This window comes from Phaseolus vulgaris, chromosome 5 (assembly GCF_051622355.1).
Source record: "Phaseolus vulgaris cultivar YP4 chromosome 5, ASM5162235v1, whole genome shotgun sequence".
Lineage (NCBI taxonomy): Eukaryota > Viridiplantae > Streptophyta > Magnoliopsida > Fabales > Fabaceae > Phaseolus > Phaseolus vulgaris.
Window position 1 is genome coordinate 31,567,120 of NC_143502.1, and position 72,089 is coordinate 31,639,208.

The 72,089-nt window shown below is 32.8% G+C and overlaps 4 protein-coding genes and 1 pseudogene across 7 annotated transcripts; 4 read left to right on the top strand and 1 right to left on the bottom strand.

Moving 5' to 3' along the window:
• Positions 1-4,597: 4,597 nt before the first annotated feature.
• LOC137834479 (uncharacterized) lies at positions 4,598-20,653 on the bottom strand (annotated as a pseudogene).
• A 7,392-nt stretch (positions 20,654-28,045) lies between these two features.
• Positions 28,046-33,913, top strand: LOC137835394 (phosphoenolpyruvate carboxylase 2). The gene is made up of 10 exons (XM_068643879.2): positions 28,046-28,560; positions 29,113-29,507; positions 29,687-29,771; positions 29,986-30,208; positions 30,424-30,527; positions 30,605-30,692; positions 30,829-30,983; positions 31,353-32,351; positions 32,686-33,072; positions 33,405-33,913. Exons 1-10 carry the CDS (start codon positions 28,393-28,395, stop codon positions 33,699-33,701), a joined length of 2,901 nt encoding a protein of 966 aa, XP_068499980.1. The 5' UTR covers positions 28,046-28,392; the 3' UTR covers positions 33,702-33,913.
• A 592-nt stretch (positions 33,914-34,505) lies between these two features.
• On the top strand, positions 34,506-35,853 carry LOC137834480 (Heavy metal transport/detoxification superfamily protein). Of its 2 annotated transcripts, XM_068642520.2 has the most exons (3): positions 34,506-34,642; positions 34,815-34,890; positions 35,277-35,853. In XM_068642520.2, the coding sequence occupies exons 1-3, from the start codon at positions 34,637-34,639 to the stop codon at positions 35,621-35,623; spliced, it is 429 nt and encodes a 142-aa protein (XP_068498621.1). In that variant the 5' UTR covers positions 34,506-34,636; the 3' UTR covers positions 35,624-35,853. The 2 variants fall into 2 exon arrangements, with proteins under 2 accessions (XP_068498621.1, XP_090158567.1); XM_090302441.1 differs by lacking the exon at positions 34,506-34,642 and having other exon boundaries at positions 34,788-34,890; positions 35,277-35,744.
• Positions 35,854-42,868: 7,015 nt separating this feature from the next.
• Positions 42,869-46,441, top strand: GRF9 (general regulatory factor 9). 2 transcript variants are annotated; one of them, XM_068643880.2, is made up of 7 exons: positions 42,869-43,291; positions 43,778-44,084; positions 44,185-44,272; positions 45,202-45,311; positions 45,398-45,546; positions 45,967-46,022; positions 46,104-46,441. In XM_068643880.2, exons 1-7 carry the CDS (start codon positions 43,219-43,221, stop codon positions 46,104-46,106), a joined length of 786 nt encoding a protein of 261 aa, XP_068499981.1. In that variant the 5' UTR covers positions 42,869-43,218; the 3' UTR covers positions 46,107-46,441. The 2 variants fall into 2 exon arrangements, with proteins under 2 accessions (XP_068499981.1, XP_090158768.1); XM_090302642.1 differs by having other exon boundaries at positions 45,967-46,184.
• An 11,977-nt stretch (positions 46,442-58,418) lies between these two features.
• On the top strand, positions 58,419-64,185 carry LOC137835397 (bifunctional riboflavin kinase/FMN phosphatase). 2 transcript variants are annotated; one of them, XM_068643881.1, is made up of 10 exons: positions 58,419-59,052; positions 59,472-59,661; positions 60,290-60,420; positions 60,974-61,043; positions 61,364-61,429; positions 62,241-62,392; positions 62,492-62,569; positions 63,067-63,200; positions 63,507-63,599; positions 63,822-64,185. In XM_068643881.1, the coding sequence occupies exons 1-10, from the start codon at positions 58,959-58,961 to the stop codon at positions 63,909-63,911; spliced, it is 1,098 nt and encodes a 365-aa protein (XP_068499982.1). In that variant the 5' UTR covers positions 58,419-58,958; the 3' UTR covers positions 63,912-64,185. The 2 variants fall into 2 exon arrangements, with proteins under 2 accessions (XP_068499982.1, XP_090158307.1); XM_090302181.1 differs by lacking the exon at positions 60,290-60,420 and having other exon boundaries at positions 58,629-59,052.
• Positions 64,186-72,089: the final 7,904 nt, after the last annotated feature.

Consider the following 72,089-nt stretch of genomic DNA (forward strand, 5'->3'; position numbering starts at 1 on the left):
TGTTTGTAAACTTCAATGGTTACAATATTAGTGTCATGATTTGTATATTAATATTTCTGAATCTTTATGCACAACAAAGAATCCCATGTTTCATGAGAGGACAAAACACATTTAAATTGATTGTCATTTACTTCAAGAAGGTCTCATTTATTTAATTTCAATTTCTTTCTCTAATCAAGTGGTTGATATGTTGACCAAACCTCTGCATCCTTTCTCATTTCATGACAACTTCTCCAAGTTAAACATGAAAGATATACATGCTTAAGTCCGTGAGACGCTATTAGATGATAAAAATGATCTCATATAATATTTTAGATTTTCATTTGTAATTGTTTTATCAGTTGTAATTGTTTTATCAGTTGTATCTGTTTTATCATTCACTTTGTAATTGTTTATCAGTTGTAATTATTTTATCAGTTGTAACTGTTTTATCAGTTGTAACCAATGTTGTTGTTAAACTCGTAACTCGGAAGAGGATCAGAAAAGGTATGAAAACTTGTAACCCAAGGATCGTAACTCGACTCAAAAGAGTTACTATTTGAGTTACTACTATACATAACATAATTAAAAATAGATTCATAATTCATAAAATGATCCAAATACATAACATAATTAAAGATCGATTCATAATTCATAAAATGATCCAAATATATAACATAATTAAAGATAGATTCATAATTCATAAACATAATTCATAATTTATAGAAAGTGCTGGCAGTGGCAAAGGCAATTGCGCGCGGTGGTGCAATGACACGAGTAGTGGAGCAGTGGCGGGGGTAGTGGCACGTGGTGGTGCGATAATGTGAGCAACGAATAAAGGTGCGAGTGGTGGTGAATCGCGTGCACGAGCAGTGGAACGGAGGTGCGAACGAAGGCACGAGCGGTGGTGACAATGGAGTTCCGAATAGTAATAATGTTTGAACAACCTATATGGTTGCCCACATTAAGTCCAACTAAAATTAAAAAATTATCCTTTTTATAATGATAACTCGAAAGTGTTGCCATGTGTGCTCATCATCTGCTTCAAAAATAATTTTATCATTCTCCTGAAAGTGAGTGTTTCCTATAGAATTCTTTCCATTCACTTCTCAATTTGACAGTCTTTTTGGGAACATTTCGGATTAGAACTTTGCATTGCACCTGCTCGTTTCAATCTTGCAAAGTGACATTTTGGAATCTACCTCTTCGCTTATAAATTGCGAAAGTCACAGGAAAATCCTACATAACAATAAAAAGTTAAATATTTGCAATTGTGAAAAAAAATACATTTTCATTTAATATATGTAAAGCAAAAGTTAGTTATAAAAAAAATATCAAATGACTTGTTGTGCACTGGGAAGCAGTCAAAGTTAGTGTAAAATGCACAAGTGCATGATACGTTAGTGAGCTTCGACTTTCAATCTCTAGAAAAAAATCTACGGCAATATTTCGGACAACGTATCCTCAAATATCGTTACATCAAAACAGTTATCCCCCACGTAAAGGAAGAGAATTTGATGAGATCCTTCTTTTAACGCGTATAGCTTATGCATTTCATCACAACCTGGAAAGATAAAGGGATTGTATAGGTCCATATTATAACATACCTTGAATATATTTACTCTTTGATCCACAAGGGTCCATACCATATAGAATCCAGTTCCGTATCAAATATTATTGCAAAGGCCCGATCCACAAAAAAACCATACTATGATAACATAAACATTATATGAGAATGCAGACAAATAATAGTTAACCCTAAAACGGAAAGAAAAAAAAAATATAGAGAATAAATATGATAACATACCTCCGAAGGTTGTATGATGCTTTTGAATGTATCTACTGTTTCCCTGCTTATGATTTCTGCTGATTCTGCATTGTTCATTTTGTTTGTTTAAAAGTTAATGAAGCACTGAAGTGGTTTAGTAGAGGAAAGTATACAGAGAGTAGAGGTACATTAGAGTTCAAAAAATTTTCAGAAATGCAAACTAATGGTGTGATTGTGGAAAGGTATATAATTTATAAATAATAGCTAATAAGTAATAATTAATAGTTTTTATGACAATAAAAAAAGGAAAAAATGTTACATTTCTAGGTATTGAAATGATGAATGGTAATTTTTGGAAATAACAGTCATACTAAATAAATTGGTATTTTCCATTATGAATGAGAAGTACAGACAACCATAGAAAGAAGATTGGGTAAACAATGAGTTTAAAATGCAAGAGTTTGAAAAAGACTTCAGTAGTTAGGTATACGTTTTAATGTGAAATGAGAAACTTTTATGAGACAACACATAAATCTAATCCAGCAGAGCAATGTGCATGCCTAAAAAATGCACCCTCATGAATAAATAAATAATTTTGTGGTTAAATACTCATTCACACGTATCCCTATCTAAAAAAAACTAAACAGAATTACAAATAAAGAGCGTGGTGCATATTTGAACATACATGTGCACATCATAAATTCATTTTAATATATCATATTTTTAATTTCAAATTAACAAAAAATACATTTTATATTAGAATTTTAATTTAATTTATTTTTAATTAGTCAGCATATACATTTAGTATGAAGTACGAATACATTTTTCTAAATTTTTGGAAATGACAGTGATACTAAATAAATTGCTATTTTCCATTATGAATGAGAAGTATAGAAAACCATAAAAAAGAATATTGGGTAAACAATGGGTTTAAAATTCAATAGTTTGAAAAGGTTTTCAGGGATTAGGTATACATTTTATGTATTTTGTTTCTATTTAATTATCATTTCTTTAATTTCAAATTAACAATAAACATCTTTTACAATTACAAAATTAATTTCATTTATTTTTAATTAGTTAGCATATACATTTATTACGAAGTAGGAATAAAAAAAGTAGTATAGTTTTCTAAAACCATAAAAAAGAACATTTTCCTAAAGTAGTATAGTAGGAATAATTTTATCATTCTCCTGAAGTGAGTGTTTCCTACAGAATTATTTCCATCCACTTCCCAATTTGACAGTCTTTTTGGGAACATTTCAGATTAGAACTTTGCATTGCACCTGCTCATTTGGACCATGCAAAGTGATATTTTGGAATCTACCTCTTCGCTTATAAACTGCAAAAGTCACAAACAAATCCTACATAACAATAAAAAGTTAAATATTTGCAATTGTGCAAAAAAATACATTTCTATTTAGTTATCATTTCTTTAATTTCAAATTAACAATAAACATCTTTTACAATTACAAAATTAATTTCATTTATTTTTAATTAGTTAGCATATACATTTATTACGAAGTAGAAATAAAAAAAGTAGTATAGTTTTCTAAAACCATTAAAATTCAAGAGTTTGAAAAGGTCTTCTTCAGGTTAGGTATACATTGTGCACTGCTCTTATAAACCTCATTCAAACAATGTTATGAATCTAGACAAAAGTAGTACCGTTTTGGTGATACTTTCCAGAATCCACTTTCTATTTGGCAGCCCAATTTGAACAACGATTGGGAAAGGCCATGGCAGACATTTTGCTCTATCACCCAGAACTTCATAGGATTGGCAACTTTGACAATTGGTTCACTTAATGAAACACACCAGGTTGAATTATACAGATGTGCCATTGATCAATGTGCACTGCTCTCATAAACCATAAAAAAATGTTATAAATGAAGTTCATGCAGCAAAAAGTAATTTTGCACATATTTTTTACTGTTTTGGGAAGGCTTATTCAAGTTTATACACTATTATTAGAGAAAATATTGATGAATGTGTCTCCTAATACAAACAAACCTCATTGAAACAATCTCATAAATTTTCACAAAATTGGAGCCACATGAATTCCAACAATCCACTTTCTATTTTTTTATTAAATTTTACAAATTACGGTTTTTACTCACTTATTTGAAGATATAGATTATGAAACTTTATTCTTAAAGCAATAATCAGGCATGCAAATATAGAACACAGATTAGGGTGTTGGCTTGTGTAAGTGTTTTTTGAGAAGGCTTATTCAACTTTATACACTATTGGAGAAAACATTGATGAATGTGTCTCATAATACAAACAAACCTCATTGAAACAATGTCATATTTTATTTCTATTTAATTATCATATTTTTAATTTCAAATTAACAATAATTATCTTTTATAATTAGAAAATTAATTTCATTTATTTTTAATTAGTTAACATATACATTTATTATGAAGTAGGATTAAAAAAGTAGTATACTTTTCTAAAGATTAGGTTTATTATATAACAGTACTATTATACACATTTAATATAACAATATTAATTACAGTAGTTTGTTATAAAAGTATAATTGGTTTTTAATCACATATTATTGTAACAATTATAATAGATGTCACTGAACTGTTTGTTACATTTAGTAGATTAACATCTAGTGATTATCATAATTTCATACAATACTATTTCCTAATGAATGATAAATAATACATGGAACCTATAAAACATTATGTTATACTATAAATTACTATTATAATAATAAACATTTTGTGCAATGTCAAAATTGTGGAACATATACATGTTGTAATTTTTCAATATAAATTAAAGCTCACATTATGATTTAAGTTGAAACTATAATTCCAGGTTTATCATATCATTCCATTGCTTTCAAATATTGTCAAAAATTTCAGTGTAAACAACATTTTTTGTCTTGTTGGTTACATTTTCATCTTCATCAAGAATAAGAACTTTCAATCCTTTTTTGGTTCTAACTCTAGAAATAGCTTCATAGAACTATCCATGTGTGAAAACTGGACGTGGAAGATATAATCCAACTTTAGTCAATGATTGACCTTGGCTTTTATTGATTGTCATTGCAAAACATAGAGCTACTAAAAATTGTCTTCTATGGAATTTGAATGGCATACCTGAATTTGAAGGGATCAAATTCATTCTTGAAATGAAGATTTTATCACCAATATTTGTTCCTGTTAGAACTGCTGCACAAATAACATTTTTCTTGAAATCAAGAACTTGCAACCTTGTTCTATTACAAAGACCATTGGCTTGATCAATATTTCTCAAAAGCATAATAGGCATGCCAATTTTCAAATGAAGCCGATGATTTGGTATCCCTGAACATTTTATCTCATTTAAGAACTCAGACGTGAACCATTCACCTTCAATTTTCTGATCTTCATTTGATTGGTAAGATAAGTTATTTCTTTACAACCAGAGAAAAAAATAAAATCATTCACTTGCTCTACTGATTCAGTTGTTGGACAAAGTATTGCTCCATCCTCAAAGTACCCATAACACATCATGTTAGTCAACAAATTAGGATAAACAAAATTCACCAATGACAACAAAGGTGTTTATGTGGGCTTAATCAATAGATCAGGTGGGATTTCCACTACACACTCACCATTTTCATTCAAACCAATTTGGCCATCTCCAATTTTGAGAATCCAATCAACAAATTCTTTGATACTGTTTGCGCTTACATCAAATTTTGCATTGTTTAATCTCATGTTTTGAGAAAGTTTAAGACTCGACAACTTAGCCAGAAATGAGAAGAATTGATTGCTGACTTCACAACATCATATCTTGATCCTTTTTTTACAACTGGCAATATTTGCCTAAAATCACCTCCCAAAACCACAACCTTCCAACCAAAAGGTTTTTGACTATTTCCTTCACTAACCGTTCTCATAACATCTCTCAAAGTTCTGTCAAAGGCCTCAAAACACATTTGATTCATCATCGGTGCTTCATCCCAAATAATCAATCTCGTTTCAATCAAAAGTCTAGCACAATGACTTCCTTGAGGTATATTGCAAGTTGATTCTTCATTTATTACAATAGGAATGCAGAATCTAGAATGTGTTGTCTTCCCTCCAGGTAGTAATAAAGAAGCAATTCCACTTGATGCTACATTCAAAACAATCTTTCCTATAGATCTAACTGCAACAAATAATGTTTTCCACATGAACGTTTTGCCAGTTCCACGATAACCATATAGAAAGAAGAAGCCACTCTTTTCAGACTCAACTGATGAAATGATCTCTTCATAAACATTTAATTGCTCAATAGTGAGACATTTCAACAATGGCATATGCTCTTTTGCCATTTCATCTTTGTTGTAGTTAAGTTCATCCATAATAAACCTATTTTGAAACAAAGATGAATGAGAAGGATAAAGTTGAGGCAAACAGACAAATTCTTGTAATGACCGCCCATTTGCCATTAATAACTCTTGTATTTTTAATAGGCAAAGATCATGTAGTTGTTTCTCCTCGAGTTGAAGACCTAACATTATTTGAGACCACATGCATCACGTTCATAATTTATAGTCAAAATATGTAATTAATTATAACATTTTAAAAATTCAATACTTGGCAATCGCAACTCTTTTCTTTTGTGATATAAAATTTCGTCTGATAGTAATTTCCAAGAAGCTTTCCAAACCACATCCGGTTTGGACATTGCGTTCATGAACAATAATGAAACAAACAGATGCATGAGTTCATGGCCAGAACCTAATTCACTTGCTTCTTTTATTGCATCAATGAATTCTTTGTCATTTTTCAATAGTCCTAACGCATAGCAAGCTTCTTCATATGTATTGAATGTTTGCTCGTTTACTGTCCTTATGCTAGCATAGTCAACACAACCCTTTTGAATAGTCAACAATATCCTCATGTAATAAAGTTCTCCACATCCAGGTGCTACATAGGTTAGTCTACCAATGTTGTAACCTTGCTTCCTTGGTTTTCATTGTCTCTATTGAGCAATCCATACAAACTTGCTTGGAAATTCAGCATATGTCAAATTCCTTCCATCAGCCTATTTTTGGTTGGCCTCAAACCAAGCTAGAAACATGGTCTTCATAGATTCATTCTTTTCCAACAATTGATCAAGATTATCATCATCTTTAAACAAAATTGGTTGTTGCTTCAGCAAATGAAATGACAACCTTTGTACAGCTGGCCATCTATGATGTATGTCAAAGCCAAAAGTTCGCCAAACAGCTTCACACGGAGATAAGTATCTACAATCATAATAATTCTTGATTTCGTCAACATTCGTTTTCTCTTCATCGTTGGAAGTACCATTGCCAATTTTCATTGTAGCCCTGACTTATTTGAAAAGATATTTGATAGAATTTGACTTGTTGCAATATTCTGTATTCACATGTTCTTGATACCTTATAAGAAGATGGGGACTATATGGAACAACATTGCCTTCATCCAATTGGATACCATTTTTTTCCACAAAAATTCCATTATTTCGACGTCTATACATTGGATATCCGTCTTCATCAATAATAGTTACACCTGTAAACTTTTTTGGAAAGAATTTTGAACATTTACCTTGTTTCATGCAAGGAGAATTTAATTTAGCCACTCCACATGGTCCATGTATCATGTAGCTTGTAACAACTTTAAACAATTTCGGATACAAATTTGGGTGAGGTAATTCAGCAGATATGACATTATCAATGTCTGTTACATTATGCAACTTGTTTGATCCATCCAACCATAATAGTATATGAGCATGTGGTAAACCTCTTTTTTGAAATTCAATGGTGTGCATGCCTGAAACAAAGAAGAGAATATGCCAAATTAATTATGGGAATTTAATATTGTAAAAATATTTCACTAAAAATATTTCATCTTGAAGAATACGTGCAGTTGTTTGACCAAAAAAGTTATTATTCTTGAAATCTTTCATCATTTGATCAAGTTTAAGTTTGAAGACTTTGCAAACAATATCAGGTTTATCTGACGGACTTAATCCTTTTGGTCCTAGAACATCACGAATTTCAGGCCAATTGACATTGCATGTTATTGTTATGAACAAATCAGGATAACTAAATCTTTTACAAATGGCCATAGCATCTTGACAATTGTTGAACATGTAACGCATACCACCAGTAAAAGATGAAGGCAAAACAACATGTCTACCAACGCAAGAAGGATAAGTCTCTCCTCTGTTAATTGCTTCTTGTAGGCCATTCAAAATTTCAAATCGAATTAATTTCTGATTTGACATAATGAAAGACAAACGATGTGCTTCAATCATGGTATAACAATCCTCCAGAAATTGTTGAAAAAAGCCTACATGCATGTACTATGTTACCAAACTCACAATGTCTTTCTTGAATTCGGAATGCAATAAATTCCCTTAAGGAAACAAATTCTTTTTCTACATGCATTACCACTGTGACATTCCCTTATTGGAATATTTTCTTGATAACCATCTTCTCCATAGGGGAACATCAAAGGATATTGTAGTGGGATGAAAGCAGTGTGTGTTTCATGAAGCCTTGATAAATCACCACATACCTTCTTCACAATTATATCCCTGCCTACGTCCATGTTTGAGAAATCTCCCACAATTAAAACAACTGTCTCATTTGATGATGGGGTGTTGTACACTTTTAGATCTTTCAATCGATTTCTAAATAATCGGAGTGTAAAATCTGATGGTTTATCTTGAAGAGACAGGTCTCTTACTCTTCAAAGGATTTAGCAAGAACATTGTATTCATCAATCATGTTTATGAAATCTCCTACCAATGATTTGTCAAGTATGGACTTATGGTTATTTGACCTTAAACAACATGCAACAGAATTAACAATAATCAATGATAGAATTTGAACGTATAAATAACAGTAAATACAAAAATACTTACTCAAAATGACTCATTCTATTACTTAACTCATTCTTTGTATCATATATATACAATTGTGCAAACTTGGGATTGGAACTTGCCTCTGGTAACAAACTTCCAATACGATGGTAATTTTGGCCACTAAGTATGAACTGAGGAGGTGCACTACCATTATTCATAGAAGAATCAATCTTCCCACCTATTGAAGTAAAGGAAAACATACTGTTGTAAGTCCTAATGTGATACAAACCCACAAAGACCCCAAAACCAAGTCCACAAGAAGATGACCAAGGATGTCAACTATGAAGGGTCATCTCAACAATCAAGGGAAGACCTCATCAGTAGGAGGAATTGACAAGGACCAGAGCACCTAAAGTTCTTCCTACTAGTCTTCTTAAATATTTAGAAAAATGTTGTAAATAATTTGGGCTCATTTGTAGGGGTCCAAATAGTAGAAATAAGCTAGAATGAAGTGCCTTTAGCATAGTAGGGGGTATGGGTAGCATTTTTAGCTTGTTCCTAGCCCATTTTGAAGGCATTTTGACCTAATTTCTAGAAGGATAAGCCTAGAATACGGGATTGACTTAGTCAAACCCTATGGCTGCCCATTCTGCCCTCTTTTCTTCTTTTCCAAGGCTCCTGAATCTATAAATAGGGAGGCCTACCTCATGTATTCATATGTTGAATGAAGAGTAAAGTTATTATACACAAATTGTGTTAGAGTTTGTGAGCATTGTCTCTCTAAACCATTAGTTTTATCTCGTGAGTGTTGTGAGCTCTCAAGGGGCGACATCTACACTTATCTTGGATTCAATTCACCATCCAAGTGGCGTGCTCCTTTCACAACTCCATATCTCCTAAGTTTCCTTTCACTCATCCTTTTCCATTCCATTTCCATTCCTATTTTTCAATTCCAAAATATGTCTTGTTCTTGTTCTTATTCTTTAATTTTCAATTCGGTCTTTATAATTTCTCACCTTGTGTTTGCTTAAATTGTGCACCTAATTGTCATTCATCTTCACCATTAATTGTGTTTTTTCCTTTGGCCTTATGGAAATGAACATTCACATCTACTTAACACTTGTTAAGTTAATGTCCAGTGTGAATTTTCCTTAGGCTTCTCACCTATAGTTGTTCAAAAATCTAAATCTAAGTAAAGTGTCACCAAACAAATGAACAATCGTAAAATCAACACACATCATAATGTTATCTAAGAAAGGCTTGCTTCTAGGATCTTCACCGTTTAATAAATTGTTTAGTATTTTTGGAGGTCTTTGTAAAAAAGGTAGCTATACTTTTCCCTTTTGGAAACATATAGCAAATTTCCTTTCTCCTGAATTCTTTGATTTATCAGCACGTACCTCATACCAGAGAACAGCTCCACAATGAACACATTCAATTGAAGGTTGACCAACATAAAAAAAATCTGAGAATTTCAAAAAGAATCATATAAATCTCGTTGACCAAGTGATAATAATGTTCTAACCTTGCAATTCAGATTTTGAATATAGTTCGCTTCTAAAATTGTTGTGTACATCATCTGAGATAAATAATAAGAATCATATTTATACATGGGAACAATTTTGTATACAATATGAGGAAACACATTAAAGATACTTGTATGATTTACCATTATTTTCAAAATTTGGAGATCATTCAACATAATGTAATGTTTTGCTAATCGAATTCATGATGTTCAAAGAATATCTAATAGCTTTCTTCTGAGAGACAGAGTAAGAATAGTGTCCAACTTCAGAACAATGAGCATATTCAATTCTTCCTGTATAGACAAATTATTCATATAAACACTATGTACATATAAAAAGTAATTAATAAATTCATACGAGAAGGTGTATACAATGACAACCTAGGTGTTCTTCATCAATTCTTGTTGGCTGCTTCGATGTATTCAACAATGTGTTTAAAGATAACTGATATAATTTCTTATTTTGCACAAAGTTAGATGACTTTTGAGCTATTGGAGTATTTGTCATCAAATTTTAAAATAAGATAAGACATCTGACAAATGCACTATTAATTGAAATGTATATAAAATAATAATTTTTTTCAATCAATCGAATTTCAAGGTTTAAGACATCACTTACTATAATTGAATTCCGATAATGGTTTCCTTTGTGCAATTGATTGTAGTGTGTTTTGATTAGGAGAAAAATTAACTGCAAGTAAGGGATATTATAAACAACCAATAATATATATAATGATATGTAATATCCCTCTATAAGAAAGGCCTTAAGACTTAGATGTACTTAAAGGACATGAGGGTTGCCTATTCTCTAAGTCTGATGTTGCATTCTGTGAAAAATGACACCCTTCTCCATGGTTTGTAGTTGTTAAGTTTTTCTTTTGGGTTGTATATTGTGGGGTAACAACCATGACAACTTTCTCTATTGCATTCTCGGATGAACTGTCATGTACATCTTTTGTAATCTCTATGTCAGAAACGACATCCTATGTGTAGTTTAATCCATATGAAAATGTTATTAACTTATTTCTTTGGCTTGTGGATTCTTGGTTGAAAACCATCTTCATTTTCTTTGTTGGATTGTGGCCTGATTTGTCACGGACATTTGCAGTGCAGTTTTGATTTTAATACATTAGCAGTAAATATTAACCAACAATCAGAACCTCATTTACCTATTGTTAAAACAGAATTTGCTTCTCCATAAGAAATTGTGGTTGTCTGAGGACTTTGTTTGCTGCAATTTTTATCTGAAGTACTTCAAGAAATCAAGTCATCAACGATAAACTTCAATTCTATATTTAAAAAAAAATAAATGGCATATGAGGTTCTACCGATAAGTTTGGTAGCTTTTCTGTGTAACTTATTATGAAGGATGATCTTCCTTCGGTTTCTTGCAGACTTTGACTCATATGGATCCATATGTATATACTGTTGTTAGTGAAGTTCAGTTAGTTGTTAAATTGTTTTGACAAAAGAATTTGTGAAATAGGTAGAGACCTGTGGAAGTTTAAAGCGAGAATCCAAATTCTCTTTTTTAGATGCACTTTGACTTTCTCAAATTTGGGTTATTCTAATGGTCTGCAAAAATTTGTACTACATCATATCCTTCTTGTCCTCGAGTAAAAAAAATTAGGCTAGACAACAAAGATTTACAAAAGACAGTCAAATTGTATTAATAATTAATAATAAAGTACAGGTGAAAGCTGCTGCACATCCCCAAAATTACGTGTCATACTTACAAATATTACTGACAAACATTTTAAAAGCAAATTTTATGAAAAGTTATACACACGATTGTCTATTGATCTTGGTAGCTTCCTAAGGTAGATATTGAACGTGCCCAATTCTATCTCAATTTGAATAATGTGATATAAGCAGTATTATTCTAATATTTACTTCATTTGATAATGGTATCAATCTTACTATCACTATTGTTCTAAGGCAGGTTGTGCTTCAACATTTGCTTACTAATTTTGAAGATAAATTGCTCATTCTCATCCAATCTGTGGATGAAATCAAAACTCTTGTCTTTAGCTTAAATATGCATAATGTCTTAAAAGGAGATGATTTTTTATGCAATTTATTTTCAGAATTACTGGAAGCTTGTGCAACATGATGTTAATGTCAAAATTCAACAACTCTTACAAAATTGCATCTTAGATGACTTGAATTTGAATGTCATAACTATCATTCACAAAAATCATAAGTCTTAATGCAAATTTCTTTGTGTAATTGTATTCACAAAGATCAATAAAGTTTAGCAACAGATGGCAATCTATTCATCATAATGTCACTAAAGAAAGAATGTTTGAGCTCAAATCCAATACTACGCTTGAAATTTCATTTATTAGAACCTATTAATAAATCCATTACACGGGTTAAAGTCATGCACTGCATAACACATTTGAAAGATACAAAAAAGACATTTGATTATTCACACTGATAATCAAATCTCAAATGAATTATACATGTTTAAAATATTGTATGAACACTCTTCAATCTTATAACAATGTCGTCGAACATTTTGGTTCACCTTTGCAACTTTGTTATGACAGAACTTTCAGCATACTCTAACAATCTTCATCTATTGATGATCAAAACATACAAACCTACAAAATAGAAATACACAACTATACAATGCAATACATAACATGTCATACATAATAGTAATCATAATATCCTTAAAACATAAAATAGTTATGACATTGTTTTGCATAATATATCAAATCTACTACAATATTACGTAAGTAAACAAATTACTCTCATATCCTCAAAAGATCAAATGTCATACATAAATTTTAAATAACATTTCACTTCTCAATTTTAACAGTTCTTTTGAATGTCTTGAGTGGCAGATTGTGCTCTGCAACTTGCACCAATGGTGGAGATTGTCACTTGAGTGGAGTCACTGTAACACTGTCATTACTCAAATCCACAGTTTGAGGTTGCGACTAATTGCATTTACTCCCAAACTTTGTCAACAAATCCTATTTCAATACACACATGTTCAAAACAAATGTTTTCAACTAATGTTATTTTCTGTTAGAATTTATTTATACCTTTGTGATGTTCTCACAAGAAGCATCAATTAATGCTAGGTTTCCTTTCCTTTTTTTTCCATCTTGATCATATATCTTCTTATTAAACAAATGAGGATTTAAACAAATCAATACTTAACAGACATTTTATATTACAGACATTGTACAGTAAAACATAACTTACCAATGAACTATAATTGTCACTGATGTATTGTTGAATGATGTCTTCATCCACACAAATTTTTTTAACTCTAAAGGTTTGCTCAAACCTGAAGCCTTTATGCATTTTTTAATCAACCTTAAACAAAACCTTTTTCTCCAATATTTCTGCAAATTCATTTGGAAGATTTCCGGTCTAAAATAAAAATGAAATTCAAATTAATCAATGCACAAGTTATATATAATTCACTTCTAAAGGTGTGCAACAATAACCTTATCATGGCTTTCAAACATTTCAGCACATGATTTACTCAGCAGTGAACTTACTTCTCTGTCAAAAAGCATGAAAGTTGTAGAATCAGTGTCATCGATCACACGAAGTTGCACTTTATAGCTGCCATACAAATACAATATGTTCAAAGCAACACATTAGTATTGTACTATAATCAATATCCGAGAATAAATCAATAATACATACTTCAAAGCAACACATTATTATTGCATTTTTCACAAAAAAACATTTTGGAGTCGAGGTAAACTGCCTTGTTACAGATGCAAGCAGTATACCACCAATCATCATCGTCAACATGTTTTATAGTTGCAAGAACTATGAATGTGTTGACATGTTTTAATAAAATGTACAAATAACTGGAAACAAAAGATAGATAAGAATTTAAAATATATAATGAGGTTTACTTCTCTACAATCCTTCAACCCTGCTATGGTGTTTCTGGCGGTGGTCTGAAGAAACTCGTGTTCAGGAGTTTGCTTTGAAGATTCACATAGTTGGATGAGCCCCTAGGATGGAAAGTCCATTGTTTCTAACATCATTTACCATTAAAACAAAATTAGAATCCATTCAAAAAAATCTTTTCACCAATATCAAATAATGATATTTCTAAAGTACCTCTTTTTCAATAGTAATGTTTCTTCAGTCAGTACATTATATTCCACTCTTGTGCAATCAATACAGTTCTGAACATAGATGTTGTCTATATAATAAAAAATTAACATGTAAGAAAATTAAAAAATCCATACTAATAACAAATAATAGAGATAAGATACTTTGATTCATCCAAAATGATACCTCTGAAGAACTTGACTTTGGCAAATTCTATAGATATGACTACATTGTGTACTTCCCCAGCTGAGAGGAATGCATTTAACTGATCTACATAATTCCCAAAAAGGGTGCATTGAATCCTAAAACTACTCTCACAAAACAACTCTGTTACACAATCAGTTTAAAAAAAAACAATGGTGGATAGAAGTTAGAACATTACCCATCACAATCTATGGAGATGACATTCATTTTGGTAACTTTTCCTTCCTTTGCCAACTTCCGCTCTGTGCCAACTCCAGTTAGAATTCCAATTATATCTATGTAAAACACTACTGAAGTTAATAACAATAAACTTGTATTGAAAAGATATCAAACACCAACATAAAAGTTAATTTAACTAACCCACTAAAATGTTGGTGTCAAAGGCAGCAACAAAAAGCAGTGAAAAAGGTGTGTAATGTGGTTTAGTTTGTTGTACCACTTCATTGGCCATTAAAGATACATTTGTTCCATATTGGAAGTTAATCTTATAAGCATGTTTAGTTGTTCTGTAAGATCCTAAATTGGATGCCACACTAAACGATTGGATGATATACACATGACCTTTAGATATCTGACTTTAGAATGTACATATTAGTGTCCTCCTCACAGATGCATGGATTTGTATTCCCTAAAAATATACAAAAGAAAAACATGTTCAAAAGCAATACATATAAAATATATGTATGTCACAACTCTGAGTTTTATGAAAAACTTACTTGTTCATCCTGTAGCACCATCTCTAGTGAAAAAGGGATTTTTTGTTTCGTGAAATCTTGCACACACCATAGCCGTAGGACTCTAACAACCACATTCCATGACTTCTTTGTTGAATTCACGTCATTTAACACATTGATTGTTTGATCTAATTTCAATATAGACATAGTGTATTCCACAAAATAGAAAAAACAGTTTTAGTGAGAGAAACACAATGACAGAATAAAATTTCAATCTGAATGTATTAACAATGCTAAAGTTCATTTAAATAGAGTCAACATTACCTAACTTTATAGCACACCTTCATAATAAATGTATATGCTTTCCACATTCAACTTTCCATGTGTTAACTAAATTTTAACACCGTTAAGGTAAACCCAAGGCATGACTTTGTTTAGAGCACACATAAATTAATTGTCTTGCCAGAATTCTCCCCTATCGACAATGAAAGGTACATCACGTTGCCTATATACAAAAGCAACACATACTTTTTACAATTTTAGGATGGCTTCTTCTACTTTATACACTATTGCAGAAAAATTTGATCATTGTGCACTGCTCTCATAAACCTCATTCAAATAATGTTATGAATCCAGACAAAATTAGTACTGTTTTGGTGATACTTTCCTTAATCCACTTTCTATTTGGCAGCCCAATTTGAACAACGTTTGGGAAAGGCCATGGCAGACCTTTTGCTCTACCACCCAGAACTTCATATGATTGACAACTTTGGCAATTGGTTCACTTCATGAAACACACCAGGTTGAATTATACAGATGTGCAAACATTGATCAATGTGCATTGCTCTCATAAACCATAAAAAATGTTATAAATGCAGTCCATGCAGCAAAAAGTAATTTTGCACATACATTTTACAGTTTTGGGAAGGCTTATTCAAGTTTATACACTATTGGAGAAAACATTGATGAATGTGTCTCGTAATACAAACAAACCTCATTGAAACAATGTCATAAATTTTCTCAAAATTGGCACCACATGAATTCCCACAATCCACTTTCTATTTTTTTTTATTAAATTTTACAAACTACAGTTTTTACTCACTTATTTGAAGATATAGATGGTGATAAATGGTGAAATTTTATTCTTAAAGCAATAATCAGAAATGAAAATATGGAACACATATTGGTATGTTGGCTTGTCTAAGTGTTTTTACATTTGACTTAATTTTAGGTTGATTTGTTTACAACTTTTCCATTCATTGATATTTGATATTACAGGGAAAAATGGAGGATGCGTTCTCCTTGTATGAACAGGCTATTGCTATAGAGAAAGGAAAAGAACATTCACAAACATTGTCAATCTTGTTTGCTCAGTATTCTCGATTTGTATATTTGGTATGTCCTTAACATTTTTGCATGCAAATACTCTTCTGTGTCTTTGTTATTTGAAACTAGTTATTAGTTTGACATGCAATATTCAAAGTGGACTTTCCAATTCTGACATGCAATATATTCAAATTGGGCTTTATAAAATACTGCATTATAAAATATTAAAATTTGAATTTCCAATTCTGAGACAAATTAGAACATTATTCGGTTAAAATATTGCTAATACGGTTAAATTAAATAAACTTGAAAAATAAAATCAAATCAGATCAAACACATAACATTTAATAATGAAACAAAACATAACATGTAATGAAATAAAAGTAACATTGTCATTCGCTGAAACATATTTGCGAAATTAACTTATTCACTAATCACAAAACTAAAAACACCCTCAGATTTGTGGGTTGTACCTCAATATTAGACTCAAAAATCAATTTTTCACCTTCACGAAATGCATGCATCTTACAAAATTCTCTCCATCCAACACCAAATTTAACAGAAGCTTTTGGATGTGGCCGTATCAGAATTTTGCACTTAACTTCACTCTTATGTCCATGAAGGACAGTATACTTTAGCCTGCTTTTCCGAATGAAATTGGCAAAAGAAACAGGAAGATCCTAAAAGCCAAGTAACATGTGTATAAATACAGTAATCAAATAATATAAAGTAAAATAAAACTTAAGAAATGATGCAATAAAAAATTATCAGATGGCTTGATTGACACAGATAGTGTGATAATGTGATAGTGAAATGAAGATACGGACCGTCAATGAGAGGGCAACGACTCTCGATACGATCATAAAATTTATTCACGGTTGAAAAAGACGATCTTCCCTTAAACAAAGTAATCTTAAAACTGTTATTTCCTACATAATCAAAATATACAAAATGATTGCCACGAAGGCCATAAAATTCAAGAGATTGAGACCATCCTCCAATGATCTCAGGAACAAAGTCCATATTATACTTAACAATATGTTTATGCCATTCGTTATCCACCAAAAACCAAGTTGGACCAAGTTCAGACCCGAACTCGAGTGCAAAAGCACGATCAACTAAACCATGATCCTTTTCAAAAGAAAAAATATGTTACTTTTTCTGTAATGGTAATCTGAAATCCAAAAAAAAAATAGAAGACAACACACCTCGTCTAACAAGTTCATCGTTTGGAACTTTCCTTTGGTTTCCATTGTCAATATGTCATCCAAATTTGGAAAATTTGGTATAAGTGGTGCTATAACAGATGGTAAAAAAATATCTACATATTAGCAGTAACATAGGGAATTGGCAATGGATTTAAATATTCATTAGAAACAATAAAATTAACAAATGAACACATTATAAATGACAATAAATCATAAATTTCAAAAATAGTAATGGTGAAAAAAGTAAAAAAAGAGAACCATAAGCAACCAAAAATGGTGAAAACATATTCATAAACATGTCAAAGGTGCAACTTTGATCAGAAACAGAGAACCAAAGACCAAAAAAAATTGAGAAAACATATTAACAAACAAAAAATGAAAGGATTGCAGAGAACATCAAAGTTTGTAACTTTGATAAAAAAAACAGAGAACAAAAACAAAAAGAAATTGAAGAAAACTTTTGCATGTCAGAAAGAAAACTAATAGAATAGAAAAAAAGGAATACAATAGAACCTGAACAGTTGCAGGGCCTGTTTGAACGCATGGAGGATTTGTTTGCCATATTTGAAAGAAAGAAGCAAAAGAAGACAGTAGCTAAAGATGACAATGCAAAAGTGGAAAACTGAAAAGGTGTTTAAGATGATATCCCAAAATACAGCTTATAAGTATAGATTTTAATTTTAATAATCAAATATTATTATTAATATTAAAATTATAATAATAATAATCATAATCTTAATTTAATAATAATCATAATCACAATTTTAATATAATAATAATAATAATTATCATAATTTTAATATAATAATAATAATAATTATCATAATTTTAATATAATAATAATAATCACAATCTTAATATAATAATAATAATCATAATATTAATATAATAAAAATTTGGTGAGGTTTATTAGCCTTCAAAAGAGATAATGATTGACTGCAATACTACTATTTGGTATAACTCGTCTTAAGTTCAGTTATGAATCTATACGTAGAAATATTTTCCATTTTATTCATTAATTCTTAGGTCTTCTAATTTATTCAATGTTCATAAAATGATTTAAATAATATTAAATGAAAATCAATGTCATTATATTTTTATATTTTTTTTTATCATCTAAATGTAATGTTACGTTATTAACATGTTGTGGTTTCCAAAACACAATGCAATAGAAAATAGTTTTCAAACAATGACAAAATATTCATATCTTTACACAAAACAAAGGAAATGACCTTGAATCTAATCTAAACAGTTTACATCAAAATTTGATTTTACATTGATATCGATTTCTTTCATCAAAGTATACAAAATGTCTCTTTACACAATCAAAGAAATCTTTTATCCTAGTATCAATCATATAAATCAAATTACCTTGAACATAATCTAAACATTTTACATAAAAGAATTGATTTTACATTGATATAGACTTCTTTCATCAGAGTATACAAAATATGTCTTTAAACAATCAAAGAATTCTTTGATCCTTATATCAATCCTACAAATGAAAGTTCTTTAATCCTACAGATAGTTCTTCAAATGCAGCCTACACAATAAGCAACGGCGTGAGTGTGAGCGTGTTCTTCAGACGGTTCTTCTTCAAATGCAACCTACACAATAAAGTCTAATAAACCAATATAAAGCAATTACCTTTTAGGTGCTCTATGATTCTTCTACACCACGTTCTGGAAAAGCAATGACACCAAATACACCCAAAACGAAACCTTGTTAAGTTCAGTGCAGAAGAAAACATGTGACAGAACCATTATCATAATGAAAATCATCCAACTTACAGCAAAACAATGAAGAAGAAAAACAATAAAAACATATGAATTGAATCATGAATCCAATGAGAAGAGGCCCAAAACAAATTGAAAATAAATATGAAATGCACTGCAACAAACCATGAAAAATTTGAACTCAACGGTATAAAAGATTACCTTGTTCAATGTAAAATGAAAAGAACAAAACCGAACAAAAATGAAATAATGGCTCTATACAACACTGTATATATAGTGAAAAACAATCGTCATTGTCATTTCAAATTTCAAAAGCACGTGCCATTTCTAAATGTATAATGGTGTTTTTGGACAAAAATGCTTTCAAATACGACATCTTTGAAGTTGTCGAATTGGTGAAAAGGAGTAAAGGAGAGTAATTAGGTTTCAGAGACAGAGAGAATGGGGAAAGCGGAAAAAAATGCTAGAAATTGGAAATTCAAATTCAAATTCAAAAACCATTACTTGAAGGGTGCTCTGTCATTGTTCTGCAACATCTGCTGGAATCGACATTGCACAGTCATTCACGGAAAAGGAAAAGTCGTGTTCAAAAACCCTAATTTAGTTGCTTCAGAGAGAGAGAATTGCGAAAACAAAATGGAAGAGATTGGGGAAAGAGAGAGAATGGGAAAAAAGTGAGTTTTAAAACATTGGTTCAGTTTTGCACTAGTTGAAGCAAGGGCCCGTTTTGTTCACACAAAAAATAAAAAAATCTCATATTGCGACAAGTGTCAAACTTTCTTCTTTCAGTAAATATTAATTTTGTTTTATTTTTCTCAAAAAAACGTGAGAACACCACGTGTAGAAAGTTTCCTAGTTGTGCTCCCTCCAAAGAACAAAATATCAGAAAGGCAAAAATAAAGAGAAATAAAATGAACACATGCTTACAACCCTAGAACACGAACTCAACCCTAGAAACGGTATAAAAGATTACCTCGTTCAATGTCAAATGAAAAGAACAATACCGAACAAAAATGAAATAATGGCTTTATACAACACTGTATATATAGTGATAACAGTCGTCATTGTCATTTCAAATTTCAAAAGTATGCGCCATTTCTAAATATATAATGGTGTTTTTGGGCAAAAATGCTTTCAAACACGACATCTCTGAAGTTTTCGAATTGGTGAAAAGGAGTGTAATCAGGTTTAAGAGACACAGAGAATGGGGAAAGCGAGAAAAAACGCAAGAAATCGAAAATTCAAATTCAAAAACCATTACCTGAAGGGTACTCTGCATTGTTCTGCAACATCTGCTGGAATCGACATTGCACAACCATTCACGGAAAAGGAAAAGTCGTGTTCAAAAACCTTAATTTAGTTACTTCAGAGAGAGAGAACTGCGAAAACAAAATGAAAAAGATTGGGGAAAGAGAGAGAATGGAAAAAAAGTGAGTTTTAAAACATTGGGCGGGTTTTGCACCAGCTGAAGCAAGGACCCATTTTGTTCAAAAAAAATCTCACATTGTGACATGTGTCAAACTTTCTTTTTACAGTAAATATTAATTTTGTTTTAAGTATAGATATAACATATATATATATATATATATATTGCATTTTGCATAACAATTATTATATACATAGAAAATAAAATATCATAGCATATCAAATGGTACTTACATGCACGTATATAATAACCAAAGGACATGTATATGTCATATAACTAAAACAGGGAAACATATATATTGTTAACACAATAGATCAATAATTATATAACAAAGAAATAAATAAATATGTTATTCAAATAATGTCATTTGATTGAAATTTTATTCGTACCATATTCACATGACAAATGTTAATAATAAATCCAATTAAAATGATGTAATTATGGCTACTAAAATAAATAGTAATTAATAAAAATTAAATCAAATTAATAAGAAATAAATTATTGAAGGTGCGGATAATCGAAGGACGAAAAAAGAATACAGTGATATTCTAGCTTCAGTCTCTTAGAAGGTGTGTGAATCAATGGAGAGCATCATTCAATTTAAATGGATAAAAATCGATAAGACGAAAATTCCTTCTCGAAGTTGAAATGTGATTGTTCATTTATTATTTGACCTACCCATAATTCTATTTATGAGCCACATAACTAATTATATGTTAACAATACGATGATGTGATATTTTAAGACTCTTAAATTCGAAGAATAAAAAAACCATTATGTTATATAATTAAATTAACTTTTTTTAAGTTAAAAAAGGGTTTATGACAATGATGGGGTTATATTTTTTGGTTTTTACTAAAAGGGGTCCGTTTAAAAAAAATACAAATTTAAGTAAGTCGTGTCAATTTGGCACGACTTCATATGAACAAATCGATAATTTTTTTTTAAATTTTATTGTTTATATATTGGATAGTAAGTTATGTAATGTTAAAAATTAATTTAATACATAATTTTCTAAGAGTGTTAGTTTTAAGGGAAAAAAATTGGATAATCGTGTATCACAATTATTCATTTTTTTTTCTGAAGTAATAATTTTTTTTATCACAATTCAAATAATACATTTTTTAAACTTGTTTATTTTTTTTAGTGTCATTTATATTAAAATATAAAAAGGTATAAGTACTGTAATTATTCTGAAATAATTAAATAATTTAAAAATAATTATATAAATTTTAAATAAGTCAAATAATATAAATAATTTGTAATTATTTTGAAATAATTAAATAATTTAAAAATAATTATATATCCAATTTTTTGTTCCTTAAAACTAACACTCTTATAAAATTATGTATCAAATTAATTTTTAAGATTATATAACTTACTACCCAATATATAAATAATAAATTTTTTAAAAAAATTATGACGTGGCAGAAGTCGTGCCAAGTTGGCACAACTTCAGTATGACAGGGCAGAAGTCGTGTCAAGTTGGTACGACTTTAGTATGACATGGAAGAGTCGTGTCAAATTGGAACGATTTGTGCATATGAAGTCGTGCCAAATTGGCACGACTTGCCTAAATTTGTAATTTTTTTTAAACAGACCCCATTTTGGTAAAAACCACAAAAAATAACCCCATCATGGTCAAAAAACCTTAAAGAAATTGTGGTGCAAATTTGTTAGGAGATATACTCTCAATCTAACTCAACTTTATAAAATCATCTTATAAAATAAGATTTGCACTAATTAATATATTATGAAATGTCTTAACCTCTAGTTGATGTGAGATTTTCAACAAACTCTCTCACATCGAGACTATCAACTCGTGTGTGAGACTATATATTTATGGGTTGTTTGGTCTAATAAGCCCAACCAACTCTCGTTAGAGTAAACTCTAAATGTCTGTAATAACATGTTATGAAGTGAACTTTAAGTCTAACTCAATCTTATAAAACTGACTTATAAGTTAAGATTTGTACTCATTTTTGTATTATGAAAATATTCTTATCTTTAATCGATGTGTAATCTTCAACTAAATTTAAAATTCTAATGTAGTTTTGTTAAAGCAAAATTTGCAAGAAGATCATGATATAAGCATTGTATATAGTGAAATTCATTGATGTTATAAAAAATATCATAAAATTAGTTCTAAAGAAATTAATATCTCAATCAAATGAATATTTAAATGTAATTAGTTTCAAGATCTATTAAAAGAAGTTCCTTTAGGAAATTCCTAAATTTTGGAAAACTATTAGCACAATTCAATACCTTGATTTATGTTCCAAATTATAAAAGAGTAATCTTTATTCAGTTTTCAAATGCTGAATGGCATTCCATAATTTAGGATAAGTAGTGAAGAGCACACATATCATGAATCTTTCCCCAAAATTAAAAGGGTAATTTTATTCCTTCAAAAATATATTCCGATTTCTGAGTACCACAAAAACACCAATATTCTTCTCTACTTTTGTTCTTTTGTTTTCCTTTTTGTGGTCAATATTTGATTTTTCTTGAGTCAGTGTTAGTTTATTATTAACTTATTTATTTATTTTGCTACATTTTCGCCTTTGACTATAGATTTGGAGGTGAGGCAATGTGAGTTGCATAAGATACTGACTAATTAACACCGACCAAATACAAATATTTGAAAATAAATAAATACTATCTTAAAAAAATATCAAGAATTTGTTTTCTGACAGTGATTTAGTATTTATGTAGATTAATTGAGGTGATTTGCAAAGATTTTGTGTATTTGGTTTAAGTAATTTATAATTATTTTAAAAAAACTAATAAATATTTTAATAAAAAGTTTGTATTATTTTTTAATAATGTATTAAAAGAATAAAAAAAAAAGACAACCGACATTCTAGTTCCGTGCCAATTAGCAAATTAGAATAAATGCACTTACATTGACATTTGATCTTTTTCTTTGACTCGCATAACGATAATGTAGAAGCTTTACCTTACAAAAGGAATTTCACAACTTTTAATTCATTCAAATGTAATAAATTTTAATTATTTTATCTTTTAAGTATTTTGTTTGAATAATATAATTCAAATTTATTAATTTTTATTTCACTAAAATATTTTAATTTTTACTAAATACAAAAATTATATACATATCAAACAATCATTAACAATATAAAAATACCAATATTTATAAATTTTTTTAATTGATATGAATACATTTTATTTTTTGTAATTTTTATTAAGATTTTTTCAACTTACATTAGCAAAATTTTCTCTCAAATAAAATTATTCAGATTGTTTTAATTGATATAATTTTTTTTATTAACAATAAATAAATTAAATAAAAGAGGATATTTAGGAGTATCTCAACCTTATTGAGAAAAAAAGAAACAAGACCGTATTAAAATCCAAACCACTCATCCTAATATTTAAGCTTTATGTTAGCCAGCATCAACCTAAAGTTGGTCATTCCTAGAGCCATTAATTGATATAATTATTTAAACTCACATGAATTGGAGTCATTTTATGATCTTATCGAGTGAATTTTTTTACCAAATTTATAATCGATGTCAATTAAAAAAATCTCCCTGTTGACATGACAAAAAAAATAGCCCTTTGATAAAAATTGTACTAGTAAACATTAAAAAATCATAATAAAATATTAACAAAGAAAAACATTCGTGAAATTAATAATAAAAAGTTTATTACAAATATATAAAAAAGAAAAGATAAACACTACAAACACTAATTGAAAAAAAAATAGTTAATACTTCACACAAAAAATATTCTCTCAACTCAAGCAAGAAATAACATTAGTCTAGGCAATGAAATAATTATACTAACATTAGTGCAAAAATTGTATTTAACGATAGTTGTACAACGTCAGTTGAGAGATAAACGTCGTTCATTAAAGTGTGATGACATTTTTGTGATTACTACAAAGGTATAGGCGTTGGTTCCCCTTATAAAGGGAACCATCGCCTATTTGAGAGGAAATAGACCTCTGTTTCCTTTATAATCGATGTCTATTTGAAGGTTACTACCATAGGCGTCGATTTTAGTGAACAATTGTTACCTATGGTCATTTTAATAAACCTCTCAGAGCCACTTTTCAACTGGAACATAGAAAGTTCAAACTCAGTCATACATCACCAACTCATTGGTTTCACGGGAAAACACAACTATATATTTCCCCTTATATTAATGAGTAAGTTCATTTAATATAAGTCGTGAATTAATAGTATTTCATTTTTAAAAGTTTTACTATCTGTTTTCATGGATAATGCAATGATCATTGGCAGTTACTTCTGCTATCCGTAATTGATAGCATTGTTGTGTGATTTTGTTCACTGCATAAGAAGCCATTGCAAAATTTCAAGCAAATAGTTGACGGGTAATTACATTATCAACTTATGCATATAATACTTAAACGTCTATTAACAAGTTTTTTTGCTATTAATTAGGGCATGGCGTGGATATAGCATATTCAAGTTTTATAATTTTTTATGTCTTCCTATCTTCATTGTTTGTTAAAATATCAATATTAACTTTTAATTAATATTGAATTGTAATGTAAACAATTGGGAATGTATGAATGTGCCTACTACGTTATGCAATGGATGACTACCATTATAAGACTTGACATTAAAGGAAGTTAGGAGCAGGTAACAAAATTTAAATTGTTTATCATAAACTATATGTACTTTAACATTAATTTAAACTTATTTTGTATTGTAGTATTTTATGGATTCTTCCCCATTAAATAAGGAAGCAATTGACTATGTCAGAAAAGTTTGGACCACATACTTCATTAGCTTTTATAACTCTAGGACAATTAATTAATAATATACATATTTAATTAATATAACATGCTTCTAATGTATAGGAAATTAACTAAATAGATAGGAGTAGATATGAATATATATTGGTGGATGTAAATGATGTATTAATATATTTATATATATGATTTTTTGTTTTGAAAAATGTGTATTTGGTTGTCTGAAATATTATTGCATATCTGGTTGGACTTTTAAATGAACAAGTTAATTAAGAGAAGGAAACACATAAAACAAATTGAACTAAAAAAATTGTCATCATAGACTATGGTTATAGTCAAAACTGAAGTCTATGAATCACTATAGGCATCAATTACGAAGAAAATTGTCACTTATAGTGGCCCATAGACTACAATTTTGACTACAACCGAAATATATGGGAGGCCATGCCTAAAGCATTGAGAAGGGTATAAACGCCAATTCTTATAATAAAAGTCACTTGTACCCTTCTCTGGGTATATTAAAATATTATTGTTTTCGAACGGGGATTGAGATCCAGAAAACTATTGAGATGACTCTTGTTCTACCTTCGGTCGGTCGGATTGTGCTTCAGCTTTGTTTCTCACAAGCTCCTAACTCTTCCTAGCTTGTCTCACTTCTCGGCCTTCTCGTAGTTCAGACTTGGATGGTACCTGCAGAAGACACTCCTACGCTCAAGTCAGTAAGGGTGTTCGACGCTCGGTTGTCAGAGCACTGTAGATGATGACGTACCTGAACCTTAAAATGTGTGCTATTTATATTACCTTTGCTGGACTTTCTTTATTGGGTCAGGTTAGGGGTTGGACTGTGTTTAGGGATGTATTACCTAGTTTTTAATCACGGATTAACTTGATTAATCCTGCTTGAGCATAATTGTACTTATGATGTCGGTCGACCCATTAATGTGGGTCACGATCTCGGTCGTCCCAGTGATGAAGACTGAGACATGACATAAGTCGTACGGTCCTTACCAGTACAATTATATTATGTAACAAATAGAAGTCGGTTACTCAAATAAGTGGCGTCTATAATGACTTAGTAGACGTTGATTACGTTTATAAGTTAAAACTATAAACGACTTGTTAATAAACTATCATTTAAAAAACCCGTGCCTAAGGTTCTAATGCCTATGAACCGAGTTGAGAAAAAAAAAATCCCTAAATTAAAAAATATGAAATATTTCAAAATTCTTATTTTTTATGTGAAATTTGAAATACTTTAGTTTTAATCCAATTATTCTTATAAGGTTTTAAACTTTTATTTTCTTTTAAAATTCTTTATTCATACTAATTTTTTTATTATAAATTGTTTTAAATTATTTACATAAAAGTTTATTGTCCTAAATTACCTTATCCAAACACTAATACAAATTTAATAAAAAATAAAAAATTATTTTATATTATCAATATAAATTACTATAAAAAGTTATTAAATAATAACTAATTTAAAAATAAAAATAATTAATCATTATATAGATCAAGTTAATATAAACTAAAAAATTACTAATATATAAAATAGTTTTTATTATTAATAAAAATTTATAAAATAATTTTTAAATTATATATAATATCAAATATCAAAGTTTTAGTTATTAAATTCATTTAAAAAATTACTTAATTAAATTAATCTCTATTTTAATTCTCAAACTAGACTTATTTACTATTCATATATTTAAAATTCGATTTTGGGAGCCAAATTTCCAACCGTGTACTGTTAGATTTTCTTTTTCTCCTCTCCTTTTGACCTTAAAAAATTGAAAAAATCATCTCGAAATTCACCTGGAATTAAATTATTTACTATTAGAAGAATTCGACTCTTCTAGAATCAAAATTTCAAGGTATCCACTTCTATGCCAGAAAACCAGTAAGAATTTAATTCCAGACAGTTGAATCTCAACTCACTTTTTTCATTTTTTAAATAAAAAAAGAGAGTGAATTTGTTTAAGGTAAGCTGGAAACATATTTAGTTTGTAAATTAGAATGAAATGAATTTTATTTGGATAGTTTTTTCAAAATTGAATTTATTTAGAAAAAAGACGACATTAATGTCTTAACATAATTTAAAGTTCAACTTTTTTTAATAGATTAATTTTAAAATAATTTCAAACTTTATTTAATAAATATGTCGAAGTCAGGGGGTCACATCATAAATTTCAAACAAATCACTTGATATATTCTCATATCTATCAGTTAGATTTATTTAGAAATACTTTATTGATAATAATAAAGTCCTATCAAATGGTAACAACCTAGAAAGACCAGATAAAGTAATCTTACGACATTAATATTTTCAGCAAATCAAATCTATCCTTACAACAATTAGATTACATTAAACAGAACAAATCTTATTTTCATCTAAATGTTTTTATCTGCATACTAATTTCTTTTTAAATTATAGAAATCAATGACGTAAATTTTATCTTTTTTTAATATGTTTTTTTTTCTACAAACATGATTAAAAATAAAATATTCTGATAAAATGTTTAACCCTCCATGAATTACAGTGGCGAGAGTCTATAAATTGAGGGTCTGACAAGTCCATTTTCTTCACATGACGTCTCTCTCTTTCTATTCTCCGTGATATCTGGCGCTAGTTATCAGTTATTGTTGTGGTTGAAGGTTGTTCAGTGTTCACTTTTCTTTGTACTTTCCCGTGCAGAGATCATAAGGACCCTATTACCTTCCAACCAACAAAATCTTTCACTCTGTTCTCACGGGATTTTCCTCTCATTTCTGTTTCCAACCTTTCTTGCTTCAAAATTCAAGTCTTGGTCAGTTGAGAGTTTCATAACACAAGTGTTGCCAACTTTCTGGTTCGGTTAAGAGTGAGGAACAAAGAAGATACTGAGAAGATGGCTACCCGTAACATTGAGAAGATGGCCTCCATTGATGCTCAGTTGAGGTTGCTGGCACCACGCAAGGTCTCTGATGATGACAAACTGGTTGAGTATGATGCTCTTTTGTTGGACCGTTTCCTTGACATTCTGCAGGATTTGCATGGTGAAGATATCAGACAAACGGTAATGTCAATTCTCTTGTTGCTTTTTTAAAAAAAAAGTATTTTTTAGCTCAACATCATGGATATATGGAACCCCATTTCAATTTTTGCAATGAAGAACTCTTTTTGGTGTTGAAAATTGGTTTGCTTTATACTTTCATAAATTGCTTGATATTATAATTTTCATACTCCTCAGCTTAGTTTTTTGCTTCATGTGTGTCTCTTCTCACGTTGATTTTTTTGTCTGCAAATTTTTTTCTTTTGGGGATATATAACCTCGTGTTGCACTAGCATCTATGGCTTTCTTCTTACAAGTTTACAATCAAAGTTGGATATAATATAATTTTCACACTCCTTACTTTAGTTTGTTATTTATTTTACATGGGTAATGGGTCCTGCATTTGTTTTCTGTTTCTCTTCCCATGTTGATTCTCTATGTTCTGAAAGTTTTATTGTTTAGTGAAATATAAGTTCATGCTTAAGTGATATCAATTCCAATTCCATTAGCATATTTACTTTTTTGCTTGAAGTTATATATATCAGAACCTGTAGCTAAGAGTTTGTGGTTTGATAGGTTCAAGATTGTTATGAGCTGTCGGCTGAGTACGAAGGGGAGCATCGACCTGAAAAGTTGGAGGAACTTGGGAATATGCTGACTGGTCTTGATGCTGGGGATTCAATTGTTATTTCCAAATCCTTTTCTCACATGCTCAATTTGGCCAACTTGGCAGAAGAAGTTCAAATTGCGTACCGAAGAAGGATCAAGTTATTGAAGAAGGGTGATTTTGCGGATGAGAACTCTGCCATGACAGAGTCAGACATTGAAGAGACCTTGAAGAGGCTCGTGACTCAACTGAAGAAGACCCCCCAGGAAGTCTTTGATGCTCTGAAGAACCAAACTGTGGATTTGGTCCTAACTGCTCATCCTACTCAGTCTGTTCGCAGATCTTTGCTGCAAAAGCATGGAAGGTATATATATCTGTTAAATTAACTGATATGTAGTTGCATTTATCAGTTTGATGCACTGAAGAGTTGAAATCATTGACCTTTAAATACAGGACATCATTGTAATACATTATTTCTGGCATTGTAAAAGTTTCTGCATTGAGGTTAAATCCATCTGTTGGTGATCATTGTCTTCTTTTCAGGATAAGGAATTGTTTGACACAATTATATGCCAAAGACATAACTCCAGATGACAAGCAGGAACTTGATGAGGCTTTACAAAGAGAGGTGCATTTTCATTTCATGTATAATATACTACTGTCAATCACTGGTTTCACATCCTGATGATTCTGAGTTGATTGATACTTTACCTATACTTTCTGGTGATTTATAAACATGATTGAGGATGATATTTCTTGTAAACAAACATAAATATCTAATGGAGCTTAGACAGAATGGCCGAATGATTTATTCGATAATTGATACTATTTTCTTTGCACAGATTCAAGCTGCATTTCGCACAGATGAAATTCGACGGACTCCTCCTACACCACAAGATGAGATGAGGGCAGGAATGAGCTACTTTCATGAGACAATTTGGAAAGGTGTACCAAAGTTTCTGCGCCGGGTTGATACAGCTCTGAAGAACATTGGAATAAACGAACGTGTCCCATATAATGCTCCTGTTATTCAGTTCTCTTCTTGGATGGGAGGAGATCGTGATGGTATATTTCTTTTTCATAACAAAGAAACTAAAGAAAAAAACACTTACTTTTTAATACAGATTTCATATGGTATTGATTTAAAATATCTTTGTTTCAAATCATTGATGCTTTGTGTTTTCTTCATTCATTTTCACTGTATACTTTTGACTTTCATCTTTAATATTAGACATTGCCTTCTTACTTCCTGTCTTACAAAAGTCTAATTTTCATTGTAGGTAATCCAAGAGTAACCCCTGAAGTTACAAGGGATGTGTGTTTGCTGGCTAGAATGATGGCTGCTAATATGTACTTCTCTCAGATAGAGGATCTCATGTTTGAGGTATCAATTTTTCTGGTAATTTTTTTATTATTAAGCATTTAGAACTTGCCTCTTATTGCTCTGTGTTGCTATTGCAGTTGTCTATGTGGCGTTGCACTGACGAGCTCCGTGTTCGTGCTCATGAACTCCATAGGTCCTCAAAGAGAGATGCAAAACATTACATAGGTATGCAAAACATTTAAGTTTGAACTGAACAAAATCTCAGATCCTGAACTGGTCATATACGTTTAGAGTTGAATTTGCAAGTAAATTTCAATTGTGGTGTTGATGTAATAATGTATTAAATGCTTAATTGATGCAGAATTTTGGAAACAGATTCCTCCAAATGAGCCATATCGTGTTATTCTTGGTGATGTAAGAGACAAACTGTATAACACACGTGAACGTGCTCGCCAGTTATTAGCCAGTGGGAACTCTGATATCCCAGAGGAGACAACCTTCACTAAAATTGAGCAGGTATAATTCCCATCAATTTTCTATAAACTGTTAAAAGATATGGGTAATTTTTAAACCTTACTCTTCAAAGAAAATTACCTTCCACTCACACGATTTATTGCTTTTCTTATTCATAATATGTTCCAATATTTTGTTTTCATACCTAGATCATATTCTCGAGGTTTAACACATTATTCAATAATGTTTATATTACTAGCAGAGTGTTGGATTCACCCATCAGCTTCTACCTTGTTGAATACATGAACTTAATTACTTTAGGAGAGCTAAACCACAAAAGCTAGGCAAATATTTGTTTTAAGTTCTAACTAGTAAAAAGATGATTAATTAATTTCTCTTGAGAACTCTATAACCTCCAATTTTCTCTTGTAGTTCCTGGAGCCTCTTGAACTGTGCTATAGGTCACTATGTGCATGTGGTGACAGACCAATAGCAGATGGAAGCCTCCTTGATTTCCTGCGGCAAGTTTCCACATTTGGACTCTCACTTGTGAGGCTTGACATCCGTCAAGAGTCAGAAAGGCACACTGATGTTATGGATGCTATCACAAAACACTTGGGAATTGGATCATACCGAGAGTGGTCTGAGGAAAAGAGGCAGCAGTGGCTCTTGTCTGAACTCAGTGGAAAACGCCCTCTCTTTGGCCATGACCTTCCCAAAACAGAAGAAATCAATGATGTTTTGGAAACCTTCCATGTCATTTCAGAGCTACCTAAAGACAACTTTGGTGCCTACATCATATCAATGGCCACTGCCCCATCTGATGTGCTGGCGGTTGAGCTTTTACAACGTGAGTGCCATGTGAAGGAGCCACTAAGGGTGGTGCCACTGTTTGAAAAGCTTGCTGATCTTGAGACTGCTCCGGCTTCCGTGGCACGACTTTTCTCCATAGATTGGTACAGAGACCGCATCAATGGGAAGCAAGAAGTTATGATAGGGTACTCAGACTCAGGAAAAGATGCTGGCCGTCTTTCAGCTGCTTGGGCGCTTTACAAGGCTCAAGAGGAACTTGTGAAGGTTGCTAAGGACTTTGGCGTGAAGCTTACAATGTTTCATGGGAGAGGAGGGACTGTTGGAAGAGGAGGAGGACCAACCCATCTTGCTATTTTGTCTCAGCCACCAGACACCGTTCATGGCTCACTTCGGGTAACGGTTCAGGGAGAAGTCATTGAACAGTCTTTTGGAGAGGAGCATTTGTGCTTTAGGACACTTCAAAGGTTCACTGCAGCTACGCTTGAGCATGGCATGCATCCTCCTGAGTCACCAAAACCGGCATGGCGCGCCCTCATGGATGAGATGGCTGTCATTGCTACTCAGGAGTATCGCTCTGTTGTTTTCAGAGAGCCTCGTTTTGTTGAATATTTCAGACGTGTAAGTGCTACTACTACTCACTCTTTAGTGGTTAACCTTTGTTTAGAAGATACCCTTTGGAAATTTGGTTAAGGTAGTTACAATTTGATTCATAATTGAGTTTAATTTTCACTCACTCACTCTCTGTCTAAAGATTTTTAACAGTCAATCAAAATTAACAAATTTATCATATAAGAAAAATTATTATTAGGTGACAATCTGAATTCAAATTCAATGCATTCTAATTAAGTTCTTAATAGTTTTCTTGGCAATACTATATAACAAAGAAAATACTTATGGTGTTGCAATTTCTTTCCTTTGATTCGGTTATATTTATGAATATTATGCACTGCAGGCAACTCCTGAGTTGGAGTATGGAAGAATGAACATTGGCAGTCGTCCATCAAAGCGAAAGCCAAGCGGAGGAATTGAATCGCTACGTGCTATTCCTTGGATTTTTGCATGGACACAAACAAGGTTTCATTTGCCAGTGTGGCTTGGTTTTGGGACAGCCTTTAAGCATGTTATTGAGAAAGATCCAAAGAATCTGCAAATGCTTCAGGATATGTACAACCAATGGCCTTTCTTTAGGGTCACCCTTGACTTGGTTGAGATGGTGTTTGCCAAGGGAGACCCCGGCATTGCAGCCCTATTTGACAAACTCCTTGTGCCAGAAGAGCTACGTCCATTTGGAGAGAGCTTACGAGCTAAATACGAAGAAACCAAAACTTTTCTCCTCCAGGTAATTTCATTACCATTTACTACTTCTCATAATATCCAGATGACTATATGTAAGAAAACATAACATTAAGCTGTTATAAGCATCAGCATCAATAGAACCTATTATGAAACTTTTTTTTTCTCACTGAGTCAATTATATAGGAACGAGTTTCGATAACATTTAAAGTTGATATCAAAGTGTATGACTAAATTTTCATAAAGTTTGTGGTGACTTAAAAGCATGCAACATTGCTATACCCTTTTGTTTCGCCTCCAACTTTTTCTCCTTATATCTATGTATGGTTAATGTTATTCCCTACCTAGTTCAGGCCTAATAAATGTTGTTTATTATAGGTTGCTGGGCACAAGGATCTTCTTGAAGGAGACCCCTACTTGAAGCAAAGACTTCGACTTCGTGACTCATACATCACAACCCTGAATGTGTTGCAAGCCTACACGTTGAAGCGAATCCGTGATCCTGACTACCATGTGAAGTTGAGGCCACACTTGTCAAAGGACTACATGGAATCAAGCAAGCCAGCAGCAGAGCTTGTTAAACTTAACCCCAAAAGCGAGTATGCACCTGGCCTTGAAGACACCCTTATTTTGACAATGAAGGGTATTGCTGCTGGCATGCAAAATACCGGTTGAGCTTCCTTATCAGTGGGGTGTGTTTTGCTTAGTATGTATAATGTGTGTTGTGGCATCGATACAAGAAGCATTGTAACCTACTATATCTACTACAGATTTGTACTAATATCAAATAACTGTTACTCTGTTGTTCTTCATATCATAATATATTATATTATTATACAATAAAAAAGGTTTTGGTCAAGTCTTTATATATGGGGACTCTTTTCATCCTATTCATCTCTTGCAATTCTTGAATTATATTATGCAACTCTTCCATTTTCTTTTACATGCTTTTGGAGTTTGGTTTTGTACATAGAATTGTAAGTGAGTGTTTAAAAACACTACAAGGTACAAAAAGATACTGATTTATCAAACAAACTAATAATGATAAACAAACTTTTCATATAGTAAAAAAAGTAGAACTATGTGATAAATACTAATCACATGTATACAACAGTGTTTGAACACTAATATACAAGAACTTAATTATACAGCTTTGTATGGAAAAGAAAAACTGATAAACGGCATCACTAAGAAATGTCTTCATGCGTGTTAATAAAGGGAATGGGAGACAGGCTAGGAATATACAAACACAAAGTCAAACACCCACATTCAAATGAACTGGATCTGTATGCATGTGAAATTGAGGTAGATGCGCCATGAATAAAGCAACATGCATTTGCCCTTTGCTTCAATTTTGAATCTCAATTTTCCAAAATTAAGACTAAGAATTAAAGGTCGGTGTAACAGTTGCACAAAAAATATATTTTATCTAATCCACCAAATAACAAGCAAGGATGAGGCACCATGCCATCCAATTATCTTCCCTCTATTTATACTCATATTTTGCTACCTAGCTAGAGGCACCCTTGTTGGATTTCATTTCCTAAACCTTCACCAAAAGATACAACAATATCATATCATCCAAGAGATTCTACCTCACCAAGAGCAACATGACGGTGAGCAATGTCACTTTCCTTTTCCTTCCTTTGGATACATGAAGATTCAAATCAACCACTGTTTATTTTCTTTTTTCTTTTTTCTTTTATCTCAGTTTCTCCATTTTTTGCTTTTATCAGCAACCTTATTTCATATTTCTGTCTGATGATCTCTTTTTGTTTCTATCCTCAGATCATAGAGATGAGAGTACACATGGACTGTCCTGGATGTGAAAACAAAGTGAAAGCTGCACTACAAAAACTTAAAGGTTCACACACTTATATAATAAAAGACTGCAAGCAACACCTTTTCTAAATTCTTTAAATAATCGATTAAAGTTTATTATAAATTATTACTTTTGGTAATCATTTTTCTTATTTAATAATCTTCTTTTTTTTAGAAGCAAGATGAATAAGAAATTTGATGAATCCTAACAAAAATGTACAAGAGAAACTGATAAAGTTTCTCATATAAAAGTAACTTTTGCAAGTTCTATATTTCAACCACAAATATAGCTAGTGATGCAAAAAAAGATTGTCACTAGTGATTTACACAATTTCTAGATCAATGGACTCGTGACTCAATTCATGGATCTAGTTTCGTATTGTCCTTACCCTTTCTTGTGGTTCTAAATTCATGTGTGGTTTTGTTAAGGGGTGGATGACATTGAAATAGACATGAAACTGCAAAAGGTGACTGTGAATGGCTATGCTGAGCAGAAGAAGGTTCTGAAAACTGTTCGAAAAACTGGTTGCAGGGCTGAGTTGTGGCAACTTCCATATACAACAGAGTCCCAAAACCAATATTTTCAGCAGCACCATTGCAATGGTCCTCTCACCTATTATGCTTCTCAACCTTCCTCATCTTATAACTATTACAAACATGGCTATGATAGCAGTGATCCACGCTATTACAACTATCCCTCACAATCTTCCATCTTTGGCCACCAAACTGGTGCTACTTTTAGTGATGACAATCCTCACGCTTGTGTCATTATGTGACCATGTTCATGCTCATACAAATAAAAACATTATATTATATACTTTCAAATTATAAAGTGTATGTATGAAGCATTAATTAAACTGAGTAAGAAAAGGGGTTCTTTCTGGTTCTGACTCTTAATTATGTTTTGAATGACTCAAGTATGTGTACCTTTGCTTGTTTTTCAATTCAACTGCTTCAGGGTGTATCCATTAGAGTTAATGATGATGGATTTTCCATCATGATAGAAGAGTAAACTAGTTTTAGCACACTTTGGTTAACTGCATATACAAGGGTTGATGATGTTATAAGAAGCATTCATTAACTTTCGTCATAAAGTTTTTGTGTTCTTTTTTTCATTCTTTTTTCTACATTTTCTTTGCTTTATTGATGTTATAATTATTTAAGTCTAGAATTTATTACATATTTATTGGTTCTGATAATTTCAATTAGTTGAGGAATGAATTTAAATTAGAGCATTAATATATATATATATATCATTATGAGAAGAGTTATAATTTTTTAATTAACTTTTGTATCTCAATTTTATTCCTAATAAATAAAAAAATATTTAATAAAATATGTAATTCATTATCAATACTAAAAAGTAAGTACATAATTTCTTTAATTTGAAAATAATCATCGTATATTTTTCTAAACCGGCCTATAAAATTACATATTTTCTTAAAATTTTATTATTTTCAACTAATATTAGTAATCAATTTTAGTTATATAATAGATAATAGATAACAAATATTTATTTATTACTTATAAAAACAATATTAGTTGATTTATATTATTATTACTGACGGAAATACAAGCGCTCATGCATAGTGCCGGTGTGTTAATATTTTTATCACTAACATTTTCAAAGTCATAATATTTTATATTTATTAATAAGTCTCATTAAAAAAGAATAAATAAAAGGAAATGAAAGAATGATAAATTTAATAAAGAGGAATAAAAAGCAAACCTGTCAAGAAGAGAGTGTGAGCAAAAAGTTTAATAAACTACTCCACATTCAAAATTTAAAATTGGTAACTGCTATTTACAAAATGATAGAATATTAGTTTTAAAAATAAAAAAGAAAAACAGTTTTCAATTAATTATAAAAACAATTAGTTATTCATTAAATGCTTCAAAAAATAATGAAATGACTGAAATATCTAAGATAAAATAATAAAATAAATATTACTATATGGATCAAATTTTTAAACACCAAAAACAACAGTGAAAATTCTCTTTATATATAAGTATATATTATTATTTTTTATATAAACATTATCATACTATATTTGTGTTTTGTTCTGAGTAGAAAACTAGTTAAACTCAAATAATAAGAAACACTAATTTAGTTCATCCTATCTAAATTGGATTTATATATTTCACTTAAAAAAAAGCCTAAAATCAAAATATCAAAATTTAATTTTAACTAAACTACTCTTTTGGTTAATCTATATAAGTAATTAGTTTAATAAATATAACAGGCTGAATCAATTAGGAAATAAAAGCAATCTTAAATTTTTTTATTACAAGAAAATTATGTAATAAAAATTAATTTTAAAGAAAAATATAAGTAATTATTATATTGATTAAGTTAAAGACTATTTTAGAGACTGTACCGTTCGGTCGTGATCGGGTCATGACCTGATCACTTAAAGCAAGTCTCCTCGACCCACTTAGCTCATGTTCAATAGACAGAACTCAACCCAAGTAAAAGCAGGTCCAATGGTCCTAAAAGAGATCGACCTTGACATATGACAAATACGTTAAAACGTTCTAAAACAACAAGAAACAAAAAAACAACTGAATCAGTTAATTATATTTATTTATCATGAGTTTAACAAATATAAACAGTTAGAGACGATACTCTGTATATCAACACCCCTAAAATAAAGGGGATATATTAACAATGTATTTTGTCGTTACTAACTCTTAAAGGAGGATCTACTAGTGTTATAAAAGGGCCTTGAGACTCCGAACAAAGTTAAGCATTATTCTATGCAATATACACTACACTCACATATTTTTACGTTTTCACTGACTTGATCGTCGGAGTCTTGTCAACGGGTGGAGGTGGAGCTCCCCTCACTGTGATCTTCAAACATCTCAAAGCAACCATGTTGAAAGGCTGACCCAAAATTCACCTTCAAGATCCGACCCAGATTTGTTAGCGAGAACATTTGGCGCCCACCGTGGGGCAACCTGATCCCGCTAACTACCCATGACACATATACACAAACCTCAATAGTCAGATAAGCATAAAGATATGCACAGATCCATTTCCCCAATACGTGTTCAAGGGAAAGTACACAATCGGAAAATAAAAAAATCTTTTAAATCCTCCTTCGGTGATTCCGCTATGAGGACAACGTGTCGGACACCGCCACTACTACAAACGGTAAAAAGAAACAAAAAGATAAGAGAACAACAAAAGGATAAGGCCAAGGAAGAGAGCAAAAACAAAAGTGTTTTACTTCTTATTTTCAATTTTAACATCGTCATTTTCATTGAGAGTGTTGATTTTGTTGCATATGGTAGACTCTTTTCAACTAAAGTTATCTATTATTTACTATTTATTACTAACCCCTAGCTTGAGAATTTTTTGTTAAAATTATATATAATTTTCATATATTTAATTATTAATCCTTAAAATATAAGAGATAAAATTATTTTTATTAGTATATTAGAAAATAAAATATGTAACGACAATAAGAACTTGTAATATCCTAATAAATAAAATTTTTGGTATTGGTTTATTAGAAAATAAATCATGTAACAATAATTTAAATTTATAATATGATAATAAGTTTGTTTTTAAATTATACAATCTCCTTATAAGAAGAAATAGTGTTAAGAAATTATAAATTTGTTACACGTATTGGTAGTAAAGTTTATTATTATGTATGATGGTGTCAAAAATATTTAAATGTAATTGGTGAGAAATAATCCAAATAATAAGGTTAAACAAATTTTTATGAAATGTCACCCATAAATTTATGAGATGTTTTTATTTATTTATTTATTTTTATTTCCTTTCTAAGTTATAAAAAATTATTTAGGAGTCATTATAATACAATATTTCTTCTATTCTTTCACTTTTTTCGAATCATAATTTTTATGGTACTCAGTAGAAACTGAAATGTCACTTCATCATCATCATTATCATGATCTCTCACATCAAAAAGAAATTATTATAGAGCGTAGTAGTGTAGAAGTGCATGTCTAGGAAAGTTTTGACAGGGAAAGACTTGGTATTTAAGCGTGTCCATTGGTGACCCACCTCTCTTTCCTAGAAACTTATCTGGTGTACTAGTTCACGATCTACAATCATTGTTCCGGTAAACATTATTATTCATAGTGTATAATTCAATTTTAACTCTATGAAAAAAATTGAGATACATACAGCAAAGATCGAACACTTTAACAAATTTGTCATAACTCATGTGTCAAGAATGACGAATGATTATGTCGATGCCCTATCGTAGCTCTCCTGTAAAAGGCAGTACAACACCGAACTTTTATACTATACAAGATCATAGAAGTGTTGGACAACGAAGCATATCAACTAGAAATTCTCGATGGAGGAGTAATCCCGAGGACATGGTACAATGTCAGTCTTAAGTTTTATTTTAAATTAATTTTACTACTTTGGTGAACAATTTAACTTCTTTGATGAAAACTTTTACCGTGACACTTTTTTCCCTGTAATAATGAGGGTGTCCTCATTGAATAAATTGTGATTATTATTCCTATACTACATTACGAACAATTTTTCAGATCAGACCAACTTGGCTGAATCCTTTGATCGGACCAACTTGGTCGACGACGTTTCTACAAACGGACTGACATGGGCAAACCCTATGATTGGACCAACTCGGTCGTCAACGATTTCTACAAACGAAGTGACTTGGCCGAATCCTAAAATTGGACCAACTCAGTCGTCATGACTTCTACAAAAAGGCTGACTAGGCCAAATCCTATGTTTGGACCAACTCGGTCGTCACAGTTTCTACAAACAGACCAACTTGGGTGAACCCTATGATCGAACCAACTCGACCGTCAACGATTTCTACAAACGAAACGACTTGGTTGAATCCTAAGATCGGACCAACTTGATCGTCATGACTTCTACAAACAGGCCGACTTGGTCGAATCCTATGATCAGACCAACTCGACCGTCACGATTTCTACAAATGGACCAACTTGGCCAAATCATAAGATCGAACCAACTTGGCCGTCATGACTTCTACAAATGACCGACTTGGCCGAATCTTATGATCGAACCAACTCGACCATCACGGTTTCTACAAACAGACCAACTTGGCAGAATCTTAAGATTGGACTAACTCGACCGTCATGACTTCTACAAATGGGCCAAATCCTATGATCGGACCAACTCGGTCGTCACGATTTCTACAAATGGATCGACTTGGCCGAATCCTAAGAACGCACCAACTCGACCGTCATGACTTCTACAAACGAACCAACTTGGCCGACTCCTATGATCGAACCAACTCGGTCATCACGATTTCTACAAACAAATCTACTTGGCCGAACCCTAAGGTCGGACCAACTTAGGAAATTCGTTTTCCACAAATCGACTTAGCCTAACCCAAGGTGAGTTCAACTTGGTTATCAAGCGCTCTACGAGACAACTTGGCCAAGATTAAAGAGCAGTTAAATCCAATCGATATCTTCCCTCGCCATTTATGAAAGGACATGTGTATGCACCATAAACGCTGATATAAAACCGCCCCATCGGGCGACCCTTCGAAATTCGTGAACCAACCACTCACTACGCTAATGTCTTTTCATGTCAAACACAGATAAACCTTTTTGCCTCGCTCTGCTCAGCTCGAAGGTTGGGGGCTATGTATCGTTCGATCATGATTGGGTTATGACCTGATCACTTAAAGCATGTCTCCTCGGCCCACTTAGCTCATGCCCAATAGACAAAGCTCAACCCAAGTAAAAGTAAGGCCAATGGCCCTTAAAGAGGTCGATCTTGACAGATGGCGAATATGTTAAAACGGTCTAAAACAACAAGAAACAAAAAAAAGAACTGAATCAGTTAATTATATTTATTTATCATGGGATCAACAAATATAAACCGTCAGAGACAATACTTTGTATATCAACACTCGTAAAATAAAGGGCATATATTAACAATTTATTCTTTCGTTACTAACTCCTAAAGGAGAATCTACTAGTGTTATAAAAGGGCCTTAAGACCCCGAACAAAGGTAAGCATTATTCCATGCAATATACACTACACTCACATATTTTTATGCTCTCATTGACTTGATCGTCGAAGTCTTGTTAATAGGTGGAGGTGGAGCTCCCTTCATTGTGATCTTCAAGCCTTTCAAAGTAGTAGTGTTGAAAGACTGACCCGAAATTCACCTCCAAGATCCGATTCAGATCTGTTGACGAGAACAAAATTAAAAAAAATTATTGGTATTTAAAATAGTTTCTAAATTTATAAATTAATTTTTAAATTTATATTTAAAACCTTAATTAGTAATTAAATATCAATTTAAAAATTAGTTTATAAATTTAAAAATTAGTTTATAAATTTAAAAATTATTTTAATACATTTTTTATTTTTTAATTTAGTTAATATAATAATGAATTATTTTTAGGTTTTAAAATTATTTTTTATTTAACAATTTTCTAATAGTATTTTTTATTTTATTTTTTATTTTAGTTAGCATAAAATTTTCATAGCTTTGATACATGATAGTTCATAGGTATTCCTTTTTAATGATTTTCGTTGTTTCAAAGTTTCATTTCCCTTTCGTCAATTATATGCCTCATAATGTACGCCACAATTTTGTCATGCGACTGAAATGCTATAATTTGTACTATTGTGCCAACCATCACTTGGTTTTGGCGACTTACCCTTTTATGTACAAACTTCAATCATAAAAATAAATAAATTCAAACTTTTGGAGTTTTTCATCCTTTAATAAATATACATCTTTATGTCAAAAGTAGGAAACTAGACACTTTTTTTTTACTCTATCTATTTTTAAAAAATATTTTTTTTTTGGTGGATACATATGAGGTTTTGTTAAGGCATGTAGACATTTATGAACTGATTAAAAATAAGAATTAAAATCACAAGTGTTTTATGAGTTGTTTATTTTATTAAACAATTTTGTAATTACTCCTTATAGAATTCCAAAATTTGTCCTCTTCAATAAAATAAATGTTGCCATTCTTGTCTTTCTTTTAAATAAGAATGTTTGTTAGTTTGGATAACATACGAAACACCTAGCCTAGGTCATCAATACCTATTCAACTTTGTATACACCTCCCATTGAAATTGTTATTAACGAGATTTTACATTTAATAATTTATTTATATATGTATATAGTTATTATGTTATATGGTATGATCCTTGGTTTTTCCAAAACTGTTTTTTAGTAAATAATTTTTTGTTATGATAATTATAAATAAAAATGTAGACGCATGTTTCTACAGTCTATAAAAATTAATAATTGAGAGATTTTTATAACTATTTTTTTATTCTTTACACATTTTCTTTATTGTTTTTACTTTTTTTTATCTTAGTATTTGTCAACTAATCTTTTAATTTTAAAAAAATTAATCATACTAGGGGTGAAACATTGAAAACATTTTTCTTGTATAATTATAAGGATTAAATAATTTTTATAATTATATTTTATTACAAAATTGTATAATTTTTTGAATAATATTCATTCCCTTTTATTATTTAAAAAAATAAGGACTTATAACGGGAAAAGCGCCCCCAATATTTTCATTAATAATTATTATATTTCTTCTTTGGAAATAATCTTTAAAAATTCCATCATTAGAAATAACAAGGCTACTAGAAAAACCTATAAAAAATTATGCAATAAGATTTGATGTAAGATTACACCAAATTATTATAACTTTTTACATATTTCTCATATAGTTTTATTCTTATTAATACTTTAATAATTTTTACGTAACTTTTATTGTTATGGTTGTTTTTATTGTGATAAGTGTATTTATTGAACTAAAATATCAACACATAGTTGTCTTTTTGTTAATATATATATGTTTTTTGTTGTTGCATTTTTTATAAGTTTTACTTCAGTTACTGTTATTAAACTAAAATATTTGATTATGTAATAAATATATAATATATAATAACAGCAGTGGTGAGCAGAATTGGAAGACAGTGCAATTTTGATGTCCACATCCTTCACTCACCCAAAGACAAATTTACAAATGAAACCAAATAAACAAATCCCTAAAAAATAGAAAACCAAAAAGAACGGCATCATTGGCAGTTAGGTAGAACGTGGCGTGTTATGATTTGGGAAGATTTTACCCAAGGTTTAGAGGGACACGTGGAGTCCATTCAGTGGTTAGAATTCTAGTTTAGTTTCTGCACTCACACACTTTATCATACCCCTCAGTCACCGAGAGGACCGAAAGGGAAAAATAAAGAAAACGGAAGGACACATTTGACATTTCAGGACCGTGTTCTTTTTTACAGAACCTCGAACAGGAAGAATCGCAGAGAGGGAGTCAGAGTGAGAAATAGAGTGAGAAACAGAGAGAGAATTCACAAACCCTAATTTCGACAAGATCGGCCATGGCTTCCTCCAAGGATCGCGACAACTTCGTCTACATCGCCAAGCTCGCGGAACAGGCCGAGCGATACGAAGGTTTGAAGTTCCTCCTTTGCTTCTTGGACTCTGATTCACACATGCGCGTCGATGTGCACGATTTTATGATAATTTTTTATGTGCTTGCTTGTTTCTACTTATTTGAGTAAATTTGCGCTCTCTTATTTCAGTTTATATCGTTTTCACTGAGAAAAAAATTTAGTTGTCAATTTGGTTTACTAATCACTGGTCACTGTGAGTTTGGTTGCAAAGGAGAGTAGAGGGAGAAGAATTTGTTAAGGTTAGCGGTGCATTTGAAAGGAATTTTGCTTTCCATTTCTATTTTTTTTTTCACTTTTATTTTAATTTAATTTTTTCTGATTTTTTAAGATGGATAGTGCACTCAGTTTGAGTGCGTGAGGCTATTTCAATTTTGTTGGTACTGCATGTCGAAGTTATAGCATCGTACTTGAGTGTGTTAATTTTATTCTTCCTGTGATGTGGTTTTGATCTGTGATGTTTTGTTTTTGTATCTGTTTGTGGCAGAGATGGTGGATTCGATGAAGAAGGTTGCGAATCTAGACGTTGAACTGACTGTAGAGGAGCGTAATTTGCTTTCTGTTGGATACAAGAATGTGATTGGTGCTCGGAGGGCGTCATGGAGGATCCTGTCTTCCATAGAGCAGAAGGAAGAGACGAAAGGGAATGAATTGAATGCAAAGCGGATTAAGGAGTATAGGCAGAAGGTTGAATTGGAGCTTTCGAACATCTGTAATGATGTTATGAGAGTTATTGATGAACATCTTATTCCTTCGGCTGCAGCTGGTGAATCCACCGTGTTTTACTACAAGATGTGAGCATTTCCTACTCATTCTCTGCTACAGGGTTTGTTTTGGTGTGACGTGGTATTTTGTGCATGTGGATTGAGGGATGTTAACATATTCTGCTTTCAGGAAAGGAGATTACTATCGTTACCTTGCTGAATTTAAGATCGGCAATGAGAAGAAGGAAGCTGCTGATCAGTCTATGAAAGCGTATGAGGTGCAATTTATGTTGTTTTAATGTTTTTGCAGTTTTTATGATGTTTTTTATCCTATGAATGGTTGTTTGCTGGGATTGTTGAAAATATGCTTTTAGCAATGGATCTATGGAAGCTTCTGATCCGTCTATGAAACATATGAGGTGCAATTCATATTGTATTGTTTCACAGTTTATATGATGATTTTTTATCCTATGGATGGCTGTTTACTGGGATTGTTGAAAAAATATCCTGTTAGCAATTGATCTAAGGATGATTCTTTTGCTCTTATTTTTTGGTTTTGGGGATTTTTGAAAATATCCTGTTCGGAATTAATCTAAGATTCTTTTCCTCTTCATTTTTGGTTTTGGTTGACAAAATAGTCCCATGGTTTGTTTTGGTTTTGAATTGAGTATATTAATTTTTCAAATTGTAAAACTTCTATATCATGTTTTTAGTAATGGTGTTGGTTTTTGGTTAGGCGTCTTCTGTTGTTGTACCGGGAAAAGTGTGAACTCCTCTGATTTGAACAATGTTGAGTGAAAATAACTGTTATTAAGAATCTAGCAATTTTGAGTAATTTTTGTCAATTCTAGTTTAAGTTTTCGATTAAACACTTGGTACTTGATTCCTGCTATATTGGTTTACTCTCTTCCTCACTGATCATTTTCCTTATTTGTTAAGTTGCTATGATCTCATGATCTCAGTCTTTTGGGCAGGATTGGTTTCTGAAATTGGAGAAACTTTGTTTCATTATCATTGCCATTTTATTTTGTGTAGATTGTTTGTACACTATTATTTTTTGTGTAACTTATTCTTACTGTTTTTGTTATAAGATTGATGATTATTTTCTTGTGACATTTATTTTATAATGTATTCAAAAGGATTTTCCTCCGCAGAATACTTCATCCTTACATCCCTTCCTAACACTGGTATGTTTTGTTTATTTCAGTCTGCTACTACTGCAGCCGAGTCTGATTTACCACCCACACACCCCATCCGATTGGGTCTAGCTTTAAATTTCTCAGTCTTCTATTATGAGATATTGAATTCCCCAGAGAGGTTTGTGTCTTTTGGCTTCGATTTCTATGTTGTATTATATTTGGTGTTTAGGGTTTAATGAGGTAATTGTATATTCCTATTTCCAGAGCTTGTCATCTTGCAAAACAAGCTTTTGATGAAGCTATTTCTGAGCTGGACACCTTGAACGAGGAGTCATACAAAGATAGCACCTTAATCATGCAACTTCTCAGAGACAATCTAACTTTGTGGACTTCTGACATCCCAGAAGATGGAGGTAATTATTACTAGAAGACTTGTAGTAACCTTTGGTTCCAGCATATATGACAGACAGGCTACCTAGTGTACAACGAAGATAATGATTGCTTGATTACTCTGTTGGTAAAGGATTAATTCTTAGCTACGCATGGTTTTCCCTAAACACTTAATCATTATTTGGATTTGTAAGGTTGTGGGGTCCACGTTATTTAAATATACTTTTGCACAATTCAAATAATGATTGAGGTGCCTAACCGTTGACATGCTAGACTATGTCTAACTAAAGGATGCAAAACTACTTAAGGACATTTTGTGCTAAGAAAAGTGATTTTTTGAAAAATGTAATTATTATATATTGGACTTAAATTATGGCAATATACTCATCGCTGCCTGCTTATTTTCTACAAATGTTCACTGCAATTTTCTCACCCTATTACAGAAGATGCACAAAAAGTGAATGGCACTGCCAAGCTTGGTGGAGGCGAGGATGCAGAGGTGAGTAATTATTTCTTATTTGGTCTATGTAATTTTATTTTTGTTTGATTGCTTTAGTTCACCTCATCAATTTTTTTGCAGTGAATTCGATGGTTGATGGGAACTTCCCTTAGGATTTGATGCATGCATTTGGGAATGAAACATGAGGGCCGATTACTTATCTGTGTATTAGTTAGAGATAGGGTTCCATTGTTTCCTCTTTGTTTCTTGTTGATTGGCCATACTTCCCGATAGGGGAAAAAGAAACTCCATTTGTGCTATATTTATGCTATGTTTTTATTTGTGTGGTGTCTGGAAATGGCCTATTTCATTCCTAAGCCTTTTCCTCCCGTCTCCGGGGGATTTGATTGATGAGAATTGATTATGGTGTATTATTTCCTTTTCCAATGAAATGCTACAACTCTTACTGCGATTTTGGAGATGACTCTTCCATGATTCTTTAATTTTTCACTTCCATTGCTTACCTATACTAGTGCCGCAAAATGTGGAACAAGTGAACGTCTGAGAAATTTGTTTCGGAAGTCAGGAAAATAGTCTTCAGTCCTATCTTCTGTACTACAATGTGAACCATATAAATATATATAGACACACACATAGGTTATCAGGAAATACTTAGCTGTTGGATTTATGGTAGTATAATCGAAATACAAGTAGTGTATAGGAGAGCTGATATTATGAATCGTAAATCGTTTTGTATCATGAATCGTAAGATTCATAAACATTAAAAAATTTAACATATACTTAAATATATAAGATATGTATACATGCAAGATACAATAAATTATATAAATTATATATATGTATATATATATATATATATATATATATATATATATCACACAATTTCATCAAAACAACCTCAAACAACCTCTATGTTGTATACATGTTATTAAACAAATTATGTCTTTTTTTTTATTTACTCATTTTTTAAAATTCACAATGATTCACACAATACGGAATCGTGGGAGGGTGAAATCGTACCGTTTTATACGATACGTATAGTGAATCGTAAGATACTAATTACTATGGTTTGATTCATTTTTTAAGCTTCTCTTAATAAGTTGGGTGAAATTCAGTTTTTGAAAGGTTATTAAAAATAAACAAATTTAACTAAAGATAAGAAAGTGATTTGAAAATGAAAGAATAGAAATAAGGATGTTTTTATTCTTCTACTTTGTGCTGTCGTTGTTCTTTGGGCTCCAGTTTCTCCTGTCTTTATTATCTTCTCTACCTCCAAATTCTCTTCAATCTTATTTTTTAAGTCATTTCTTGAAGTTAAAATTTTGAAGAAATTAAAGAAAGAAAAGAAGGTCAAACATGATCTGATAGTGTCTTTTAAAGGCTATTCTCATAAATTTAATCAAAACGAAGATGATATTTATGAGGTTGCTTGGTAGAGAGAAATTCCTGATCATATTTTGGTCGTGTGTGCAGCAACTATTCTTAAAACTAAATACGCAAGAGATCAGTCAGTGTTTTAGTTTTGTATATTCTCATTATTTGCGTAATCTGCATTAATAAGCTCCTCCAATTCGGGAATGGATTGTTTCCAGTTTAAATTTCATGAAAATTTTGTGTTTATCTCTCACTTATTGAAATAAAAAAAGTTTATTTATATTAAAAAAATTTAGACTTGAAATAAGAAAAAACAACACATTTTTTACATAATACGTTCATGTAAATGTTCATATCTATTCAGATTTCCAAACCGAAGTATCATTGTTTCCTTTTCTCATTAGCGTTAAGAAAAGAGTAAACTACACTAATATCTTTTGAAATTTCTAGATTATACACAATGTCATGTTTTTAAAAGTCTTAACAATTTTCTTTACAAAGATATAATACTTTTCAAAAGTTAAAAGAAAATCTACTAATAAAAAAGTGCATAGTTAGTGAACTTTTTGAATATAATTTACATTCAATAAATTTACAATCTATGTACCATTATGTTTTGGTAAATTAGAAAATAATAGAAAAAATGTACGAGAGAGGAAAAAATATATAAATATCACATTTTCTCTTTGGTTGGTCGATAAATGGAGTGAAAAAGTAAATGGGAATAGTATATTTTGTATTCCTTCCAAGAAGAATATTGAGAGAGAATGTAATCTTTTATATATATATATATATATATTATATATATATAATTATCAAAATGTCCTTTGTATATGTGTATAATTTCATTTTTTAAAACATACAAAATCAATTCACTTTTCATTAAAAAAAATTCCCGTTCTTCTATAACAAGCGTACAAATAAAGTGTGGGAATAGTTTTAATTACGCAATCGAAAATTTGTAACTGAATATAAAAATATTTTATATGTGGGGAATTCTAATTAAATTTATTAAAAGAATTAGTAGTTAAATTATGGTGTGCTTAATTAATATTAATTAATATTCATGTTCTACTTTCTCAGTCGGTCGGTCAACACTTCTTCTATTTCTCTTCAAGCGAGGTCCTTCCTCTCCTCTTTTCACTCTGTCTCTCAGTCTCCACAAAGTTTAGACTCGGATGGTACCTGCAAAAGGCACTCCGACGATCAAGTCAGAATTTAGTATTCGACACTCGGTACTCTAAGAACTGTATAATAACATATCTGGTTCTTGGATTTTGTGTTTATTTATATGGTTGTCATGAGCCTTTTCTTATTGGACCAGGTTAGGGAGTTGGGTCATGTTTAAAACTGCATTACCTAGTTCTTGAATGCTGATTAGCCTCACTAATCCTGCTTAAGCGTAATGGTCTTTGTGGTGTCGCTCGGTGTAATGACCGGGTGCAGAGTCATAATCTCGATCGTACGGGTCCTACCGGTACACTTACCCCAGGCTCGAGCATGGTTAATCCTACTTAAGTGTAATGGTCTTTGTGGTGTCGCTCGGTGTAATGACCGGGTGCAGAGTCATAATCTCAGTCATACGGGTCCTGCCGGTACACTTACCCCCCAGACTCGAGCATGGTTAATCCGAAGAGTCTTTGTCCAAGACCGATGTGACGATTGGAGTTCCCGAGGTTGGCGTGACGTTGGCGGCACTGGTCGCGTGACGTGACACGCATTAATAAGGGGTTTTTTGGAATCATTTGTCGTGAACTGTTGGATCGAGGGAGATCTAACGGTTGAGGCCGTTATGACGCTTCGTCTCCCGATCTTTGCAAGGGCTATAAATAATGGTCCTATATAATGTCGAGTTACTGCTTCCTTGCTCCGTCACCCGAAACCTACTCATCCTGGCACGCTATTTTCCCTACTCGAGAGGTTAGTCATGTCTTCCCTGCCTTCTTCTTCTTCATCTTCTTCTTCTTCTTCTTCTCCTTCGTCGTCATCTTCTTCTTCCGGCTCCTCAATAATTGAGCCCTTGTCGGTCAGGGCAATCCAGATATTGTCCCCTCTGGAGAATGTCGACAGGGGGGATTATCTGGAAGGTGCTGTCGACCGGTCGGATTCCCCTGAACAGTCATCCCACCTTTTCGGGCTTGACTAGGTAGATCCTAAGGTAACTGAGTCTACTTCTGTCTTTTTGGATGGGACTTTCATTTCTTCTTTCTCGGGGAAGTACCCTATTTTGAAGTTAGATGCCAGTGATGGTATTCTGGCCGTTGTCATTGCCGACCAACCAATACCATATGTATGGGTCGGTTTCAGAGGGTCCCTTATTCTTTTTGTATTCTTGTCTTTTTTTTTTCTTTCTAATTTACACGTTTTCCTTCCTTTCGATGATTTCACGATGGGTGTCTTTCAGACGCTCAACGTGGCTCCCTCTCAGCTCCACCCAAATACCTGGGCTTCCCTCCAAACCTTTCGTCTCATATGCGATGTGTTTTGCCTGTTTCTAACTCCTTATACTTTTCTGAGTTACCATACCTCCCACCTGACGGAGCGTGTTAGCTGGTAATCAGTAAGTCGGGTAATATTCTATTTATCCATTTCACCACCTCGTATAAAAATTTCAAAGGTAAATTCTTTAAGCTTCTTGTTGAGCCCGAGGGCACGAGGTTCTTCTTTGACAAAGCCGGTCGGTCTAGGTTTCTTTTGTACGGGACTAGGAATCCTAGCCAGTTTAAGGAATGGACCTGTTCGACTTCGAGTGTTGAGGAGCAAGATATTTATTCTCTTTCTGATAAGCTCCCCCCAAGGGTCCCTACACAGAAGTTGTTAGCCGTGTATAAGTCATCTCAACAATGGGTGGCCTTCCAGGGTATGTTTGGATTGTCTTTTGTCTCAGTTGGTATTATGATCCTTGACTTACGTGTTTTCTTTTTCTTGATGCAGATATAATGAACAAAGAAGTTCCCCAAGAGGATGACCTCGTGGTTGCCTTCCATGCGAAGGCTCTCGAGAGGGGTTGTGGCAGGGTAGCCTCGAGACGGTTGCGACTGGTAACCCCTCGACCTTTGGTGCTAGTCCCTCGACTGCTGCCGGCAGGAGCAGAAAGAGGGGAAGGGATGCGAGCAACATCGCTGACTCCTCCGCGACCTCTTTCTCCAATTAATTTGGAGTCTTCTTCACCGGTCAGCTACACTGCCGACCCTTCTGTTGTTGCCATCTCTGCACCGAGACTCTGATGGCACCCTTATCTTTTCTAGGGGGTGACCTACAATTCTTGAGGGGCGTCTAGGTTAGTCTGCCTCTTACTATCGAGAACCTGCTGTTTTTGAGGAGGACCTACTCTAGGGCAACCCATTGAGATGTTATGCTGGGGTCTCGTTATGACTCGACTGAGTAATGATACCCGGGGCCACAGGGTCGAGGAGATCTCGAGACTGGAACATGAGCTGAAGTCATCCTTGGAGACGGTCTCGGCCTTCGAGGCAAAGATGGCCAAGGCTGCGGTTGAACTCCAAGTAGCCTAGATGAGGGCAGTTGAGGCGGAGAGGCGGGAGAGGGAAAAAGTGGTCGGGGTGGCTAGGCTGGAGAAGGCTTTGGAAGAATCCAAGGCGGAGAACTCGGTGTTACAGACCGAGAAGGCGTCGGTTAAGACTGAGTTCGACAAGACCATGGACGACACCTTGGTCATGTTGGGCCAGAGCTTTTTTCAAGCCGTGAAACAGGACTACCTACTCTACAATGGGTCGCCACTGATCGGTGCTTTTGACGTCAATATGGACGTCTATGAGGGTCGACTGGTGCCCTTTGACGAGCTGCAAGCCTTGAAGAATGCAGCATGGAGGATGTATAAGACAAAGACCATCAGGCTTAGTCTTTAACTTTTTATTTCCTCGGGCCGGGATGTGGCATTTTCTTGTTTTCCTCCGAGGCCGGGATGTGGTCTCCTGCTTTCGTTTAATCAATAAATTGGTTGTTCTTCTTTTATATCTTTTTCATAATGTGTTATAAAAATTTAACAACTAATCGGTCGGTGTAATCTTGCATTATACTTATGTTACTAAGTTATCAATCGTTTGGTCTCGGCCGATACGATTGATGAGGTTAGGCGTGGTTGTTTAAATAGATTTTATGGTGTCGACATGGTATGCTGGTTAAGGCTACTTCCTTAACCGAACTGAGTCTTTAAGATATCGGTAGGGTTTGGCCAGCTAAGATTATTTCCTTGACCGAACCAAGTCTTTAAGGTATCGGCAGGGTATACCGGTTAAGACTACTTCCTTGACTGAACCGAGTCTTGTAGGTATCAACAGGGTATACCGATTAAGGTTATGTCCTAGACTAAACTGAGTCTTGTAAAGTGCATGAATTTATATACTAATGCTCATGATTAAAGAAAATTTGTCTAGTTAAAAGATTTCCGACAGAAAACCCTCTTTAGAGAGAAAACAGTCGAGCGAGGAAAGAGTGCATAAATTTATTGATCTTTAACTATAATAAAACTTGAGGTGCGTGACATTCCACGTCCTCGGTACAATTTTCCCCAATAACCACTCTAGGTAGTATGCCCCCTCAGTTGCTACCTCTCAAACCCAGAAGGGGCCTTCCTAGTTGGATGAGAACTTGTCGTCGTTCGTCCTTGCCTCGCTTCTCATCCTCCAAACGAGGTCTCTTTTCTGAAAGCTTCTCGGTCGGACTTTCGTGTTGTACCGCTTGGCTGCTCAGAGTTTGCATGCGATTTCGCGGATTTTTCTCTTGTGTCAGAGCTCATTTAGTAGGTCGAGTTTGACCGACAGACACTCTTGATTTAGGGATAAATCAAAGAGTTGTCTTATGAGGGTAGGCTCGCCTACCTCGACCAGAATCATGGCTTCAATGCCGTAGGTTAGGCTATAGGGTGTTTTCTGAGTTGACGTTTGTGGTGTGCAACGGTATGTCTATAACACTTCTACCAACTCTTCAGTCCACCTTTCCTTTGTCGTGCTGATTCACTTCTTTAATTTGTTAAGGATAACTTTGTTCGCCGCCTCAGCCTGTCCGTTGGTTTGAAGGTGCTCAACCGAGCTTGTTATTGATTTTATGCCGAGGTTCTCGTAAAAGGATATGATGGTGTGTGGCACTGTGAATCGACACACGATGCTTCTCTATTCGAAATTCTAGACATTCTTGGCCGAGATAGATGTGAGGGGTTTGACTTCGATCCATTTGGTGAAGTAATCTACATTGACCAAGAGGAATTTGGTTTGCCCCTTGCCTGGGGTGAAGGGACTAATGATGTCCATTCCCCAGATGGCGAACGACCATGGCGATACCATACTATGGAGTGCTTCGGGCTTAAAATGGGACAAAGGGTTGAACTCCAAGCATTTGGTGCATTTCTTCACATAGTCTGCACAGTCGCTCTAGACGGTTGGCCAGTAATATTCGAGTCTGAGTACTTTGGCGGTTATTGTTCTCCTTCCCGAGTGGTTTCCAAACGCTCATTCATGGATTTCTCGGATGACATACTCTGCCTGCTCTTTGGTGATGCATTTTAGTAGCTACCTGGAGTATCCTCTTTGGTAGAGGTCCTAACCGATCATGGTGTACCTCGCGCACTGCTGCCTCATCATCATCTTTTCCTCCTCTGGCTTGCAGGCTCAGACACTCCTCTTAAATGGCGTTTCGGTGTCCGATACTCGTATGACACCTGTAGGACACGTATCCGTGAAGTGTCCAATTCAAAAAGTATTTGTTAGATTTCTGACAATTCTAGTACGGTTCTAACACAATTTTAAAAAGAAAAAATACATTAATTTTCTCAAAATTCAAACTTTATTGTATCAATTGTTATTGTGATTATAAAAATAAGAAACAAATCCTTGTGAACTAGTCATGAAAAACTTCTTTCTGCTCCAAAAAATAATCTAGAACATACTTGTGCACATAAATCTTTATTGTCAATTTATATAATTCATAATTATATATATATATATATATATATATATATATATATATATATATAGATCCGTGTCCCCGTGTCCAACATTTTAGAGATTTTACATATCTCTGTATCCGTGTCAGTGTTGTATCAGTGTCCGTGTTGCAGGTGCCGAGCTCACAGTACTGAATGATTGGAGTCATCTAGGTCTCGATCTCAGTCACAGTCAGCCACTCGACCTCTCCCAGACTGGGTCGTTTTAGGAAGATCTACACCACATATCTATGGTGGCTCTTTTTCTTTGTTGTAGTGAGCCGAGACAACGTGTCGGCCTTCGTGTTATCTTCCCGGCGGATGTGTTCCACCGTTACCTTTTTGAATCGAGCAATGAGGTTGGAGAGCATATGATAATACTTCTGCAACAAAGGTTCCTTCACCTCAAAGTCTTCCTTGATCTGACCGACCACCAACTAGGAGTTGCTTTTGAACGTTACCTCGTGAGTTCCCATGCCATATGCTAGGTTCAATTCGGCTAGGTTAGCCTCGTACTCGACTTGATTGTTGGTGGCCTTGAACCTGAACTGGAGTGCTTGTTCCAAGAGAAGGTCACCCAGTCCTGCAAGGACGACCCCCGCTCCACATGTCGTTTTTTTTGAATGAACCATCCACGTATATCGTCCACCCGGTCGAAAGATCTTGCTGGGGAGTTAGCTCGATGGAAAATTAGCTAAGCATTGGGATTTGATTGCACCCCTCGGCTCATAGCCAATGTCGAACATCGAGAGCTCCACCGACCACCCTATCATACGTCTTGTAAGATCTGGCTTAGATAAAATCTTAACAATTGGATAGTCCGTTCTTACCGTTATGGTGTGGTTCTGGAAGTACAGTCGTATCCGCCTGGCCGTCAGGACTAGGGCGAGTGCTACCTTTTCTATCATTTGATATCTTGTCTTGGCAGCATGGAGCGTCCAACTGACAAAATATATAGGTCGTTCTTCCTTCTCCACCTCTTGGACGAGCACCGCATTTACTGCCTCCTTCGAGATCGACAAGTAGACAATTATTGGCTGGTTAGGTCTCAGTTTCTGAATTACTACCGGTGATAATATGAATTCCTTTAGTTGTTGAAATATTTATTCACACTTGTCATCCTAGCTGAACTTGACTGCTTTATTTAGCAGTTGTACCATCGGCCGTGTTTACTCGATCAACCGAGGAACAAATTTGGAGAGGGCGGTAAGACGCCCTATGAGCTGTTGCACCTCCTTCACGTTCCGAGGGCTTTGCATCTTGGTTATTGCTCGACATTTTTCCGGATTGGCTTCAATTTCCCGGTGGGTTAGCATGAAACCCAGAAACTTGCCGGCTTCCATGCTGAATGCACACTTATCTGGATTGAGCCTCATATTCGTCCGCCTTAACGCCTCGAAGACTTCCTCCAGATCCTTGATGTGCTAGTCACATGAGTCCGACTTCACCACTATGTTGTTCACATAAACCTCTACATTCTGACCGATCAGTCCTTTGAAGACTTTTTCCACAAGTTGCTAGGAGGTAGCTCCAACGTTCTTTAAACCGAATGGCATTACCTCGTAGTAGTAATTCGTGCCATCTCTCATGAAGTGATGTGAGTTGATTTTAGATTTAGGCATTTTAGATGTGACACTTTACTTAGGATTGAGATTTTATCAATTATATGGTGAGAACCCAAAGAAGATCCCCACCGGACACAAACTTAACGAAGTGGTTAAGTAAGTGTGAAAGTTCACTTCTAGAGGGCAAAGGAAAAATACAAGTATATGGTGATTGATGATGATGAGCGGAATTTAAATGAACATGGAAGGAAACATTAAAACATGATAAAACCCGAATTGACGATGGAGGAAAAACAAGAACATAAGAACACAAAGATACATGGAGTAATGGAAAAATGGAAGAGATGAAGGAAGGAAAAGCTTATGTTATAGAAGAGAGTTGGTCACGCCACTTGGAGTGTGGTCTTCCTCCAAGATAAGTCAGATGGCCGCAAGTTGAGAGCTTTTCAATCACTCAAGATGAGACCTAATGCTAAGAAGAAACAAGCCTCACAAACACCTCACACAATTTGTGTAGAGTAACTTTTATTTAAATTCAACATGTAAATACAAGGAGGAAGGCACCCTATTTATAGGAGATGGTGCCTTGGAAAACAAGAAGCAAGGGTAGGATGGTAAATGTGTGAGGGGACTGTCTTTAGGGTTTGACTAAGTCAAAACCACACCTTAGGCCACTTCTTCTAAAAACTAGGTAAAAAATAAGCTAAAATGATAACTACACCCCCTATTATGCTAAAGTCACCTATTCTAGTCCATCTTGCTATTTGGATCCCTCAAGTGAGCCCAATTTATTTACAACTTGTTTTATTCTTAAGAAGACTAACAGAAAGAACATTAGAGGCTGTGGTTTTTGTCCATTTCTCTCTCTGATGAGGTTTTCACTTGAAAGTGGAGATGACTTCTCATAGTGTGAATGGTAATTTGCATCCTTGGTCATCTCCTTGTTGACTTGGTTTGTATCATGCCCCCAGGTTTGAGAGAATTCAACATCGAATTTAGAACTTCTGCAGATAACATAGTTAGTTTGTTCACATATAAGATAGGGCAGGGTGTGGGAGGTGAAACAAACTTATGTTCTTTGAGCTTGGGGAGTTCAAAAGGGCAAGCTCTTCTTACAAGTCATGTTTGGAAAGAATATTTGGGATGAAAGGGCTTGGTGATAAAAATCCTCTCAAAAGGTGGGAACCCTTAGAAGGTGTTTGATGTTCATCCAAAATTTTTTTGTCCAAGAAGTCAAGTAATTAGATTTATTTGGTAATGAAAAAGATAAGGAAGAAGAACACCTTGGAGGTGCAGTTTGTACCATGGCACGAGCCAACATGATTGATTTAGTTGTGTAAGATGATATGTTGTGACTCGGTTTATCTTTTCTTTCTTTCTCTTTATCATTTTCTCTTTTGTTTTTCATTTTTATTTGGTCCTCACGAACTTCTTTGGGACAGAGGGGTTTTAAGATAATCTTGTGCCCTTGGAAGTTAAAAGAAATGTGATTAGTTAGGCCATCATGTAGAACTTGTCTATCATATTGTCAAGGTCTTCCCAAAAGAATATGTGGTTCTTCCATTGACACAACATCACATAAAACCTCATATTTATATTTTCCTACAACAAAAGTTATGAGGACTTGTTTATTAACCATGATTTCCCTCTCTTTACTAAGCCATTAGAGCTTGTCGGGCTTTGCATGAGAGATGGTGGATAACCCAAGCTTTTCCAGCACTCTTGTACTTGCCACATTTGTGCAACTACCCCCATCCACAATTAAGGAACACTATTTGTTTTTGATAAGGCACCTTGTGTGAAAAATGTTTTCCCTTTGACTTTCATCAAAAGGTTTTTGAATTTGACCAAGCATGCGCCTTATCACTAACAAGTTTCCCTCACATGGTAGCTCACACTCTTCCTCACTTTGGCTTCTTGAAGAGGTATGAGATCTAGACCTTTGAGAGTTATGGTCACTCATGACAACCCCCCATTTGACCATCATATTTCTCTTAGAAGGACAATTGGATGCAATATGCCCAAAACCTAGACACTTAAAACATTTTTGACTTGAGGTTTTGGTGGGTGACTTAGGTGTAGAAGTGGAGGGGTTAGAATTTCTAGGATTGTAAGTGGAATCTTTCACAAAATTTGAAGGAAAAGTTTTTGAAGAAGCTTGATTTTTGTCTTTCCAAGATGATCTGTAGAAGTCATCATTATGAGTGGTTTTGAAATGAGTTTTCTTTGAAAGTTGAGATTCAACCTTGATGGCTAGCTGACCAATTTTTCCAATGAGTAATACTCATAAAGTTCTACCACATCTTGGATTTCTCTCCTTAATCCATTTACAAATCTAGCTATTTTAGACTCCTCACTTTCATGCATGTCAATTTTAGTTAAAGTAGTTTCAAGATCTTTAAAGTACTCATCTACACTTCTAGGTCATTGTTGAAGGCGTTGGAGTTTCAACAAGAGTTCCTTCATATAGTGAGGAAAAACAAACTGCGCGTGTACATAATTTTAAATCGTCCCAAGAGATCATGATTGACCTCTTGTTTAGCCAAATGTCCATTACAACTTTGTGCCACCATTGCATGACATAGTCTAAAAACTCTAGGGAAGCTAACCTAACTTTTTGGTCTTCTTGGATCTCATACACATTGAAAATTTGTTATACTTTAGCTTCCCATCTTACATATACATTGGGATCACTTTCTCCATTAATATATATACACTACCATTTTTACCATGCTGATTTATTTTTAAATCAATTTAATTGCTATTATAATTTTTTATTATTTTATATTCAATTTGTATATTATTTTTAATATATAATTATTTATTTTCATGTGATTTTAAATTTAAGATATTTTTAAAAGGTTTAATTTAAAATAAAAAAAATTAAAGTTATAAGTTAGAGAAAAAAATAAAATATTGAAAAAAAGAGAACGTGGAGTTAAAAAAAATAAAATTAGGCCTGCACATTGGTCGAGTTACATCAAACACCAATTAGGTTGGATAGAGCATGGATCGGTTGGGTCCTATTCAGATTCAACCTACCAATCCAATATAATACAAATTTAATATTTTAAAATATATATCTAACCATTTAACTTAGATTACTCCAATATAGAAGATTTGGGTTGCATGTTAATATTAGGAGAGATTATATTGGGTCAATTTAAATTTTTTTTATTTAGTTTTATATTTTAATTTTAAATAAATAAAATAGATATACTAGTCTAACAAAAAAAAATTATATATATGATTTTAATAATTATTTATTAAATTTTTAAAAAGAATATCATATAAAAAACAAAACTTAAACTTTAATGTAAATATTGAAACATCTTAGATTGAGTGGGATACCCACAAAAATGTAATTTGTTCTCTAATCTAATCCATATTATCCAGTTAACTTTATTCGGAGATGTACTAAGGGAACATTGTAATAGTCTTATTACCTAAGGTAAATAAAAGTGAAGTAGAGTAAGAACACTTTTGATCTTAATTGAAAGAGAAAATAAAACAAAAAATCTAATATAAATAAAATGTTTATAAAAAACTCTCCTTATATTTTTGTTCATTATAAAGAATTTTTTGTGATTAAATAATTTGTGAATTACATTTTATTTTTATTAACTTTTAATCCACCCTCCCATGTTAGCATCTCCAAAAAAAATTCAAAGAAAAAGAATGTTTGGTTCCGTTCTCCATTTAGACGAGAAGAAGGAATATGCCTAGATTCATGCTGGAGATGCCATCAACTAGCTCTGAGAATTCATGCGTTGACGTTAGGGAGAAGAATGTGAATGTGATGATATCACTTATCAAACAGTGCTTTCAATTCAAATGCAATTTGAATGATTTCTAAAACAGCTTTTCTGCCATTCAGATTCCGATTGTTAATGATTCTTTTGCTTTATTTCATTGTTTGTCTGTTCTTAGAACAGAACCATACAAATTGTGAACTACACTACTCTGTGGAATAGAATGGAATTCCTTTCACATTGGATTTCCATAAACACACAGATCTTGTATTCTTTGTAGTATTTATAGGACACTCTCATCCATTTATCAACCTCACATTGTTTCCATCAATTTGGTTCTGACATGAGTTGCTGCTGTGACTTTCAAGGCTGCAATGAAGAAGGAGCCAAGGTTTTGGGTGTCATTTTTGACTTAGATGGCACCCTTCTGGATTCTGGTATTCTCCTGTTTTTCTCCTCCAGCTTTAATTTAATTACACCTTTGGTCTTTCAGGACTGTTATTGCGCGATTTTGGTTCCCAAGTTCTAATTTTGCGGTTTATATTTCAGTTGTGTAATTTTGGTTCCTCTGCTAGTCTTGTGTTAAATATGTAATTGATTTCGGTCATGTATCAACTAACGGGGAAATTAAGTTAGGTTGGGCAATACTATTCACTGTCATTTTAGCAAAATCTATTAAAATATTAAGAAGAGGTGAAATATGGAGCAAAATTTCTCAATTCCAATATTTAAGGAAATCTTGGCGATTAAAATTACATAATTACGATACTTATGGAATCAAAAGAACAATTAAGTCTCAGACCCACCTCATCTATTGTTGGTGAAATTTTGTTTCTTATGGGTGATTGGTGTGCAGAAAGGGCTTCAAGGGGTGTCTTGAATGAGTTTTTGGCAAGGTATGGAAAAGAACTGGACAGGGAGAAGGAAGACAAGAAGAGGCTGGGGATGACACAACAGGACTCAGCAGCTATAATTGTTATGGAATATGAACTTCCGTTGACACCCGATCAATTTATCAATGAAATCACTCCTATGTATAGGGAAAGGTATCAATAAGGGCCTGCTTGATTCTTTCATCACTTTTTTGTTTGGAAAACCATTTTCTATAACAACTACTCAACCATCAAATTTTCATCTAAAATGTATGAAACTTTTGAAAAAAGAATTGTTTTTTAAAACTGAAAGAGATGTTTTCTCATCTTTTTCTGTTTTTATCTTCTTCAACATCTCTCTTGATTCTAGAGTCTATACTATTTGCCTTGCACTACCATTTATTAGTTGACTGGCTAACCTTTCTGCATTTTGAAATCTAAAACAATTTTTGAAAATAGAAGCCAAATACACACTAAGTGGATAACATTCTCACATTGCTTCATGTCTTTCCTCCTATCATAATAAATGGAACCCAAAGCTATGAGGTCAGACTGATATGAAGATATCAAGTATGGCAAGGAATCAATTTTTTTGAAACAGTAAACACTGCATAGTTAGATTGTTATATAATTTGTGAATAGTAATTGGTAAGAAATGTGATTCATTATATATTCTAAACTTGTTTTCAAAGAAATGCGTTTATTTTTTATTAATAACTTAAATCAAACCTGTTGGAAACTGTCATATTAGAATTGCTTACCCATTTACGGGTTCTTATTTTCAAATCATAAATTGGTTCAGGTGGGCAAAGGCCAAAGCACTACCTGGTGCGAATCGCCTTATGAAACATTTCCAGAAAAATGGAGTTCCAATGGCTCTTGCCTCGAATTCCTTGCGAGAATACATAGATGCCAAAATCTCTCATCACAAAGGTTATACATTAAATAAGCAGATATGATTTGAATACATTAAATAAAGAGATATAATCTAATTTGATAGAATCTTGTCAAATATTTCCAATTATTAGGTATTCATTTTGTTTTTTATTATTATATTTTTTTTCTTCATTATAAATAAGATTACTTATGTGTGTAGCCAACATATTCATTAATAATTATTTTCTTTCTCGGTTTCTCTTCTCTAGATGGTACGAGAGTAGTAGCATCCTCCTTGACTTGTTTTGACTAATCCTCCTTAACTGATCTTTTTAATGGAAATAAAACTCCAAATTTGACCAAATTTACATGTCAGGAAAATTTGAAGTAGGTTGACTTTTCAGTTTATCGGATCAGTAGCCTAGAATTCCGAATGCTTGGATGTTAGTCCCGGCTAAAGTATCTGCTTTGGAAATGATTCCTGAAATTATCTGCGTTTCTGTCATTTCTTTTATACTTTCTTTTTGATTAGAAAACACTTTTGCTTTTCCTTATTATTGACAGAGTTTCCTGTTAAAATATTGTTTGATGCTCATCACATTTTTTTTAGGTTGGAAAGAAAGCTTTTCTGTAATTATAGGAAGTGACCAAGTTAAAGCTGGGAAGCCTTCTCCATATTTGTAAGATTCTACTTGGAGCTCTTTGGCATCTCATGGATGCAGCATCTAATATTGTGTTGAAGTGGATCTATTGGCAATGAACTGTAACACTTTTCCAGTAGCAAATAAATATCCACCATCCTAAGTTTTACCAGTAGTAATCACAACTAGAAGTAAATAATCAACGACAATTATCTCACTACAAAAATTTTCCTACAGAACTCTGACCACCCAACGTTTTCTCACTTTTTCCATCCTATGTTTAGTAGGGAAGTTCGTTTTCTCAGTAAGTATGCTCTTCTAATTTTATCACGGCGGTAATCAAAGTCTAACTTTTGCAGATTTGAAGAAGCTGCCAAGAAAATGGGTGTAGATGCAGTTAATTGCCTTGTGATTGAGGATTCCATGTAAGTCTCCCAGAATTTCTACATACTGTGTATGATTGCATTTTCTATTGTGATTTTTTTAAGCTTTTGATTGCAACTAACAACAAATTATAATCTGACCAAGGATGGTCTAGTATTTCGGGGATCAGATTCCTTTGTAACTTCTAAAGTTACCAACATAATCCAAAACACAGTGATTGTTGAAGAGGCCAATGTACCACCATTGTTGAAGCCCATAATTGAAGTAGACCATCAACCAATCCTTTGGCCATTTCCAAATCTACACAGATATGTGTGGATGACTGTTGAGTGCAAGATGTGTGATATGTTAAGTGTATGAGAAACGGTGCAATTGGATTAACCTCTTTTAAAATGGACATTATAAAAGAAGTTGATTTTTTTTTCAGTCCCTCTTATCGAGACTCGTCTGTTAGTTTGTTGAGATCACATCAATGTTCTTAGAGGAGCATTGCCTATTAATTTTAATCTGCGTTATTTAAAAAAGTTCTCATAATGTATAACCTATCGAGTACTTGGTTCTACTGCTAAATTAATTTTTCTTCAATTATGTAAGCTATTTTCAAAATAATGCTCCCAGACAGTTTTGGTTGATTTCAAAACAGTATATGTTGATCAGAGTTAATCTCAACTACTGGGTATTCATCTCAGGATGTGAGCATATAATTTTCACTGCTTTGATTCACCAGCAGGATATGTCGCACATCTCCTGCCAAGTTTGTGATCGCACCTTCTGTGTTGCCTTGCGAATTTTTGTTATGTAATATTCAAGTTTGCTACATGTAATTTATGTTCTCCAATGCACTTTCAACAGGGTTGGTGTCAAGGCAGCCAATGCTGCAAAAATGAAGATTGTGGCTATCCCATCTCGAAGGGAAGCTGATTGTAACGGCCTAGCAAATGTTGTTCTTCATTCACTTTTAGAGTTTCAACCTGAGCTATGGGGTCTTCCGCCCTTTAATGACTGTAATGATAATGCACTAATTTTTGTTTCTTAGTATGTTGATTGGTTGCTGTAAATACTGTGTCCTCTGTAAGAGTAATTTTTCAAACTAATGTTTGCAGGGTTAGATGACACATTAACTATTGAGCCAATTCATTTGAGTGGTTTGTATGTTACTGGATGTCTCGAGGAAGCTCCAGGTTTGCGAAATTTCATCTTTCTCGTTTTATAAAATTGATAATAAGCACAAACTCTTTGCCTCTCTTGAGCTTAAGCGTCCATGTTCCTAGTTAGATGCAGTCATGACATTGGATTAACTAGTAATCTTCCAAGAACATACTCTTTAAACTGTGTATGATTGTAATAATATGTGTACATTCAAACCAGATGACATACTCATTCTCATCCGTGTTAAGGCCCGTTTACTTTGAGAGAACATTTTCTGTTTTCATTTTTTGTTTTGTTTTACTTTTTACTTCAATATTGTTTTCAATATGTTGTTGAAAATAAGTTTTTATTTGTTTCTCTTTTCTCTGTCTCCTTTATAAATCTTTGAAAATAATTTGAAAACAAGGTGACAATTTTGTAATTAAAAATGAAAACAATTTTTTTAAAGTAAACTAGCCCTTAGCTTCTTAGTTGTTAACTTGATTTAACATGGTTTTGTAAATCTGATAAATTTAATTCCTTAATCCAGACAGTTCAACACTTGCTCTTCCTGATCAAGCTGTTGGGCTCTACTTTGGTTGGGTCAAGATCGATGCAGATAGGAACTTGAAGATACTGGTTAGCATTAATTTGGACTTCTCCGTTGTTGCCTATAAAAAAATAGTGAGTATAAAACTCTAGAATTTATTTTTTCATTTCACATCAGGAACTTCTGATGCACCATTTAGTACTCTTGTGTTGTTGAGTCTAGACAAAAGTTCTTGAGTTTTAGTGTTAGAGCACATTACACATTTATAATTTTAGTACACATCATAATTTTTATATATTTGAATGGAAGCTCATAGTTTTGACAGCTACACTCTTTTCTGCAATCCTTTCTTAGATTATGCGATTATGCTTATGCATTATATCCTTTTGACCACATTGACGAATGTCACTAATGGAGAATACTTGGGGCTCATTTTGCAGCGTGTTTATCTTATTGATTCAAACAGTGACCTGAAACAGAAGCAGAAGATGCAAATCATTCTTGTTGGCTACATAAGAACGTGGGATAATAAGGTAATAAATAATAACACCTTTTGATGACTACGTCGCTATTTAGCAAGTAAAAGCTCAGACGAGGACTTTAAATGCATAAAACAAAATTACTCGTGTTATAAGGGAAGAAGGTTTGATGGTCATTTCAAAATTATATTTTTACTCCAAAAGTCTTCTCTTTCTTTCTACTATTTATTATCCGTGCTACTACATTTTATGTCAAATATTTGCGTGCGTGAACAGGAACTCACGTCAAATGCTTTGGAGAAACTCGAAGAATACAAGTCTATTGCAAGAGCTTCACTGGATTTGCCATCATTCACTTGTTTATAGAAAGGCTTCACCTGGAGATGGAAAATTATGCAACTTGTTGCAGCTTCCATAACAATATAACAATAACAAAGAAGTTTTTGTTTATCATAATGATATTAATTGTGTAAGATATGATATCTACGAATTGTTTCGTTAGGAAATGCAAGTAATAATTGATAAGTAATGTATTCTCAAAAAATAAAAAATAATGATGTACTTATTAAGTGCGGTTTTATGAACAGACGCACTCCGAAAAAAATGCGGTGACATTTTTTAAATTAAGTTCATTTACAAATGAGACTATTTATAACAGTCGCATTCGTAAATCAAACGCTTTGATTTACGAATGCGGTTATGTGTATGAATTCTTAGATCCTGCATATACTAATCCTGTTGGACCAAGGTCATATGAGACCCAAGCATACATCACTAACACCTTGGAAAAAGAGGGAAAACAAATCTATTTATGCTCTTATATTAATGAGTAAGTTTAATTATATATCATCAATTATTACTATTTCATGTTTTAAATATATACTAACTCTTTTCATAGATGATATAGACATCATTGCCAGTTACTTGTCTTATCAATGGTTGATAAGACTACTATGTGGTTTTGTTCCCTACACAAGAAGATACCCACAAATTTTAAGAATATCATTGATACGTAAGTACACTATAAACTTAACTTTGTATGTTACTAATTAACCATCTACTAACGAGGTTTTTTGTATTAACCAGTTAATGGCGTGGATATAACATCCTAAAAGGTCGATCCAATTCAAATAATTTGAATTGGATAAGAATAAAGGTTTGTAATTTTTTTCTCTCTCTTATCATTGTTTATCAATATACTAACTTTTACTTTTTGTTGGATTATAGTGTAATAAACAACCTAGAAGCTATGAGTGTGGCTATTACGTTGTGCAATGGATGATTACCATTGTAAGACTAGGCCTTAAAAGTGATTGGAAAGAGGTAACATGATATGTTAAATTATTTTTATAATTCTTGAACATATATGTATCTTAAAACTAATTTATGTCAACCATATTTTGAAATGCAGTTCTTCACGGATGAAGCACCAATGACTTCGGATGCCATAGCATATGTGAGACATTCTTGGTCCACATATTTCATAAATTTTTATAACTCTAGGATAGTTGATCAATAGTGTAGGGATTATATGTAATTTGATTAGTGTTTGTAATGTACATTTTGATCAATATATATTTGATTCTCTGAATTTATCTCAATTTATGTACTTGTTTGGCTGGGTATATATAATTGAACATGTTAATTTATATGGGATTAACACTAAACAAATTGCACTAAAAAAAACGACTATTTACAAGTGCGGTTATTTACCATAGCCGCATTTATAAATCCAGCGCATGATTTACAAATGCGGCTATGGTAATAGCCGCATTTGTAAATGCTATATCCCTAAACTCTGTCGCCTGATTTAGAAGCATATACAAATGCGGCTACCAAAAATAGCTGCCCTTATAAATAGTATTTACAAATGCGACTATATAGCCGCATTTATATCTCTTTGATTTACGAATGTGTGCTGATCAAATGCGGCTCTATAGCCGTCATTGTAAATGTAAAATAACCGCCCTTGTTTAGCATTTCTGCGCTAGTGACTCTTAGGATTTTAGTGTTTACTTGCTAGTTTTGAGATCCTCGGTTTTATCCGAGAAGTTCTTGTTGTATCATACGAGACTTACACAATACACTGTGAATAAGTTCTTACACACGATGGTCATCGACGTCTTATGAAATTAACTGTGTTTTTAGCCTTTTTTTTTTTTTACTATAATTGTAAGGACTTATTCGCAGTACATAAATAAAAAAAACTCTACATTGGAGACGTCAAATGGTATTTCCACAACTCACTATATTTGTGATAAGTGATAGGTTGTGCCTTCATTTCGATTTGTTTTTCTTGGACTTTTTGGAAGATTGGTGAAAGCTTGGTGTAGGAAATGGAACAAGGATGACTCTAATGGAGCTATGGATTCCGTGAAGGTTCATGAAGATTAGGGAGAGCGATTGGTTGGGCCATATCACTTGAAGAGTACATACATAAAAAAACTCCTCCAAAAACTATTTTTTCACTCTTAGGATTGACAATACATACATAAAAAAAACTCTACATCGGAGACGTCAAATGGTATTTCCACAACTCACTATATTTGTGATAAGTGATAGGTTGTGCTTTCATTTCGATTTGTTTTTCTTGGAGTTTTTGGAGGAGTGGCGGAAGCTTGGTGTAGGAAATGGAACAAGGATTCCTTGAAGGTGCATGAAGATTAGGGAGACTGATTGGTTGGGTCATATCACTTGAAGAGACGAAGAAGAAGACCAAAGGTGTCTATCCTAGCTACTCCGTTGTTGGTTTTAGCGATTCGGACTGGGCCACTGATTTGGACGACCACAAATCCACCTTCGGTTACTGCATCTTTGTTGGTCGCAATCTCATTTCCTAGTCATCCAAGAAACAAAAGGTGGTCTCCTGCAGTAGCACCTAGGCTGAATATAGAAGTGTTGCAGCAGCTCTTGCTGACATCATCTGGCTCAAGTCTCTCATGCACAAACTTCTCCTCACCATGACAACACCGCGACTATACTCTAATAACAGGGGCACTGTTCAACTTGCAGCAAATCCCATAATGCATTCACTTTCCAAACATTTTGAGTTAGACCTACATTTTGTTCGGGACCATGTGCAAGAGAAACGTCTTTAGCTTCTTCACTTACCAGCCCAATTTCAAGTAGCATATATACTCACAAAACCTGGCTCTTCTTTTCATATTTTCAAACGTAAACTTAGGGTTCTAGATTTACCTACCCTAAGTTTAAGGGGGATTGTTAATGACTTTGTTACGTAGTCTGTTACGTAACCTCCTTTTTACGTTTCCTCTTTTCCAATCTATTTCTCCTTTATTCTAGCACTATTAATATCCCATCTGTAATACATTCAATATCAATAAAGTGTTTTTCATTCTCATCCTTATATTTTCTCTCTCCTCTCTTCTCTTTCCTTACAAAGGAAAAAATATAAAAATGATTTAAAAGCACTATTGTCAAAATCAAACATATGACCTAAAATCTGGCGGTGTCAAAATTCAATGTTCTCTTTTCTTCCCAAATTTCCATTAATCAAATTTCTATATGAAATGTGTAGCCAATATGAGAATGGGTCTACGATATATCCCAATACCAATTCTCCATAAATCTCAACTGTACCCATATAATATGAAAATCTATTTTTATCTTTTTAAAATTATATTTCAAAATATATAATTTGGAATACTCAAGATGTCAAGGTTTTTCTGAATTACAAATTCTGAATACATTATTTGTTTAGATTTTAAATGTTTATATTTTATTTTGAATTAGTTTTCAATAAATTAATTTATTTTAAAGAGTTACTTTTATATTTTAAATACAAATAATTTATTTATTAAAAATATATTTTAATAAGAACAATATTTACCAAAAGTAAACACAATAAGTGATGATAATATCTCATATATTAATAATTTTTTTAATAATATCATTGTTAAATTTAAAAATACAAAAGCTAAGTACTAAACTATGTCTTTGTCGCCAGCTACATACAATTGTGGATATTTGGTATTAACGATCTCTCCATCTGTAACACCACGAGCTAACTACAATGCATTGTAATTTTCGTTCCATGTTAGAGTACCTACTGTGACATGTCCACAGTCGATCATGCGTTTAATAATGCTGACGATCCTCCTGAATATATCTTGCATTCATTGAACTATTGCATTAACCACTTGAAAATTCAAAACAAAAATTCATGGTAACATAATGAAAATAACTCATCGGACAAACATGGTCTTATTATAATGATGATGGTTGTGACTGACCATTGTATGGAATAGGTGGTCGACAACATGACAATACACACAATCAATCTACGCCCGAGGAAGTATCTAGGGATGTGAGATTGATCTGAACCAGTGCATGTATTCAACTACACATGTTAAGGGATGTGAAGCTAGTGTCACACTGGTAATAAGATGGTCAACAAAGTGTAACCATCGGTCATCAATGCCAACAACTACACCTATTTCGAAAGGTGGGGGTGGCCAAGAAATCATCTGTTTGTATCCATATTGGTGTAGAACAGCTCGAGAAAATGATGTTGTAATCACATCCCGAGCTGAATGTATCCTGAGAACATGGTTATCACCTCAAACGACCGGTTAAGTCGATGGTTGTCATAAGGACTCCAAAACACCATAGCATGGGTATCTGAACACGCATAGCGCTAATTGTACATATATGGCATCCATGACATAATGACACACTCAAGGGAGGAGCTCCTGATAGGTGCGAGTAATATCACAAATTCTCATCCCTATGAAATGTTCATATATTCACGCCTAATCCATTATGAACTTAATATTATTCATATATTTAATTGAAAATAAATTTAAATTGTTTAAATTATTGTATTAATTACCTACAATAGCATGACATAACCTCCCAACTGTTTTGTCTATGCAAAGCAAGCATCCTCAAATTAGTTGTACGTGTGGGTGAGTGTGATAGCTCCCCATGTGTATCATCACACATCCTCAAATTGTCGAATAATAACAAGTATGACACACTAACCATATCACACTTTTATAAACAAAAGTTATGCACCCTGATAGTTGTCGATTTGCTGTCAAATTAATATGATTCTAGCGCAGACTGGTTTAACACTAGAGAGATGATAGTATAATTGTGGTCAGATGACCCCAAGTCGTCTCCCAACAAATCTAATAGTAAAATCATTAAATTTAAGTTTAGATGCAAGCAATAAGAGTTAGCAATAACAATAATAATAAAAAGGGGTTGAGATAGTTGTGAAGAAAATATAAAAAATATTAAATAGCAAATAGAAAAACAATTGATCCTCAAGTTCTTCCACCATTGAATTCTTCACAGGTTCTTTAAAGATTAATCCTTTCTTAATACTCCAATAAAGTTAAACTAGATTGAACATGCCCCAATCTGATTCAACTGAATCTCACCAGTAAAGCATGCGTCTACTGGTTTAATCAGTACCCACTTTGTTCCATGTGTATACTCCATGAGAATGCTTATCTCCTCTCTCTTGAATCATGCGCCGAAGAAATTAATTAGAACAATACGAATTAACTAAGAAACCAAAGTTTAAGATAAGGAAGACTCTCAATCATGCGTTCACAAAAACCAGTTTTTCAGGACATTAGACTATTAAAACAACTGTTATAGAGAATTAAAAAGTGAAACTTTTATTGAACAAAACCTCGGAACTCAATGGGGAATTACAAATGAATCAACCAATAGGTTTAGCCTTCCATGCGGAGGCAAAACAAAAGAAGATTTTAGTTAAGATTTTGTTAACAGTTTCCAACTTTCCATAATTATTGTATTTTGTAAAAGATTTGCTTCCGATTTTGTTTCTGAGATATTTTAGCTTTTATTTTCTCTTTCTTCTCATCAGAATTTGTTTTCAGTTTTGATTCAAGAAGCAACTTGGACTTTTGCATATTTGGCCCATTTACTCTATAAAGAAAAAAAATTAACAAAAATAATAGTTAAGGCCCAAATAAACCCAATTATATGAATATTAATTAAAACAATGGATTTATTTATTATTATAATCCAATAATCTATGATTAAAGCTATTGAGTGTGAATAAATATATGCTCATCAAATACCCCCTCACTTATCCTTTTGCACTTCTGGGAAAAACACTCTAAGGTTTCAAAAAGAAAATAAAAAATAAAAACAGTGCAAATAACAAATAGGAAATTCTAAGAACGTATAATGAAAACATGATATAATTTGAAGAAATCAAAGAATCAAGAAAAATGTGAATTGAAATTCCTATATTTTAATATACAAGCAAGTAATTGAAATCATAAGTTGAAACAAAATTGATAGAACTTTACGAGACACTCTTCAATTCTCAAGTGTTTGGGGTTTGTATTTACACTCAACACTCATGCAAAGGAACACTACCATATGCTTAGCAAGACTCTAATATTCACAACAATTGAAAAACATGCAATTAGAGATCAAGAGGACTTCATAAGGGATGTAATGAGGCTAAGGTAAAGGTAGGTAAAAATGGGAAAATAGGCTTAAAAATTATAGAAAAACAAAGGAGAAATGGAAGATAGGCTAAAAACAAGTGTAAGTATCATGACAATTCAACTCCTCTTTTTATTTCAAGATAACATTTTTTCATACAGTAAATAGTCTACCCAATGTATTAGACAATCCACTCTTATTTTTTTTTATTTTCTTTTCTTTTTGTTGTTTTATTTCTTTTTTTTTTCTTTTCCATCTTTTTTTTTGTAATTGAAGAGGTAAACTATGAAAATGAGATACACTAGTTTGTATGTTTTCGATTAAAAACAAGTGATTAGTGGTAGGTTGGGTTGGTGTTTCTTTCTACAGTTTGTGTGGGGCTATAGCTGTTGTTTGGACTGTTGTGGGCTTTCAGCCAAAATGTATAAGGGTTGGATCACCCCTGAAGTGGTTCACATTTATTTATTTTTTCTTGTTGATAAAAAAAATGAGATACACCCACACTTATTCAAGAACCTATTCCCAAATCATTTCAAAACTCCTTTATCTTCTAAGGTATGGGTAATCATGGCTTTTCTGTTTTTGGCTTATAATGAGAGTTAAAAATAAGAAAAAGGCTATAGGCTCAAGGGGATAACAAATGGATTATCATAAAGGTAGGCTATTATGGCTAGTGGGTTAATTTAAACAAAAAAAATGTCCCTATTATATCAGTTCATGCACACAAATCACAATTGTAAAACAAACAATCAAGCTAAGTTCTAGAGTATAAACAAACATGAGTTAAAACACACTAAAAAGAACATTAAAAGATATCAATTGAGGCTCAAAAACTCACTAGGTACAATCTATTTCAAAAGATTCAACCTAAAATTTCTCATAACCAACTTATTTTTCAATATTTAAGAAAATATAAACAAAAAAGATCAAGAAACTAAGATTTTCAAGAATTATAAAACATGCCAACCATTAGAAAATCCTAAAAAGCTTATTTATTTTAACAGAAGCAAAATAAAAGTAAAAAAAATCAAACAAAAAAAACACAAAAGAGAAAAACAAATCCTAAATTATAATTCTCCCCCCACACTTAAATCATACAGTCCTTAATGTAAAATCAACAAATAAATGTGTATGATAAAAGTGAGAAAAGAAGTACTCCCTCGTTAGCTTGAGGGAAGTGGCAGCTGCAACAAATCTCCTCAACCATCTCCTCTACAATATAAGCCAAAGGCCTTTATATAGTGTAGCACATAGATGATGATTGCTGAAAGGTCTGGCCAAGGCATGTAGTACTTTGGTAAACTATGAAACAAACCTGCTATGATGAAGAAGCCTTGAAATAATAGATGAAAATGGGGTGGATTTGGAGGGCGTGTGAAATGGTACAGTTTCTTCCATGGATGGATTATGGTACTGTCTAGAGTATAGATGGAAGAAATAAATTTATTCAATATAGAGAATCTGATATGGTTAGTTGTTTGAGGATTGTCTAAGGGTGGTGGTCTAAGGCTATACAGTCTAGTTAGGGTAGAAAATCTAGTTAAGGTGGGAGATGGAATGAAATGTAAGTTAGGAGGTGGTGGTGGCTGGTAGAGGGTCCTTTCAAATGTTCCAACTATGATAGAAGGTGTAGCCAGTGGAAATGATGAAAGGAGTGATATGGGCTTCACCTTAAATAGTGGAGGTTGTATTCTTTGAAGCTTCAAGGATTGAAGAATAATATCATCTTCTTCTCCACTAGCAGAATCTACTTGAAAGATGGGTCACATCTGCTCTTCCTCTTCTTGTATTACGTCCAAAACCATGTCAGAGTCATCTGCTAGTGCGCAATCTTTTTCAATATATTCATAAAATATAACAACATCAACAACTTCTGTATCAAAACTTGCATCACAAGGGTTAAAGCATTCTAAGAACTTATCTTTCTCAACCATTGTACATTCAATTTGATTGGAAAAGTTAAAATCTCCTAGAAACTCAAGCACAATTTCATCCTCAATGTTTATATGATGTACGAAATTATTTTTATCAGCATGTCTCATAGTGTCTAATGCCTCTTGATTAAGCAATGAGTTTTCCTCCATCAGT

Bases quoted from the DNA above. Each gene is read 5' to 3' on its own strand.
- LOC137834480 (XM_090302441.1), top strand. From the start codon at position 34,788: ATGATCTCTTTTTGTTTCTATCCTCAGATCATAGAGATGAGAGTACAC. The intron at 34,891-35,276 runs GTTCACACACTT...GGTTTTGTTAAG, and splicing joins TGCACTACAAAAACTTAAAG to GGGTGGATGACATTGAAATA.
- LOC137835394 (XM_068643879.2), top strand. From the start codon at position 28,393: ATGGCTACCCGTAACATTGAGAAGATGGCCTCCATTGATGCTCAGTTG. The intron at 29,508-29,686 runs GTATATATATCT...TCTTCTTTTCAG, and splicing joins TTGCTGCAAAAGCATGGAAG to GATAAGGAATTGTTTGACAC. The intron at 33,073-33,404 runs GTAATTTCATTA...TGTTTATTATAG, and splicing joins CCAAAACTTTTCTCCTCCAG to GTTGCTGGGCACAAGGATCT.
- LOC137835397 (XM_068643881.1), top strand. From the start codon at position 58,959: ATGAGTTGCTGCTGTGACTTTCAAGGCTGCAATGAAGAAGGAGCCAAG. The intron at 59,053-59,471 runs GTATTCTCCTGT...ATTGGTGTGCAG, and splicing joins TGGCACCCTTCTGGATTCTG to AAAGGGCTTCAAGGGGTGTC. The intron at 59,662-60,289 runs GTATCAATAAGG...AAATTGGTTCAG, and splicing joins ACTCCTATGTATAGGGAAAG to GTGGGCAAAGGCCAAAGCAC.
- GRF9 (XM_090302642.1), top strand. From the start codon at position 43,219: ATGGCTTCCTCCAAGGATCGCGACAACTTCGTCTACATCGCCAAGCTC. The intron at 43,292-43,777 runs GTTTGAAGTTCC...TGTTTGTGGCAG, and splicing joins ACAGGCCGAGCGATACGAAG to AGATGGTGGATTCGATGAAG. The intron at 45,312-45,397 runs GTTTGTGTCTTT...TCCTATTTCCAG, and splicing joins ATATTGAATTCCCCAGAGAG to AGCTTGTCATCTTGCAAAAC.